Source organism: Octopus sinensis, linkage group LG12, assembly GCF_006345805.1.
Source record: "Octopus sinensis linkage group LG12, ASM634580v1, whole genome shotgun sequence".
In the NCBI taxonomy this organism is placed as follows: Eukaryota; Metazoa; Mollusca; class Cephalopoda; order Octopoda; family Octopodidae; genus Octopus; species Octopus sinensis.
The window spans coordinates 14553465-14622648 of NC_043008.1; the positions used below are offsets into that span (position 1 = coordinate 14553465).

Sequence of the window (69184 nt, forward strand, 5' to 3'; positions counted from 1 at the left end):
TTGATCCTTTGTCGAAGGGGTATATGTGATGCTATGTCTGCATGTCTTTACCCACAGGACCATTGAGACAATAGCAATAGCTAGTTTGAAAACGATATATTTAAATCTTATATAAAAGCTATTTGATGTGGTGGTGTTCATGGTTTTCTGTGACTTTAGTAATATTTGAGGGGAGAATGTGAAATGCTCCAGATCACAACATGCTACATGATTCAGGAATTGATCTCACAGCCTGAATGATTATAAGCTGAACACCCTAACCACAAGGCCATGTACTTTCATAGCAAAGTCAGTAGAGTGATGGGTTGATTTCCATTTATATCCTGAGTACAAGTCCAGCTTAGCATTTCATTCTTCTGGGGGGTCAGTAAAATAAAGTATGGGCCATGACTGCTGAGGACATGCATAAGCTCGCAAGGAATGAATCCAGTATGATCCGATGGATGTGTAATGTCAGCATGTATACTCGACAGAGTGTAAGTACCTTGAGAGAAATGTTGGACCTAAGAAGCATCAGATGTAGTGTGCAAGAGAGACGACTGTGCTGGTATGGTAATGTGGAGAGAATGGATGAGGATAGCTGTGTGAAAAAGTGCCGCACCCTAGCAGTTGGGGGAACCTGTGGAAGAGGTAGACCCAGGAAGACCTGGGATGGAGTGGTGAAGCATGACCTTTGAACATTAGGCCTCACCACAGCAATGACTAGTGACCAAGACTTTTGGAAATATGTTGTGCTTGAGAAGACCCGGCAAGCCAAATGAGACAATAATCTCATGGCCTATGCCAGGGGTGTAATCAGCCCACTTATGCGTACCTTTCCTTCATTGGACACTAAACTCTGCTTGTAAAGACCTGTTGAGACCAGTTTAATCGAAAGCAAAATCAAATTCGATGACTGGCATCCGTGCTAGTGGAGCGCACCATCTGAGCATGATTGTTACCAGAGCGGCAAACTGGCTTCCGTGCTGGTGGCACATAAAAGGCACCATTTGAGCGTGATCATTACCATCGTCGCCCTACTGGCACTTGTGCTGGTGACACGTGAAAAAAACATTCAAGTGAGGTTGTTGCCTTCGTGCCAGTGGTACATAAAAAGCACCCACTACACTCTTGGAGTGGCTGGTGTTAGGAAGGGCATCCAGCTGTAGAAACTCTGCCAGATCAAGATTGGAGCCTGGTGCAGCCATCTGGTTCACCAGTCCTCAGTCAAATCATCCAACCCATGCTAGCATGGAAAGCAGACGTTAAACGATGATGATAGATTTTGCTTAAGCTTAGAAATACTAATAACCAGATCTTAAAACTCAATAGACAAATGCTTTTAGAGTAAAGTGATAGACGAGTATAGAGCAAAATATAAATTATTGAATAACAAGAAAACCAGAGTTAAGTAATCCCCTTCATTAGCTTACAGCTGTTTTTGCTACAAATTCTGCATTCAGAGCTGAATGCTTTAGCAACATTCTACAGCTTTCTCGTTATGTGTGTAAGAAATGAACTCACAACCTCACATTCGTAAGCTCAACGCTCTAACCACTGAGGCATGCGCCTTCACCCAACTATATATATATATATAAAAGTACAAAGTGAGATAGGGGTTATGAGTGTAACCCACTATGGGATATCATTTATCCAATATACTGCCAGTAAAGTACCCATAAAGGCTGATACATAAATGCTAAGAATTGGAATGCAATTAATTCCTTTATTGTATTAGATGGGCGAAGGTAAAATGTTTTACCTCAAATTCATAATACAAAATAAGAAAATGGAAGAATAGATTTCTTTCAATCATCAACTACCAGATAATACCAATTCATATAATTTATTAACTAATTATTTAGACCGTCCAACCCATGCTAGCATGGAAAGCGGACGCTAAACGATGATGATGATGATGAATAGGAACATCCAAATCCAACAGAATAATACAGAATTAGTTAATAAATTATATGAATTGGTATTATCTGGTAGTTGATGATTGAAAGAAATCTATTCCTCATTTTCTTATTTTGTATATATATATATATATATATATATATTCGTGCACTTTCTTATAGAAAACTGAGGAGAAATAGTGTTGTGTTAGTGACAAATAGTCTTCAGAGACAACAGTCACGTTAATGAACCCATTAGTATGGCAATTATAACCATTTCATGGAATGAAATGGAAAAAAGGATAAAGAAAATACTTAGCCTTGTGGTCATTTATTAACTTTATTATTATTATTATTATTATTATCATTAACAGCAACACTACAACACTGCCAAAATATTTTCAAATTTCATCTTATTGACAGGGGAAAGAAACTTTTAGCTATAGAAAAAAATACTGGGTTTCTATGCTGTTAAGGGAAGCAAAATACGAAGTTGTGACTTCAAGGATTTTATGGGGGAAATTAAAATTGGCTTGTGTATTCAACTCACAAGGAGCTTATCTATCTTCTGTTGACGTTTGCTGTATTTAGTTGAAGGATACTTTGAAAGAAAAACTCCCAAACTTTTAGTTGAAACAAATGACCCAAATGGAAGACTGCACACATTGTGTATTGAGTGCATAGGGTTCTGTGAAATTGTTATCAGCAGTCTGCCTTGTTGGATGACAGCGTATTTGGAAGGCACAGGACATTAATGAGTGTTGAACATAATGGGACTGTAACAGTTGTGACAGATGATAATCGCTGGCTTGCTATGAGGATAGGAGTTTGTCAGAAGAACAGAGCTGCTGAAATAAAGGAAGTTATACAGGTTAATGACATTCACATCTAGCAAAACACTACAAATTTAGCGGATATGTAGGCAAAAATCAATGGAAATCGTGGTTGTGATCCCTGTGCTGGTGGCACGCAGGGGGCACCGTCCAAGCGTGGCCGATGCCAGCGCCGCCTTGACTGGCTTCTGTGCCGGTGGCACTTAAAGAGCACCAACCAATCATGGCCGTTGCCAGCCTCGCCTGGCACCTGTGCCGGTGGCACGTAAAAAGCACCCACTACACTCACGGAGTGGTTGGCGTTAGGAAGGGCATCCAGCTGTAGAAACACTGCCAGATCAGACTGGAGCCTAGTGCAGCCTTCTGGCTTCCCAGACCCCAGTCGAACCGTCCAACCCATGCTAGCATGGAAAACGGGCGTTAAACGATGATGATGATGATATAGTCAATTAACTGACTCCAGTACATAACTGGTATTCACTTTAATGACCACCCCCACCTTTCCTTCCAGCAGGAATATAAATAAGGAAAGTTATACCATGCTAATAACAAGGACATCTGAGTTCATTATTTTTGCATTAGTTATGACATCTGAGTTTATCATTCATTAATAGTGTATATATATACATACAATACATGGAATAAAGCTACTCTGAGTAGAATGACCAGCAATACTCTCTGAGTATGGAGTATACAAACAGAGGCTGTAGGGTGTGTTAGATAAAATAACAGGTGTCCCGTGGACAGAAATGGTTAGAATGGATGCACAGAGGACAGCACCTGCATTGTTGAAGTAGTGATTATGTTTGAGTTTCATAGTATTCAAAAGAAGGTTCTAGAGTGTAGACATACATGACAGAAATCAATTTTTTCCATATGAATTTAGCTGCAAAGCTGTTCAAATTATTGAGACATGTTGAACACAATACAAAATTTGCCGTTCACAGAGCCATCAATGTTTGTCAATAACAGTGGCCTTGTTGGTACAAAGTTGCAAATATTTCAGTATTTGTAGGTCCTATTGTAACTATTTACAACAGTGATAGTCACAACTAGTATTTTCATTTGAAGATTTATTGCTGTTCACCTTATCATTAAGATCTGCTTCGATTTCTTAATTTACTTTGCAGGGATTTAGCAAAATAGGTAATTTTTCATTACTGAGTTTGTTGTTAGGAATATAACTAAAAATTAAATTAAAATTCTTATACAAAATTATATTAATCTAAATTTGAACACAGTACTTTAAAGCAGTTGGTTTTGTATCACAGAAGCAGGTGAGGAAGTGTAATGAAAAAAAAAGCATTAACCTGTCGTTAAATCCTTGTAGAACTACAGATGAAACACCGGAATAAGGGTTCACGTTACAGATGGAGTTGAAACTCTGGTCACAAGCAATTGGTTTCTTGGGCAGAAGGCTTAACAAGCAATGAGCCAAGTCATTGTTATCAGACAGCAACAGCTGAATATATTTCACCACCTGCAACGAAAGACAGAAAATAGAACATCTAATATTCAACACAATATTTTGCATAGGACATTCTCTCTTTCAATTCTTAAACTACCAAAATTTTAAGAAGAAACAAACATTCCATGAATTCTCCCCACAAATAAAATGATTTTACCTTTAATCTTATAATAATTCTGCTTGTTCTCCTATTACTTAGTCCGTCCATAATGCTTCCATGTGATTAGTTGAAGCAGGAATTTATTTTCCTTAATGCCTGCGCTGGTATGGTCATGTACTACGGATGGATGAGGAGAGATGTGTGAAGAAGTGCCACTCCCAAACAGTTGAAGGAATCAGGAGAAGAGGTAGACCCAGGAAGACATGGGATGAGGTGGTCAAGCATGACCTTCAAACGTTGGGTCTCACAGAGGCAATGACGAAAGACCGAGACCTCTGGAGATATGCTGTGACTGCGAAGATTCGACAAATAATGTGAGCTCATGGCTGTCTCCTGCACCAGCTTCACATAGAAGCCCCAGCCCTTCCAAAGTGCCTTGGATTGCAGGACGACCTACTGTACTTACCTTGTATCGTAGGGCGACCTGCTGTGCTTGAGGAGACCTATTGAGTCAAGTACATCAACATCAAAATCAAATGGAAATTGTAGTTGTGATACATGTGCTAGTGGCACGTAAAATGCACCATCCGATTGTGGCCATTGCCAGCCTCCCCTGGCACGTAAAAAGCACCCACTACACTCACAGAGTGGTTGGCGTTAGGAGGGCATCCAGCTGTAGAAACACTGCCAGATCAGACTGGAGCCTGGTGCAGCCTCCTGGCTTCCCAGACCACGGTCGAACCGGCCAACCCATGCTAAATGATGATGATGATGTATATAGTTTAGTGAAGTAAAATAGATACAGAATGTAATATAGCCTTATAAGTAGGAACTATTGATGATATAATTCTGACTTGTATGAATAGATGCGATGAGCCTTCAGCTCAAAATTAGAAATTTGATGTCATATCATCATAATTTCACATCCAATGTTCATGCTGACATGGGTTGGATGGTTTAACCAGGGATGGTAAGCTAAGGGGCTGCACCAGACTCCACTCTGATTTGACATGGTTTCTACGGCTGGATGCCCTTCCTAATGCCAACCACCCCAAGTAAATTTAATTCCAGTCAATCTATCTAATAATGTTAGGAGATTCTACATGGTCATTGGTCCTGCTAGAAATAGTAACAAAATTCCCTCAAATCATATTCCCCTGTGAGACAGGCCAGATTGGATAATGTAGTCCCAGATATGCATAAAGACGGGATGTTTATGCATGAATGGTTTTTGTCACATGACTGCTCAGTAAAACAGACTTGGAACTAAACAACAAAAATAGATAACACCAAGCAGTAAATATTTGTAAGGCAGCGAGCTGGCAGAAACGGTAGCACGCTGGGCAAAATGCTTAGCGGTATTTCGTTTGCCATTACGTTCTGAGTTCAAATTCCACCAAGGTTGACTTTGTCTTTCATCCTTTCAGGGTCAATTAAATAAGTACCAGTTACGCACTGGTGTCAATGTAATCGACTTAATCCGTTTGTCTGTCCTTGTTTGTCCCCTCTCTGTGTGTTTAGCCCCTTCTGGGTAGTAAAGAAATAGGTTTTTCATCTGCCGCTACGTTCTGAGTTCAAATTCTGCCGAGGTCGACTTTGTCTTTCATCCTTTCGGGGTCAATTAAATAAGTACCAGTTACACACTGGAGTCGATATAATCAACTTAATCCGTTTGTCTGTCCTTGTTTGTCCCCTCTGTGTGTGTGTAGCCCCTTGTGGGTAGTAAAGAAATAGGTATTTCGTCTGCTGCTACATTCTGAGTTCAAATTCTGCCGAGGTCGACTTTGTCTTTCATCCTTTCGGGGTCAATTAAATAAGTACCAGTTACGCACTGGGGTCGATATTATCGACTTAATCCGTTTGTCTCTCCTTGTTTGTCCCCTCTGTGTGTGTGTGCAGCCCCTTGTGGGCAGTAAAGAAATAAGTAAATATTTGTAATTTAAAAGACTTGCTCCTTACCTTTTTAGCCGAATTTAGGCAATGGTTATAGTCATGCAAAACAGCAACGAGGGTCCGAAATACTTCAGGTTTCTCAAAGTAGTTGTTTTTGATCATATTAAGCAGTGCTACTAATGGAGATATTTCCAATCGAGTCACATGAATTCCAGCTCAACAAAATAAAAGAAAAAAAGAAAATTTATTTCCCTTAGAAATACTAATTTCTTACATAGGCATAAGACCACAAGGTTACAAACGAGAGAGAGAATAAGACCCTGTGATTGGACACATTTATTGGTTTTGATTATTTGGAAGCACTCCGTCGGTTACAACGATGAGGGTTCCGGTTGATCCGAATCAACGGAACAGCCTGCTCGTGAAATTAACGTGTAAGTGGCTGAGCACTCCACAGACACGTGTACCCTTAACGTAGTTCTCAGGGATATTCAGCGTGACACAGAGAGTGACAAGGCTGGCCCTTTGAAATACAGGTACAACAGAAACAGGAAGTAAGAGTGAGAGAAAGTTGTGGTGAAAGGGTACAGCAGGGATCACCACCATCCCCTGCCAGAGCCTCGTGGAGCTTTAGGTGTTTTCGCTCAATAAACACTCACAACGCCTGGTCTGGGAATCGAAACCGCGATCCTATGACCGCGAGTCCGCTGCCCTAACCACTGGGCCATTGCGCCTCCACTAAATTGGTTTTGATTAGGCTTTGGATCAATAAAGGATCTTGTCGACTTCCTTAAGCCCTTTGCTCCTTATGGAGCATAAGCCATCAATGACTTTTCTCCACTGCTACCACCTCGGGGCTGGTGAAGAGGAATTCATCTTCCAGGTCCTGTTGCTTTTGAATTGTCATCAAAGAAGATGTAACTTGGCTCAGCTTTCCAGATGGTAGCTTTGGTCCTTATGCAACCCCATTCTTACCTCTGCAAAAAGGTGGTCCAAATTAGTCTGGCCTCAATCCTTTGCTCTGTCCAGCATGAGAAGCCCTATCAAGAGCTTGCCCTCCAGTGGCATAGCTCTCGGTCACTGAGGCACACAGGCCACCACATCACATCAAGGACTGGACATTGTGACAGCAATAATGGATTAGGTATACGATATAACATACACGGTTTTCTTACAATCGTTAATAATGCTCAATAAAATTACTTCAACTGACAGTCGACCCTGGTTTTGTAGGTTTATTTCACTGGACATTTACTGCTACGGTATTCCTCTCTTGGTAGTCGAAAAATAAGATCCAGGAATTTCATATTTGGCAGCATATAACTGTTCCACCATCATTTAACATCTGTTTTCTATGCTGGCATGGGTTGGACGGTTTGCCCAGAGGTGGCCAGCTGGAGAGCTGCACCAGACTCCAGTTTGATTTGGCATAATAATAATAATAATAATAATTGTTATTTCTTTATTGCCCACAAGGGGCTAAACATACAGAGGACAAACAAGGACAGACAAAGGGATTAAGTCGATTACATCGACCCCAGTGCGTAACTGGTACTTAATTTATCGACCCCGAAAGGATGAAAGGCAAATTATTGTATACAGTGCTCAGGTGCACCACAACTTGTCAAAAAGTGCGTTTCTACAACTGGATGCCCTTCCTAACACCAACCACTTTACAGAGTGTGCTGGGTGCCTTTTTATGCGGTGGCACAGATGCTTTTTATGTGAGCCAGCATGGGTACTGCTCACGTGGACTGGCATGAGTGCTTCTTACATAGACCCACATGAAGCAGCACAGGTGCTTTTTACATGGACCAACATGAAACACAGTATTAAACTACAATTCTATATTAATGCTTTTAAATTAGGATAGCACAAAGAAACTTTTACACTATAAATCTGAAAGACTAGCTTAATTTAAATCATTAATTGAAAAAAACTGGCAAGAATCATCATCATCATCATTTGATAGTCTTTTTTTCATGCTGACATGAGATTAACAGTTTGTCAGGAACCAACAAACCAGAGGGTTGTGGCAAGCTCCAATGTCTGCTTTGGTTTGGTTTCTACAGATTTCTACAGATTCCTAATGCCAACCACATTAGAGTGAATTGGGTGCTTTTTTTCATAGAACTACCACTAGTGGAGTTACCATGTACTTACAAAAAAAAATCCCCTCAACTGCATGGGGTATAGTATTAAAGGGTGTGAAAATATAAAAGAGGGACAGGAACAGGTATCTTGCCTAAGAAGATGTGAATACATCATAGCTTCATCAGCTGAAAAGAGAGAGAAATGATAACGGTTGTACCCTCAAGATACAAGGTGAATATGAGAGAATAGGGGGTAGAGAAACACAAAGGACGGATGGGTAACCGTGCTAGAATGATTAGAGATGAGGGTTTGAGGTGAAAGCCTTGTAATATTCAAATCAATGTAATCAAAGAACTAGCGGATAAAACAATTATGAACCCTTAATTTAGAAATAAAGGTTCCCAGTTCTGAATTAGTCTGAAGCTAATGTATATATCTAAGAATATAACACCTGGTGGTAATCAAGGTCAAAGTCAATCAAAACACAGTAAATATAAATATTAAATATTTCATCTCTAATGATAATGCTAATTACCTGAGAATTATTATTATTATGCCTAATTTTAAAAATAAAGTCAAGTACTCACACATTTTTGTTCTGGGGGGTTTTTGTTGTTTTTATTTTTAGTTTTTTTCAAACTGAAGAAAATGAAGACAGCCTGTAGAAGTATGACGAAAACAATTTTTTAAAATTAAAAATTCTGGGGGTTTTTTTTTTTTTATTTTTAAAAATACAACTCATTATAGATTTTATGACATATTCTTAGCAGCCAGTTTGATGAATATATTAATCAAACCAACCACCGAGAATGTGTCATAATATTAAAATCAGTTGATCCTATTTTCCCCCCAGACCCCCACTATAACTTTCTAGAAAAATGTACACCCCCAACTCTATTTTTAATATTTCATAATAATACACTTTCCTTAAAGAAAAATCCACACTCGGGCATTAGAATAGTGCCATACTGTAGCAAAGTCTTCACACAGTGTGCTTGGCTGGAAGGATTGGTTTGGTTAGGCTGAGTACAGGTATAGTATGTTTGCTGTGAAAATAAGACACTGCTTATAAACCCCCAAGGAACAGTGGGCTTATAAGCAGTATCTCTGTGGATAATTAAATGTTTATTTTAACACCTGGTCACCAAAACAAAACAAAAAAAAAAACAGGTGTAATAGGTGTAAAAAAATGCGTAGAAAACGAATATGAAAGCAAAAATTTGCGCAAACGAACCAGGAGGTTGGCAGTGGACTTCCGGAAAATTCACATGATCCAATTTTTCCCTCATAACTTTCAGGAAAATGGATATATATTGATGAAATTTTATAGAAATATTTTTTAAATGGCATAGATTAAGTTTATAAAGAAATTTGTAGGAAAAATGTTTTCCAAAGAGGTGAGGTTGAGGACTTTCGGAAAATTCACACAATCCGATTTTTCCCTCATAGCTTTCAGGAAAATGGGTAGCTTTTGATGAAAGTTTATACAAATACTTTTCAAATGGCATAGAGTACGATTATAAAGAAATTTGGGAGGAAAATTTTTCCAAGGGGGTGAAGTAAGGAGTTTTGGATCAAGACCACATAAGTTCATTTTTTTTACTCCCTCAACTCCCTCCGAACCGATTTTGGCCAATTTTTTGCACTTTAAAACTATGGGAGGACTCCTTTCCGTAAAAAAAAATTGTAGATATTTTCAGAGGAAAAAAACGTAACTTAAGGGAGATTTGGCTGTTGTTTCTAGCACATCCTAAGACAACCCTCTTCGTTTCTTTCTCACACTCGCATGTATCGATGTTTTTCAATATTTTTCTCCCCATAAATACATTTATACCATGTAAAAAGAATTTGAAAATTTACGATTTTTTTCAACCCCATTCCCCGCCTGATTGGTTTTATAATTTTAAATATTGGAGAGCCTGAGATTTTTAAAAATAGCTATGTAAAAAATACCTATTTAAAAACATACTTTTCTATAAGAAAATGCATTTTTTCTTACACACACACACACGACCTCGCTTAATTAAGGTGGGGTAAAAATTTAGATTACCATTTTATTATTTTTTTCCTTATATACCACCAAAGGAGCACGTATCATCATCATGGAGGGAAGGAGAGTAAAAAAAAAAAATCATAAATCTTCCAAACCGTATTTTCATAAAAAGATGCTCCCCGTCATTTCGAAGGCTGTGGTGAAACACAATTCGAAAAATCCCCGTCAAAACGGAATAATTCCAACTTATGTGGTCTTCTTGATCCGAAACTCCTCTTCCAACCCCTTAGAAAAAATTTCCCCCCACAAATTTCTTTAGAATTGTAATCTATGCATTTAAAAAATACTTGTATAAACTTCATTAAAAGATACCAATTTTCCTGAAAGTTATGAGGGGGAAAAATCGGATCGTGGGAATTTTCCGAAAGTCCTCTCCTCACCCCCGGTTTGTTTGCGCAAATTTTTGATTTCATATTTGTTTTCTACACATTTTTTACACCTGTTACGCCCTTTTTTTTCTTTTGTTTTTGTTTTTGTTTTGGTGACCGGGTGCTAAATTATATATTAACCTTAAGATCCCTTTGACTGAGTGCAGTTAAAGTAGAGGAGAAAGCAGCCTTATACTAGGTAATGAGGGTGGGTTCAAGTGAAATAAAGGGACCAGAACAGGGTTTCTTGCTCTGGCGGAGCTACATACCTACTTATATAATAGAAGAATGTGTGGGATACATATACTCTTTTACTCGTTTGTCATTTGACTGCGGCCATGCTGGAGCACCGCCTTTTAGTCGAGCAAATCGACCCCAGGACTTATTCTTTGTAAGCCTAGTACTTATTCTATCGGTCTAATAATATATATATATATATATATATATATATATATATTATTCTTTAACAAGAATGTTGATGATGGTTCAGCTGGCCCTGACTTCGAAGTCACTATCAAGAATAAATTTGTACTCTACAAAAGTATCAAGTAACCCATCAGATTAATATAAAATTGTTTTTTTTAATTATAATTGAACATAAAAACATTAATGTGTGTGTGTGTGAGAGAGAGAGAGAGAGAGAGTGTGTGTGTGTGTGTGTGTGTGTGTGTGTGAAAGAGAGAGAGAGTGTGTGTGTGTGTGTGAGTGTGTGTGTACATAATTAGTCACATCGTTTAAATCTCAAAGCTACGATATATAATTAATGCATGCATGATTAATTCAAAACATTGTGGATATATAAGCATTAAAGGTTGACAGAGTAATCTGAGAGTTAAAGGTTCAAATCATGTTTAAATATAATCAATCAACATAATTAATAATTCCAGGCTATGCGGGATCAAAGAAGCGCCGAGTTCTGTAATAAAATTAATTAAGATGTTGATTTATCCCCCAAATGTATAATATTGAAGCTGCTCATTTTGGTTATTTTGGAATGGAACCGTTGAGATATTTCAGAAATATTGGTGAAATATTTACAATGTGTGGTTTGGAATTTAAATTAAAAATAATAATAATTAAATATCCAGCAGAATCAACGGAATTATAAAATGTCTTTTAGGTATCAATTACGTTGAATTATTTTTACAGTTAATAGTTCTTCAATTTGAATTACTATCATTATCAAGCCGATAATATTAAGCAGAGGATATAACAATATTGTGAAAGTGTTTGGGACATATCTGTGAACGGCTCCCACTGTGGAATAATATATATATATATATATATATATATATATATATATAATATAATATATATATAATATAATATAATATATATAATATATTAGGGAGTATATCCAAACTTACAGGGAAAAATTAGATTTAGGATTAAATCAAATTTCACAGGATAAATATAAATTAAATTAGAGATAAAACCACTATTAGGCAAATCAAAGTGATAGACATAAACCAAAACATAAAAAAAACAAAAAATATATATAATTAATTAAAAAATTAAGAATTTAAAAATATAAAAACTTAAAAATATAAAATTAAAAATTTTAATAATTTAAACTATTTTTATATATATATTATATATTTTATCAATTATATTTATTGTTGTTTTGGTTTATGTCTATCACTGTTTGAGTTGCCTAATAGCGGTTTTATCTCTAATTTAATTTAATTTAATTTATATATATATATTAATTATATATATATTAATTTATATATATATTAATTATATATATATTAATTATATATATATTAATTTATATATATATATAATTTATATATATATATTAATTTATATATATATTAATTTATATATATATTAATATATATATATATATTAATATATATATATATATAATTAATTTATATATATATATATAATCATTATGGATATAGGGTAAAAAATTATTAATTTATAATTAATCAATTTCACCAAGTAGTTTCAGTAAGGAAAAGAACCATATTCGATAAAAACTTATACAAGAAGTTTAGATGTATTAATGTTCGTTTACCTGAAGTATTTTATGAAGTTGGTGGTATTATTGGTATTTCTTTGGTCTGTGTGAGAGAGATGACAGCTCAAATGAGATTCGATTCAGAAGGAACTTTTGTCAATTACAATAAGTTCGAATCATCGACTAAATCAATCATAAGACGCGTTTTAGGTGAATTAAATTACGACCGGTCATACAAGTAATTAAAGAAGGGTTTCTCATAGAGATTCAAATAAATAACAGATAAAAATTAATTTAGATTTGTCATATAAGATGACAAAAGGACTCTTGCTACAAGGTTCCTAAGTCCGTATCGCGACGTTGTTACAACCGTTGTTAATGAAGCAATAAGACGCCGATCTCGATGGCTCTATGGCTAATTACGAAAAAAAAATTATAATTAATTATTTTAATTGCTATCATCGCAATAGTTTTTGTCTCTAAATGTTTTGTCTAAGGTCCAGTTTAAATTATTTTAGATTTTCTTTTTAATATGAAAATATTGTTCAGATCTACAAATGTCCTTCTCGTCAGTTTCCGTATTGCAGAATTAAGAGAGAAAGAAAATATCAAATTAACTTTGTATTATTGTTTTTTTGCTATTTTTAATTTCAGAAAACTAATTTAAAATTCATTTAAAATGTGTGGCCTTGTACTTATATTAAAAATAATTAATAACCAGAATCAATGAAGCGAAAAAACGTCTTTGGGTTTCAGTTTCGTTTCATTATTTTACTATTAATATTTCATTTTGAATTTTATTTTTTAGATGACAATTAGAATTAATTAAAACCAAGAAATTAGTACATATGTCCATTTTGTCTTCACTAGACTTCATTATTAAACGGTTTTCATTATTATTCTGCATTCTGAGTTCAATTCCTGCCGAGATCAACAGGGCCTTTAACCTGTCCCGGGGTCGATTATTGAAGTCCCAGTTGGGTACTGGAGTCGATGTAATTAGCTAAGCCGGATCTTTTCACTTTGACCGGCAGATTTAAAAGATAATTTCTTTGTAACTTAAACCTCTCCCACTAAAATTACTGACCTTATGCTAAATTTGAAACCATTATTCTTTTACATTTACACCAAATTATACGTTTGTCCATCAAACGTAAGCTATATTTAATGTTTGGCGTCATTATTATAGAAGTTTTATGGCTGTGAATTATAGATTTTGTATCGTTGACACACGAACTAATATCAAACATGCTCTGTCGTCAGTCATACGGAGATTTTAGTAGAACTACATCAAAGATTAGGAAAGTCTTTGACACAAATTGCAATTACAACGATCGCAACAGTATTAAAGCCAACAAGGAAGCATCTACATTGTCTCTTGACCTGCTAGAAATAACAACTACATCTACAATTCGTACAACCGTGTTAGAAAAGAAGGGACACGTTGGATAATGTAGTCTCACAGTCGCTCGGCCTTATAGAAATGCTGGATGTTCACACCTGGGCGAAAGTAAAGAATACGTATACCCGGTGTTTAGGGTTAGGGTTTAGGATTTAGGTTAGGATTAGGGTTAGGGGTTTTGTTACGTCGTAAACGGGTGGTGTATCTATTCTTTACCTCCGCCCACAACTGGAATGCTTTTGATTGTTAGTTTACTTAGGCGATCCTTCGGTATAGGTACCGGATACATTTCAAGAAAGTGGGTTTTTTTTATTATATATATATATGGAGGGTTAGGTTAGGGGTGGGAGAAAAGGGTTTCTGCTATCTTCAGAAATATAAACAAAGCCACTTACGGTACCTATACCGAAGGATCGCCCTTAATTATCTCTAATAATAAATGCGAATGCCAGTGTGTCACGTTCTTTCAACTTTACTCCTAGAGGCCGTAGTCCAACATATACCATTTTGAAATCAGGCCGACTCCGTGAGTAAATTAGAAACGTTCCGGGCCGAATCCGGACCCTCAATCCTGAAATTTAGAATTCCAAAGTTTTCATTATTGCGATGGTTTTCGGTGATTTTTTTTTTTACGTGATTTTTTTAAGACGAATTTTTTTGTACTCTTTTATTTGTTTCAGTCATTTGACTGTGGCCATGCTGGAGCACCGCCTTTTGTCGAGCAAATCGACCCCAGGACTTATTCTTTGTAAGCCTAGTACTTATTCTATCGGTCTGTTTTGCCGAACCGCTAAGTTACGAGGACGTAAACACACCAGCATCGGTTGTCAAGCGATGTTGGGGGACAAATACAGACACAGAAACATACACACACACGCACAAATATATATATACATACACATATATATACGACGGGCTTCTTTTCAGTTTCCGTCTACCAAATCCACTCACAAGGCTTTGGTCGGCCCGAGGCTATAGTAGAAGACACTTGCCCAAGGTGCCACACAGTGGGACTGAACCCGGAACCATGTGGTTGGTAAGCAAGCTACTTACCACACAGCCACTCCTAACTTTGAAATAAATTTTGGGAATGGTCATTGGGATATGACTCTGGGGGAAGCAATTGCAACAAATTCTCCAAAACAAGTCAGCGATCCGTTTGCAGTAATGATTGCCACTTGTGAACTTTCCAACCCAGTTACTCTTTGGGAAAAATATCGGGAGGCTCTCAAGTGAGGATATTCTTCAGGAAATGAGACTTGCTTATCCAGGATTGTAATTGAATCCTGAGATTACAAATTTAGCTCTCTGTGAAATTGAAGACAAAGTGATGAACTTAGCTCAAAGAGATCTCAGCAATTTTGGTCTCCCAAAGCCAAACAGGGAAACTGGACAAATCAACAGAGACATTTTAAGAGAAACAGGATACAACATGGAAGAACTGAAGCAATGTGATCAAGATAATGAGCCCCTGTTGAACCAAGACCAACAGTAAATATATCAGGTCCTTGATGACATCTACAACAAGAATGGATGGATTTTCTTCTTGGATGCATCTGGAAGTACCGGTAAAACTTTTATAACTAACCTGCTTTTACTTGCAGTGAGATTCCAGAGAAAAATAGCTCTAGCAGTAGCATCATCTGGAATTGCTGTTATCCTCTTGCCTTATAAAGAAAAGGTTGACAGGGACTTCACCAGCCTTTGATTTATATTGATTCCTTTGGGATTTGTATAGTTTTTGGTTAGAAGTTCCTTTGGTAGATGACAAAGTGAATGAGACTTAAGTGTGATGTAGGTAGACAGGGGAAATTGTTGCATAAGTATTGAGAAAAAGAAGGATAAGTGAAAAGTATGTGTTTGTTGTGTGTGGATTGAGAGAAAGAGATGTGAACCTGAAAATTTCACAAAAACAACCTTATATACAAAGAATCTTGATTAGTCACAAGAAACACTTTAACAGAAATTGTTAAGGCGGTGAGCTGGCAGAAACGTTAGCATGCCAGGCGAAATGCTTAGTCGTATTTCGTCTGTCTTTACGTTCTGAGTTCAAATTCTGCTGAGGTCGACTTTGCCTTTCGTCCTTTCGGGGTTATGCACCGAGGTCGAGGTAATCGACTTAATCCCTTTGTCTGTCCTTGTTTAGCACTTTGTGGACAATAAAGAAATAAGAAATTGTGACCTGCATTGATACATCTGTTTACTCCTTTACTTTTATGCTTGAGTGAACCTTAAATAAATAACAAAATCCACTATCAAACTAGGATACCCATCTCTACCATCCCTTTTCTTTTTTCTCAGCTCACACCTTACTGACACATACTTTTCTCATTCCCCCTTCCAACTCAACCACTACCCCTGTCTACCTAAACCACACTGAAATCTTATTCACACTACCAGAGAAACACCCTGCCAAAAGCTATATAAAGCCAGGTAAAACCAGAATAATTATACATTCTGACAACAGCAGGTAAGATGAGACTTCAAAGTTATTGCCAATGTTTTCCTTGTAAAAATTCACATATACATATCTTTATATTTTTTCTCTCAACCACTCTCCTTTACTTTTCTTCTGATCAAGAACAACGACAAGTATATGAAGTGTCAAGACTTTCCTTTCCTTTTAAGCAATAAACTAATGCAACATTTTAAAAATTCGTCCTGTTTTTTTCAATCCTGTTGTATGGCACCTTGGAGACATATTTTTATTGTAGCTGTAGGACAAACAAATTCTTATATAATATATATATATAGTACAAAGTAAGATAGGGGTTATGAGGATAACCCACTATGGGATATCAGTTATCCAATATACTGCTGGTGAAGTACCCAAATACTAAATACATAAATGTTTATAATTGCAATGCAATTAATTCATTTATTGTATTAGATGGGCAAAGGTAAAACATTTTACCTCAAATTCATAATACAAATAAGAAAATGGAGGAACAAATTCATTTCAATCGAATTTACGGTAAAATATTTTACCTTCACCCTATATATATATATATATATAGGTTATAAGAGGTAATGGTGTCATTGAGACCAAAATATGTCAGGCAATGCTGAATAAATGCTATAGACAGACCATAGTTAAGTTCCAGGTTCAGTAATTTTGCAAATAAGGGGTTCAACTTTGGTTCTATGTTAGCATGTGTATATAATAATTTTTTGCGTAATGAGATAAAAAACCAAAGCTGTATAGATATTAGAGCATTTATAGATAGAAGGTCTTACATCTGTTTCTAGGATATTTATTAATTATATCCCTTCATTGGAGACGATGTGAGAGGATGGTTAAGTCATAGTTAGTTTAGATGTGATACAAAATAGAGAGTGAGGTGGAGGAAAGAAAATAGATGCAAGATATGTATGGATATTGAAGTTATAGATCCATTCCTTAGGCAGAATGGTATGTATGTAAGATTCCAATACCCTATGAGTAAAGTTCAAAAGTCCAAAATGGTCACTTCCAAATATAGAGTTTGTACACAATGTAAGATTCCAATACCTATATTTGGAAGCACCCATTTTAAACTCTGTTGGACTTAGTTACAGGGACTTAAACATATCCAGCATTGGTTGTCAAGCGATGTTGGGGGGACAAACACATACACATATATCCGACAGGCTTCTTTCAGTTTCTGTCTACCAAATCCACTCACAAGGCTTTGGTCGGCCCGAGGCTATAGTAGAGGACACTTGCCAAAGGTGCCACACAGTGGGAACGAAACCGGAACCATGTGGTTGGTAAGCAAGCTACTTACCACACAACCACTCCTGCGCCTATACAAAAACAAGGAATATACTCCTGTCATCCGGGTTCCGTCAAAATGGCGACAATAATGTGAATGAGAGGGGCTCAGTTTTTCTCTACATATAAACATAAATAGGATAACTGTATTTATGATGGTATTGTGTTTATTAACAAATATTAACTGTATTAAAAGTGCATCATAGTGTATGTTTATATATGTAGATATATTTTAGATAAAGCCTTATATAATCATCAGTGGCAGAAGTTTATCTCTTAGTCGAGAATTTAGTTTCTTCTTTGCCGAATGCTTCCTTTATGGCGAAGGTGTTGATGATTCTGTAGACCAATTCTTGCATAGAAAAGTCGATGGTTTTGACGGTGGAGGATTAGGTTGATGTTGACAAGCCTTTTTTCTCCTATCATTTGATTTCTTCCTTTCGGCAGGACTTATGTGATTTCTCATTGCTTTGCAAATGCATGTTCTTTTAATGCAATTGCACTTCATGCAAGCAGAGACAAAACAGAAATAAAAAGAAGGCGGCGAGCTGGCAGAAACGTTTGCACGCCAGGCGAAATGCATAGCCATATTTCCTCTGCTGCTACGTTCTGAGTTCAAATTCCGCCAAGGTCAACTTTGCCTTTCATCCTTTTGGGGTCAATAAATTAAGCACTAGTTATGCACTAGGATCGATATAATCGACTTAATCCGTTTGTCTGTCCTTGTTTGTCCTCTCTGTGTTTAGCCCCTTGTGGGTAGTAATTAACAGAAATAAGATGATGAGGATGATGATGTGTATAGGATTAAATAAAAAGAAAAATGCAAAGACAGACATATACAACCAGTTGTGTAGCAGAATAAATTTTATTTCTTTTAATAAAAAAAAAATATTTCTTTACTTCCTTCTGTTTAATCTAAGAAGTTAACCAAAAGTTTAATCACAAATGGTCTGGTTTCTCAAGAAGAAATACTTCATTATTACATTTGTGTCTTTTCCACTGAAAGACAAAATCTAGACACATTGGTCAGTAATCAGCGATAAATTCTGACAAACCGGCACTGAACCTCAAGTCACAAAAGATAGATCAGACATCCTGCACTGAGATTAATAATCCATGGATTATTACTCTTGATAATCACTAAAGAGAAGATCAACACCTTTCAAAGAAAAGAAACTTATTTAACCCTTTCGTTACCATATTTATTTTTGTGGCATGTAAAAGTACCCACTACACTCTCGGAGTGGTTGGCGTTAGGAAGGGCATCCAGCTGTAGAAACTCTGCCAGATCAAGATTGGAGCCTGGTGCAGCCATCTGGTTTGCCAGCCCACAGTCAAACCGTCGAACCCATGCTAGCATGGAAAGCGGACGTTAAACGACGATGATGATACTCTGTGTTTCTTTCAATTAATTTTAAATTAACAAAGAATTTAGTAAAATAACTTAGTTATCATTAAGCTGGTGTAAGGAACATAAATTGTGACTAAGGTTTGGTGGAAGATTTTAATTCAAAACTTATGAAAACAAGACATTTATATTACAGAGCCAGAGGTGGTTTCAGCCGGGTTGGTATCAAAAAGGTTAATAACACAATCAGTGCAGGATTTTTGCTCTAACCACTGCAATCTTTTACCATCATTATCCAGTGTTATCCACTGACAAATGAAGCCAGAATGATAAGGATTCTTGCAATGAAGTATCACCAGCCATTTTGTTACCACAGTTCTGTCAAAATAAACTGTTATATTATGCGGGTTGCCATCTCCAGGGCAGAAACTTGGACAATCTACAGAGCAATGCAAAAGAAGGTAGATGTGTTTCAGATGTGGATGTTTCACAGATTGAGTAAAATAAGCCGGAAAGACAGGGTTGAAAATGCTGCAGTACAAGAAAAGCTGAATACTAAATACTAAATACTAAATACACTAAATACACTGACTAAATCAAGTCCACAAAGCTATCATGTTTTGGGCAAATGGTGCACCACAAGCCATTGCCCGAGACCATCCTGAGAGGAAGTGAGGAGAGGAGGAGAGCAAGAAGCTGTCAAGGACATTTGTGGACTGACAACAGTAAAGAATGGACTGGAAACAATTATATCCGAGAAGCACAGAGGAGAGTCTCAGCAAACTGAAACCCAGGACACGGAGAGGCTACCAGGTTGATGATTTCAATTAATTTTGAAATTAATAAAGAATTTACTAAAAATAGAGTGGTTGTATACTGTGAACTCAATGTCACAGTCCCGTAAAGGGAATTACCTCACCGCTGTTTAGCCCTAGGAAGCATCGACGCTTCCTGTCGGCTTTGACACATTTCTTGTGTCCTTATGTTTGCAAAGGGGAGGCAAGCACCCCTACCAGCTAGGATTAGGGGGTGCTTGTCTCCCCTTTGTAAACATAAGAACACAGGAAATGTGTCAAAGCCGACAGGAAGCGTTGATGCTTCCTAGGGCTATATAGCGGTGGTGTAATTCCCATACGGGACTGTCACGTTATGTTGACAGTATACAACCACTCTATCGCCCCACCAACGCTCATGTCTCTTTGAGACATTTAGAAATTCAATATTTCTAAGTACTAAAAAAAACTTTGTTATTATTAAGCTGGTGTTTAGAGCATAAATTAACATTATCCAGGGTGGCCCCCAAAGGTCATAAAGGTGTGATAATTCATTTAAGTTTTTGCTTTAAGCACCATTTGAGCGTGGCCGTTGCCAGTACCACCTGACTGGCCCTCATCCTGGTGGCACGTAAAGGCACCCACTACACTCTCAGAGTGGTTGGCATTAAGAAGGGCATCCAGCTGTAGAAACTCTGCCAGATCAGATTGGAGCCTGGTGCAGCCATCTGGTTCGCCAGATCGTCCAACCCATGCTAGCAGGGAAAGCGGACGTTAAATGATGATGATGATGATGATGATATGTACATTAGGTATGAAAAATCACATCTTGTAAATTATAAATAAAAAAAATGTAATTAAGACAAATTTATTAAAATTTCAGACCCCTTTGCATCTTGTGGGCCACCCTGGATTTTGATGGAAGATTTTAACCCTTTAGCATTCAGGTTATTCTGTCAAATCTAATACTTATTTATTCATATTGTTTTGAATTAATTCTGCATTATCTCATAGCTTCAAGATTTCAATGATGTGATTGCTTATTTTTAGAATGATATCATAGGGTAAGTGTGAGAGACCACACTGGGCACTTACATAAAATAGGTTAAATATTTGAGCCGGGTATAGCCAGTTTAGAAGCTTAAGGGTTAATTTAAAGCCCAGGAAGATTTTCAACCAGAAAAAAAAAAAACCAAAGGCAGTCTCAGACAGATTGATATCAAAACAGAAAGATCTATATAATCAATACACAATTACACGACTAACTCACAATCTTCCTCTTCAAAGGAAATAACCACTGAATATGTAGCCATTTGGTTCCCACAAAGTGCAAACACCAGATAGAAATGATTAGTTTGTGGTTTGTAGATTAGGCTGGTGGTTAAGGTTCACATTAAAAATAACGAGACACCTTTGCTTATCTATCAATCATACTTCAGCTTCTCAACACCTGGCATAACCTCTGCCTCCTTGCAAATACAGCCCCACCTACTTTAGTTAAAGGAGCCTTTTCCTTTCCTTTCTTTTCCCCTTTTTTCTTGTTTGTTTCTTATCTTGTGTGTTACCTGGCAACATCGCTAGTGCTGACAGCATGTGAAAAAAAAGCACCCAGTGCTCAGTCTGAAGTGAGTGGCAATTAGAAGGACGTCGAGCCATAGAAAAGAGGCCAAAGCTGATACTGCATCTTGATTTGGCCCCGAGGCTCACCAAATCCTATCAAAACATCTGACCCACACCGGCAAGGAAAACTGACACTGAATGATGATGACGACGATGGTGGTAGTGGTGAGGATGATGGTGGTGGACGATGTAATTCTCAAAGACTGTTTTGAGAAGGATGTGTTGGGGTCAAATGGTTAGGATGAGGTGACAAAACAGAGGTAACAAGAGAAAAATAGGAAGATCTTTTCTGATGGTTACTTAAATTACATCCATAACTTCCAGTCCATTCGCAGGCCTTTATCTGCACTTAGTTTCCTTAATTCCACATTTTTCCAATCTCCACCATCTTACTAATCCTCATGTAGCAAGTATCACTCTGGAGTTAACGATGACACTTGAAATTGTGTTTGGAATACTGCTTGGTTAAGGACTTCTTTAGGTGATGTAGCCCTGAACAGAGACACCAATAAATAAGAAGCATCTTCCTCTTTACAAATAATATTCAGATCTTTATGCATTTGGTTGATTCGTTGATCAGTAAAGACCAGCACGCCAGGAAGGTATAGCTCTGGAAAATAACAAAACAGATTTCTTTACATGTTTGTGTGTGTGTATGTGTTTATGTTATAATATAATAATAATATATAATGAAATGATTGTATACAGTGCTCAGGTGCACCACAACTTGTCAAAAGTGCATATAAAGCATATGCAGTGATGTACAAATGTCTGGAAAGTGAACAATGTATGAGTCAGATACATGCTTGTGTGTGTATGGAGGGGAGAAAATCAGGTGTAGTGTTGGCGAATCTCAGGAAGCATGGAAGTTTTGAAGGATGCAGTGCTCCGACAACTAACAACTGATGCCGGGAGTTTGTTCCATGCTTCAGCAACTCTTAGTGTGAAAAAATGTTTCCGAAAGTCATGGGAGCTGTGCTGTTTTCTGACTTTGTAAACATCTCCACGGGTGTTAGAGGGGTGGAGTTTGAAAAGGTGATCAGAGTTATTGTTTGTAAGATGGTTAATAATTTTATGGGTGTCTGCCAAGTCAGCTGCCAGACGTTGGAGTTTCAATGTATCCATGCCCAGGTAAGTAAGACATTCAGAATATGGCAAATGCCTGATGGAGGGTATTCTCTTGGTTGCATGTCGCTGAACGGCTTCCTGATGATTAATATCTGGGGCAAGATAAGGGTTCCAGACCAGTGATGCAAATTCCAGGTGAGGTCGATAAAAACAATTTTACACTAAACTGAAGGATTACTTAATACATCTGGTAAAGTACATATTTATTATTCTTTTACAAGAATATAATTAACAGTGACATGTGTGTGTGTGTGTGTGTGTATGTGTGTGTGTGTATGCACACATGTATGTATGGATATATGTGATTGACCGTTAAATCCACAAGTTTTTATTTTTATTCTCTCTCTGTTTATTTCCTCGTGTTCCTTTCTGTTGAAGAGTGTAGGCTTGAAACATAAAAGACTTTCTCACCTTCCTGAGCGTCAAACTAATACACCTGCTTGTTGTTTGTACACCTGTCTTTGTCATTTGTTTTTCTGTAAATTTCAACTATGTATGTATGAATTATGTATGTGTGTGTGTTGTATATGTATGTATGTGTCTGTGTTTGTTGTGTATGTATGTTTGTATGTATGTACAACTTTTAAATTAAACGAATGTAAACAGATTTTTACCTGTGAGGTATTTGCTGTAAAGGAACTGTAACATTGCTAGAGGTGTTATCTTTTAATCTTTCTTTCCATCCTGCTGTTGGCTGAAGGAGTCGACTTGGATCACGCTGGACTTCTACCTCCACCTGTAATAACACAGTGGTCACCAAAGCTCTGTCAGAACATTTCATCAGAACCAACCAAATACTTTACATCAAGGGTTCCCAACCCTTTTTGACCTATTTACCCTTTAGATCCCTATTTTACAACAGTTGGACCCTCATAGCTGTTCAGTGTTTAAAAGCATCCTATTATATTGTATCTCTTTTACATCAGCACACTTGCTTCTGGCCTCTTTCTTGTACCTCTCTTTCACTCTTTCTCTCTCTCTCTCTCTCATCTTCACCATCTTCTCTCCCCTCTCTCTCTCTCTTCACTCTCTTCCCTTCTCTCTCTGCCTCCAAAATTTCGGCCCTTGTGCCTAGAGTAGAGAAGAATATTTATTTGAAAGGAGTATAAAAAAAAAAAAATGGACCCAAGTGTCAAGTCTGTAAAAGAGACAAAATAAGTATGTGGAGCAAAATATTTGAGTTCTCACCAGAACCATTCTGGAAATTCCAAAAAGACTCACCTGTTTTCTCAGAGATTCTAAACGTTTCTCTTTCCTTTCAGCCATTTCTTCTTTTTGCTTGGCTTTCTCAATTTTCTTAGCAGTTTTCAGCCGATCCTTTTGAAAATGCAAAATTACATATATATACATTATATGAATGTATGTATGTATGTATATATATATATTTATATATATATATACACACACATACATATGTGCATACACACACACATGTCACGTGAAAGTGCCCATATAGTACCATGTAAAGGTGCCAAACACTTTGTAAAGTGGTCAGCATCAAGAAGGGCATCCAGCCCTAGAAACCACACCAAATCAGAATGGAGTCTGGCTTGCCAGCTCTGATCACACCAGCTAACCAATGACAGCATGGATAATGAACATTAAATGATGAGATGATGATGATGATGATGATGCTGATGATATATATATATATATACTCTTTTACTTGTTTCAGTCATTTGACTGTGGCCATGCTGGAGCACCACCTTTAGTCAAGCAAATCGACATCAGTACTTATTCTTTCTAAGCCTAGTACTTGTTCTATCAGTCTCTTTTGCCAAACTGCTAAGTTACGAGGACATAAACACACCAGCATCAGTTGTCAAGCAATGTTGGGGGGACAAACACAGACACACACACATACATATATATGACGGGCTTCTTTCAGTTTCCGTCAACCAAATCCACTCACAAGGCTTTGGTCGGCCCGAGGCTATAGTAGAATACACTTGCTCCAAGGTGCCATGCAGTGGGACTGAACCCGGAACCATGTTGTTGGTAAGCAAGCTACTTACCACAGAGCCACTTCTACACCTATATATATACATGCACATAAGTACATACATACACACACATCATCATCATCATACACATCTTCATTTCACATTTTTTCTCATGCTGGTATGCAATGATCAATTGGACAAGATCTGATGTGTCCAAACATTGAGCTCTGGTATTGGCATGGTTTCTACGACTAAATGCCCTTCCTAACACCTATCACTTCACAGTGTGTACTGATGCTCTATTTTCATGATACTGGCTCTCGTGAGTTCGCCAAGTTACTCGAAGACATGCAAACACACACACCACACACACACACATAAGATCAGCCAGAGGGACAAACTACCATTTCTCTGAATCGAATCACTTCCAAAGAAGCAAATCTGCGCCGGGCCTCAGCTTCGATCATTTCTTGCCGTTCTTCCTGTCTTTTCACTTCCATTAGTTCCTTGCTTTTAGCTTCTCTGTATTCTTGAACATATTTCCGCAGTTCTAACTGAAAAACAGAACAATGAAAGAAATAACTTAAGATCCCCTTCGGTCGAGACTGACCATGGGATTGCACCTAGAACGTTCCCCTCCGAGGCACAAGTCTGGACAAGGTTGTTTTATGAAAAGCCAACAGTCGCCCATGCATACTAGCCTCCCTTCTCCCTGCAACCAGTGTTATCCAAGGGAAAGACAAGGACCGAGACAGCTTGGCACCAGTGATGTCGCAACTCATTTCTACAGTTGAGTGAACTGGGAGCAACATGAAATAAAGTGTCTTGCTCAAGAACACAACACGTAGCCCGGTCCGGGAATTGAACTCATTACCTCATGATTGTGAGCCTGATGCTCTAACCACTGAGCCACGTGCCTTATGTTTATATATTAGGTGCAGGTTTGTTCCTATGGCTAAGAAGTTTGCTTCTCAACCACATGGTATGTACTTATGTGCATGGAGTGGCTGTGTGGTAAGTAGCTTGCTTACCAACAACATGGCTCCGGGTTCAGTCCCACTGCATGGCAGCTTGGACAAATTGTCTTCTACTTTGGCCCCAAGCTGACCAAAGTATTGACAGAGGATTTTATTGGAACCGAGACATGCAGTCTTGACCTGTAGAAAAATGCAATCCTGTATTATGCAACAATTCTACGAAAGATTCTCGCGTTTTGGGGACACTTGTAATAATAATGATTACAATAATAATCCTTTCTATTAAAGGCACAAAGCCTGGAATTTGTGGGGAGGGGACTAGTTGATTACATTCACCCCAATGAGGTCCTTGTTGTGACTTGAAAAACAGTACAAACCCCCGGTAGATACAATATCTTCAATCAACAACCTAACGATATTGTATACTGTGTGACATCTATAATGGTAATAATAATAATAATAATAATAATAATAATCCTTTCTACTAAGAGCACAAGGCCTGAGATTTTGGGGGAGCGGGGACTAGTCAATTACATCAACCCCAATATTTCACTGGTACTTAATTTATTGACCCCTACCAAAAGGATGAAAGGCAAAGTTGATCTCAATGGAATTTGAACTCAGAACGTATGAATGAAATGCTGCTAATCGTTTTAAAAACAATTTTATTTACGTGCGATGAATGTATTCCGATGAAAAATAAACCTACTTTTTTCTTTCTCTCTTTCTCTTTTTTCCTTTCTTCAGCAAGTTTCTCCTTCATTTTTGAGTTTTCTTCTTTTGCTTTCTCAGCGGCTTGCTGTGACTGTAATTTAGATTTAAACATTTCAAGGAAATTAAATTGAATATTTCATGGTAGAAAGACACAACAAGAACCACCAGGAGGCAACATCCCATCAATTAGAGCAGCAACTGTCAAGTTAATGCCAGTTTTACATGCTGTCATGGGTTGGACACTGACAGAACCTCACATGCTGCAGGGCTCTGTTGAGCTCCAATGCCTGCTGGGGCATGGATTCTATGGCCAGATTCCCTTCCTGATATCAACCATTTCACAGAGTGTGTAAACCATTTTACCTGCTGTACTTACCTTGGATCGTAGGGTGACCTGCTGTGCTTGAGGAGACCTATTGAATCAAGTACATCAACATCAAATAAAAATCAAATGGAAATTGTAGTTGGATACCTGTGCTGGTGGCACGTAAAAAGCACCATCCGAACGTGGCCGATGCCAGTGCCATCTTGACTGGCTTCCAACCGATCATGGCTGTTGCCAGCCTCCCCTGGCACCTGTGCTGGTGGCACGTAAAAACCAACCACTACACTCACAGAGTGGTTGGCGTTGGGAAGGGCATCCAGCTGTAGAAACACTGCCAGATTAGACTGGAGCCTGGTGCAGCCTCCTGGCTTCCCAGACCCCGGTCGAACTGTCCAACCTATGCCAGCATGGAAAACGGACGTTAAACGATATTGATGATGATGATGATGATGATGACAACAAGAATGCTTTTGCTGTGAAGTACCTTTTGATTAGCAATTATTGGATTTCTCTTGTCGTTTGGATCATTAAGATTTGATAAGAAGTGAAAATAAAATAGTAATAGCAGCAGCAGTAGTAGTAGTAGAAGCAGCAGCAGCAATAGCAATAGTATGGGAGCATGTACTGTAACAGAGCTTGCTTACAAACCACATGGTTCTGGGTTCAGTCCCACTGCATGGCACTTTGGGCAAGTATAGCCTTGGGCCAACTAAAGCCTTGTGAGTGGATTTGGTAGATGAAAACTGAAAGAAGCCCATCTTATATATATATATATATATATGTGTGTGTGTGTATATATGTATGTATATATGTATATGTTTGTGTGTCTGTGTTTGTCTCCCCAACATCGCTTGACAACCGATGCTGGTGTGTTTACGTCCCCATAACTGAGTGGTTCGGCAAAGGAGACCGATAGAATAAGTACTAGGCTTACAAAGAATAAGTCCCGGGGTCGATTTGCTCGACAAGAGGCGGTGCTCCAGCATGGCCACAGTCACATGACTGAAACAAGTAAAAGAATAAAAAAGAGTAAAAAGTAAGAAAGAAAAATTCCCAAACAAGAAGACATATATTTACCTTCCATTGTTGAAGTTGAATCAATTTTTGCTGACGTTCTTCTTCTAATTTTTTTTGCAAAGCCAACTTCTTTGATTTATCTTCTTCATCCGGAAATATTTCCTTTGAAGATTGTCTCTCTTTCTACCAACGAAATAAACAATAATAAATCATGCAATTCTTTTGTCTTTTTAATTATCTGCATAGAGATAAAGGGAAAGGCCTATTAAACTGTCTGGCAAGGGTCACTGACTCTATAAACAACTAAGAAAGTGTGGAAACAGAACAACAGGGTGACGTTGTCATGTCCCCAGACCAAAACATAACCACAAGTGTTTCAGTTATAACTCTATTCTTATCTACACTAGGCACAAAGACCGATTAGATCGACCCTAGTATGCAACTGGTACTTATTTCATTGACCCTGAAAGGATGAAAGGGACAGTCAACCATGGCGGAATTTGAACTCAGAACGTAAACACAGATGAAATACCGCTAGGCATTCCGCCCTCTGTGCTAACGATTCTACCAGCACCCCGCCTTAAATAATTATTTCTTTATTGCCCGCAGGGGCTAAACATAGAAACAACAAACAAGGACAGACAAAGGGATTAAGTTGAGTACATTGACACCAGTGCGTAACTGGTACTTATTTAATCGACCCTGAAAGGATGAAAGGCAAAGTCGACCTCGGCAGAATTTGAACTCAGAAAGTAACGGTTGACGAAATACCTATTTCTTTACTACCCACAAGGGACTAAACACAGATAGGACAAACAGATTAAGTTGATTATATCAACCTCAATGCGTAACTGGTACTTAATTTATTGAACCCGAAAGGATGAAAGGCAAAACCAACCTCAACTAAATTTGAACTCAGAACTTAACAGCATTTCGCCCGGTGTGCTAACGTCTCTGCCAGCTTGCCGCCTTTCAGTTATAACTATATCGTCAGTAGAATTTACAAACAAAATGGGAGAGAGGCTGTCTCCTTGAAAGATTCCTTTTCTAATCCGTATATTTTATTAATTGTACTTTTCCTCCACTCTTCAACACATATCATTATTGCTGTTGTCGTTGTCGACGTCGTCATTGTTGTTGCATGTATTGAAACCTGAGATTTATAGAAAAAAAACCCAACTATGATCTGATCTTTGACATCTTGCCAGATAATACAAGGGAAATAATCACCAGGTGTTTATTCGGAGTCTTTTCCCTTCGATCATTATCTCTTTCATTTCTTCTAAAATAACCATCGATAGTTGTTGTTGACAAACAACAGCAGTAATTTTATTCACCTGAATACACGTCATTGATTGGTTGAAATTACCGAAATACGAGAACTTTAAGACGAAATAACTTCCAAATTACAGAATTTTCTCAACAACGCCAAGAGTAAAAGATGTTTTATGTGACACATTCTACAAGTATACGAAGTTTAAAAGTGTTTAGTTACAAAAAAATTTTTTTTTTTTAATCTGTCCGTCAAAAGGTAAAGATCCGTTTTTTTTTACATTTCCCTCTCTTTTCCATATCAACGTGGAAGAAAACAGACATAAAAACAATGATGATGATCATCATCATCATGATGGTAATGATGACGACGACGATAAGAGAAGGATGATGACGACAATGACGATGATGATGATGATAGGGTGACGAAGAATGTCTACTCGGTAGAAGCCGTTTATTGCGATCACTTTAGGACAGAACCTCATCAATCCACAATAACAAACAAACTGATAATTCATCTCTATATATAAAGCTGAAGTTGTGTGTGTATGGCAGGTTTGGTAGCCTTCAACTAACACTATCTCCTCCGAGACCCTGCGGCACAAGTTGACCAAAATTGAGAGTATGATAGAAGAAGACTTACTCTTCATTCCGTAGAAGAAAAAATTCAAATCGGACCATGTTAAGACCAAAAATTATTTACATCAAAAAGGTGCTTTTTTTCTATGAAAATCCCAGTTTTTTACAATTTTTTCACTGCTGTGTTACCATTTTTCGGTGTATTTCAACCAGAAAAAATGTTCACTTAAAGAGAATAACAAGCTACATAATGCAAAATTTTTTTACTTTTCAAAAATTCCAATTCTAAAGGATCGAAACAAACCCGAGCAACGCCGGGCGATACAGCTAGTTTTAAACAAAGTGTCTGAGACCACCACCAGCGACGGAGGCCACGGTTCCCGCAATCCTGTTTAATAGGCGATAGGGGAGATAACTCACCAGCTTCAGCTCTTTCCACCGACTTATAGCATCTTTCTTCTCTTGATTCAGCTGCAAATATTGTTCGTACCAAACCGTGTGCTGTTCCACATCTTCTGTACATCTGCCGGGGAGAGCTGGTAACACTTGCTCAAGGAAAGTCTTCTTCTTCTGTATTCAAACCATTAAAGATGTAATACAATATGTAACAAAGCAAAATACTTTAGACTTGCGTCAGTAAATGTAATGAAATAAATGGCAACGTAACTCAGTGAGAGCCAGAACAATTTAGGGTGCTAGGATAGAATGCGGTCCACCACGTTGTCAAACAGAATACTCTTTTTACTCTTTTACTTATTTCAGTCATTTGAATGCGGCCATGCTGGAGCACCGCCTTTAGCCGGGCAATTCTACATTATTTACATTTGACAGACATTTGTCCTCATCTTGTTTGTTGTTAACACAATGTTTTGGCTGATATACCCTCCAGCCTTCATCAGGTGTCTTGGGGAAATTTTGAACCTGGGTTCTCATTCCTAAGGTATTTGTCGATGGCCTATGTTGCACAGGGAGAAAAAAGCTTAAGATCAGAGCAGCCACTGATAAAGTAGAGATATTAGTTTCAAATCCTGGCACCAGTCCAGCAATTTCACAGGCGTGGGTAAGTCAATTACATTGACTCCAGTGCTCAACTGGTACTCATTTTATTGACCCCAAGAAGAGGAAAAGTAAAGGTGACCTCAGCGGAATTTGAACTCAGAACATAAAGATGGACAAAATGCTGCTATATATTTTGCCAGCTCGCTGCTTTATTATTATTATTAGTATTATTATTATTATTATCAATTATAATAATAATAATAGCACTTTCTGTTATTGGCACATACATCGACCCCACTCTTTCACTGGTATTTAATTTATTGACCCCAAAAGGATGAAAGGCAAAGCTGACCTCGGTAGAATTTGAACTCAGAATGTAGCAACGGGCAAAATACTGTTAAGCATTTCATCCAACATTCTAACAATTCTGCCAGCTCGCCACTTCGTTAATAATAGTAATAATAATAATAATAATAATAATAATAATAATAATAATAATAATAATAATAATAATGATAATAATAATAATAATAATAATAATAATAATAATAATAATGATGATAATAGTAATAATAATAATATGTTTTGTCTTGGTATAAAAGATGGGCTACAGCAAATATTCTGCTGAATACCACAGATTTGCTTGTCAGTTGTTTGACCTTAACCATTTGAGCATGTCCCTTGGTGGCTGACAATATGTGCATCTCTGATCACGAGCAGAAGTAGTGGGGGAGCATCATAGCCATGTGCTGAGAAGGATTCTTTGGGGTTTGAATAATTCACCTCTGGAAACATGGGTGTTTCGTTCAACGTCCTTAAACAACCCTTATTCAGGGACCTTTTGAGCGGGATGGGTTACTCGATCTGAAGAAAATTCTAACTGGGCTCCACCTGCAAGGTCAAGTGCTGTTTATCTTGATATAAGATCACCATGTCGCGCACATATGGTTGTGATGCATGTGCCTGGTGTACCCTTATCAGACGGGTAGTCATGATGGGTATACTGGGCTTCGTATATTTTACCCCAGTGTCACTTTGATGGCATGCTCTGCTCGCTCACTCAATAATAATAATAATAATAATAGTAATAATAGTAATAATGATAATAATAATAATAATAATAATAATAATAATAATAATAATAATAATAATCCTTTCTGTTACAGACACAAGGCCTGGAATTTAGGTGGGGTGGGGGTCTTGTCAGTTACATCAATCTCATTACTTGACTGGTACTTAATTATCAATCCCAAAAGGATGAAAGGCAAAGTCGCCCTCAGTGGTATTTGAACTCAGAACGTTCGAATGAAATGCTGCTAATTATTTTGCCAAGTGCTTTAATGATTCGGACAGCTTGCTGCTTTCTAATTAAGTAGACATATTAACATCACAGAGGTAAAGGACAAGGTCCCTAGAAATATGAATATACATTCAATTAAGCCCTTTACTTAACCTTGTATTTGAGCCGGTAACGAAGGAAAGTCTCATGATCATAGTCGTCCCATCCACCTTGGTGGCCACCGTTTTGGAGAACATATTTCTGAAAAACAAAAACAAAAACAAAAAATTGGTAAAATAGAAAAGGAAAAGGAATCGAAAGAAGACAATTGGAATTATGGATAACGAGGAACGAAATAATGGGAATATGTTTCAGATTTGACATTCATAATTAGGTTTCTGAATGGACGCATAGGATTCAAAGGGATTATAGGGTCAAAATGGAAAAGGTGTGGCTGTGAGGTAAGAACCCTTCTTCCCGACCATATGGTTCCGGGTTCAGTCCCACTTTGGGCAAGTGCCTTCTTCTATAGCCTCGGGCTGACCAAAAGCCTTGTGAGTGGATTTGGTAGACAGAAACTTAAAGAAGCCTGTTGTATATATGTATACATACATACATACATACATGCATACATATATTTATTTATTTCCCACAGGGGGCTAAACATAGAAGGAGACAAACAAGGACAGACAAAGGGTTTTGGTTGATTACATTGACCCCAGTACGTAACTGGTACTTATTTAATCAATCCTGAAAGGCAAAGTTGACCTCAGTGGAATTTGAACTCAGAACGTAACGGCAGAAAAAAAACCGCTAGGCATTTCACCTGGCATGCTAACAATTCTGCCAGCTCACCGCCCTATATATATATATATTTGTATATAAATAAAAGAGGCAGGCAACAGGTTGCTTAGCCACATACCGAAAAATTAGAAATAGCAGTCAAAGACTGTTTATTTCCATTTTTTACAAATATTTGTTTGCCTGCCTCTTTTATTTATATACAAAAATATATATTGAACTTTTATAAAAGTTCCTACCGTTAATGGTTATATTTACATGCCGAAATCTACCTGTAAATAACTGTTGGTTTTTTTAAAAACCATTAAAGATATTATTTACTCTTATTATATTACTATATATATATATATGTATATATATATATATATATATATATATATATATATATATATATATATATGTATATATATATATATATATATATATATAGAGAGAGAGAGAGAGAGAGAGAGAGAGAGAGAGAAAGAATGTTATATTAAATCTCTGAGCAAGATATAAACAGTAGCAGTACGGAACCGTAACATATATTTGCTAACTAAGTGTGGCATCCTATACAGGACAGTGCTACTGATGTTTATAGCCCCAGGAAAACATCTCCTCCAGCTGGCTAATGACACACATTCTGCATCCGATTAGTATTTGTGAGGGGAGGTGTGCGTGTGTGTGTGTGTCTGTGTGTGTGTGTGTATGTGTGTGTTTGTGTGTGTTTGTGTGTGTGTGTGTCTGTTTGTCTCCCCACTATCGATATTGATGTGTTTATATCTCTGTCTATGTCTGCAGTCCAACAAAAGAGGCTGATTGAATAAGTCTTGGGGTTGATTTCTTCAACTAAAACCCTTCAAGAAAGAGCTCCAGCATGACCACAGTCAAATAACTGAAGTAAAAGAAGATAGAAAAATCTAATTTTTGTTAGAATCAAATTGAAACCTTACATCAAAGCTGGCAACTTCTGGTGGTAGATCAACCATAATGTCTCTTGCTGGTCCAGAAGTTTTACTGTGATTCTTTGAGCCAAATTCCCCATTAATCTGTACTTCACCAGACTTGGACCAACTTTCAAATTTTTTCTCAAGAGCTTGAATTTCAAGTGAAGTCAATTTTTCTTCTTTCATTAATTCCTCGCAACTGAAGAACAAATAAGACAAGAGAAGCATGAAAGAAAAAAATGTCCTAATCCCTTAATCTCAAGAAAGGGCAATGCTCATGGCACTCTTTAGGGGTCTTTGGAACTATTGAGAGGGAGGGAGGAAGGTACCCTTAAACTGGAATCCTGGCCCAAATACTAGCAACAGATTGGACTCTGTTAAAGACAGCCAAGGGTCGCATAAAGATGTTAAACATTGGCAGAGTAAGTTTTCCACCCAAGTAGACAATTGTAGGATTGAAATGAAGAATGCACTGAAAAGCTATTGAGTTGTCTGGAAAGTTCGTGCCGATTTTTAAAGGAAAGAAAAAGGTCAATAAATACTTGCCATTACATTTTTAATCAACCAAATATGAACCATTTTGTTGCACAATGTGTCTCCATCTTACCTTTAACTTGAAAATACCCTCTTCCCAGAATTGAGGTGGTTTCATGGCAAAGAAGTCGAAATTTTTATCATTAAGACTATTCTGCAGAGACCTGAATAAGTGGAAATCCGAAGGAGCAATATCTGCTGAATATGGAGGGTGGGATAATTTTATTTCCATTGTGTTGACTATCAGAGTCTGGCACATGGTGCAGTGGTTAGAGTGTCAGGCTCACAATCATGAGGTAGTGAGTTCAATTCTCAGACTGGGCTGTGTGTTGTGTTCTTGAGCAAGACACTTTATTTCACATTGTTCCAGTTCACTCAGCTGTAGAAATGAGTTGCGACATCACTGGTGCCAAGCTGTATCGGCCTTTGCCTTTACCTTGGATAACATCAGTGATGTGATGAGGGAAGACCGGTATGCATGGACGACTACTGGTCTTCCATTAGACAACCTTGCTCAGACTTGTGCCTCGGAGGGAAACTTTCTAGGTGCAATCCCACGGTCAGTCATGACCGAAGGGGGTCTTTACCCATTTGGTGCTTCTGTAATTTTGCTTTTATTTCTAGGTAGGGATGTTGGCCCTACACAAACCCATTTTTACTTCTGTGAAACAATGACCATATTAATATGGCCCCTATCATTTGACTTGTCCATCATGTGGAGCCTACCAGAAGCTTGCAATTGTCTGGCATAGCTCTCAGGATCAGTGAGGGATGCAAGCTATCACACCACAACAAAGAATGGCCCTTGTGGTGACAGAATAAACACCATCATCATCATCATCATCGTTTAACGTACATTTTCCATGCTAGCATCGGTTGGACAGTTTTATCAGGGTCTGGGAAGCCAGGAGGCTGCACCAGGCTCCAGTTTGATCTGGCAGTGTTTCTACGGCTGGATGCCCTTCCTAATGCCAACCACTCCGTGAGTGTAGTGGGCGCTTTTTACATGCCATTGGCACAGGGGCCAGAGGAGGCTGGCAACAGCCACGATCAGCTGGTGCTTTTTACATGCCACAGGCACGGAAGCCAGTCAAAGCAGCGCTGGCATCAGCCACATTCGGATGGTGCTTTTTACATGCTACTGGCATAGGTATCACAGCTACAATTTCCATTTGATTTTTATTTTGATGTTACAACAAGGTATTTCATCCAATGCTCTGACTTTACTCATTTATAGATTAAGGGAAAGAGAAAAAGAAAACCAGAACTAAATTATTCTGTGATTAATGATTAAATAATTCTATAAATAAGCATGGCTGAGTGGTTAAGAAGCTCACTTTGCAACCGTAAGGTTTCAGGTTCAATCCCACTGCAATATGCCTCAGTTGAGTGTCTTTTACTAAATCCTTGAGTCAAACAATGCCTTGTGGTGGAAACTGTGTGGAAGCCTGTGTAGGTGTCCCCATAACTTAGCGGCTCGGCAAAAGAGACCGATAGAATAAGTACTAGGCTTACAAAGTCCTGGGATTGATTTGCTCGACTAAAGGCGGTGCTCCAGCATGGCCGCTGTCAAATGACTGAAACAAGCAAAAGAGTAAAGAGTAAAGAGTATACGTGCACATTTGTATTTGTATATTCTTGTGTGTGTGTGTGTTTGTGTTTGTCTCCCAACACCTCTTGACAACTGACATTGGTTGGTTTATGTCCTTGTAACTTAGCAGTTCAACAAAACAGACTTATAGACCAAATATCAGACATAAAAAAAAATAAGTACTGGGTGGGATGGTGCTCCAGCATGGCCACAGTCCAGTGACAGAAACAATTAAAAGACAAGAAAATGAATAATTAAGTAATTTGTACCTTTTCCGTTGATTTTCTTTAAACTCACTAAGAGACTGCTCCGTTTCTTCCATAACATTCTTCAATTTCTCAACATCTATTGAAAAAAAATGAAAGAACCAAGAGGATAATAAATTACAGTATCAAATTTTGGCACAGTATTCAACTGGTACTTATTTTATCAATCCTGAAAGGATGAAAGGGTAAGTCAGCCTCTGAGGAATTTGAAGTAAGAACACAAAGACAGATAAAATGCCACTAAAGATTTTGCCAGCTGGTTGCTATACTCTCTTTTACTCTTTTACTTGTTTCAGTCATTTGAATGTGGCTATGCTGGAGCACTGCATCTAGTCAAGCAAATCAACCCCAGGACTTATTCTTTGTAAGCCTAGTACTTATTCTATCGGTCTCTTTTGCCGAACCACTAAGATACGGGGACGTAAACACACCAGCATCGGTTGTCAAGCAATGTTGGCAGGACAAACACAGACACACATACATACATATATACACACACACATATATATATATATGTGACGGGCTTCTTTCAGTTTCCGACTACCAAATCCACTCACAAGGCTTTGGTCGGCCTGAAGCTATAGTAGAAGATACTTGCCGAAGGTGCCACGCAGTGGAACTGAACCCGGTATCTTGGGGAAATTTCGAACCTGGGTTCTCATTCCTAAGGTATTTTTCGGTGGTGGTGGTGGTGGTGGTGGTGGTGTTGTTGTTATTGTTGTTGTTAAGACACCTGATGAAGGCTGGAGGGTATATCAGCCAAACTGTTGTGTTAACAACAAACAAGATGAGGACAAATATCCGTCAAATGTAAATAATGTAAATAATGTACATAATTCCTCATCTCTTAAATATAGAACTGTATTACAGAAGCAGTTTCAAGTTACCTTCTTCCAGGTATTTTTTTTTAAAGTCACCATCATGTCTCAACAAATTCTTCCAACCCATGCAAGCATGGAAAAGTGGATGTTAAGATGATGGTGGTGGTGATCACGATGATGTGTCTGTTGGCAGTGCAACTTAATTCCACAAAGATACTGGTAAAGACGACTTACATTCAGGGCTGGGGCTTATCATTTTCAGCTCTTTCCTGAACTGAGACACCATGGACTGCATTTTGGCATGGTTCTGCTTCAGCACATGTTCTGGAAAATATGAAGGAAGAAATAGCATTTAGAGATAGCCTGTTTACATTGATCTATTAAATATATACACACACACACACATATATATATATATATATATATATATTATATACATATACACACACACACACATATATATATATATGTATACATACATACATACATACATATATATATACACATATTTATATACATATATATATATACACACACACACACACACACACACACATATATATATATATATATATATACACACACACATATATATATATATATATATATATATATATTATATATATATATATATATACACATATACATATACATATATATATATATATATAGATATATATATAGATATATATACATATGGTTGTAAATGAGCATCACTGTTATACAAACAGTGTAGTTCATTTCCAGTCATCACAATATATATTACCTTGCTTGGGAACAGGTGAGGGTAGGTGACAGTGAGGGCATCCAGCCACACAGAAATCTGCTACAACAAATTCCATCTGAACCATGCAAGTATGGAAAAGTTGACATTTAATGATGATAATGATGATGATGATGATGAACAGGAAGAGAAAATAGAAGAGGAGAGAGTGAGATTGGTTGGACGTACTTTCTGTTTTTATCTCCTCGTTAGACTTCTTGTCAACCTCTTGCAGTGGCAGGAAATCTTTCCTGTTGCTAACGCGTTTCCCATAGAGGATTACATCACGTTCACGTTGTATTGTCAGGAATCTGGGAAATGAAATACAAAGTCAGCACAAATCCAATATCGATTCCAACACAGACACTTCATAATCTCCAATTCTATAATTAATGATCTGAGACTGAAAAAAAAAAAAAGCGTCTTCTATAGCCTTGGGCCGACCAAAGCCTTGTGAGTGGATTTGGTAGATGGAAACTGAAAGAAGCCCGTCGCATATATGTATATATATATATATATATGCATGTGTGTGTATATATTTGTGTGTTGGTGTTTGTCCCCCCAACATTGCTCGACAACAGATGCTGGTGTGTTTACGTCCCCGTAACTTAGCGGTTTGGCAAAAGATTGATAGAATAAGTGCTAGACTTACAAAGAATAAGTCCTGGGGTCGATTTGCTCAACTAAAGGCGGTGCTCCAGCATGGCCACAGTCAAATGACTGAAACAAGTAAAAGAGTAAAAAGAGTAAAACCATGGCTGTGTGGTAAGAAGCTTGCTTCCCATACATATGGTTTGAGGTTCAGTCCCACTGCGTGGTACCCTGAACAAGTGTCTTCACTACAGATCTGGGTTGACCAAAGCCTTGTGAGTGGATTTGGTAGATGGAAAATGAAAGAAGACCATCATGTGTGTGTGTGTGTGTATGTTTGTTCCCAAACATTACTTGGCAATTGGTGTTGGTGTGTTTACATCCCTGTGTCTTTGTAGTTCAGCCAAAGAGATCGACAGAATAAGTATCAGGTTTATAATAAAAAAAAAATTTTTTTAAATACCTTCAGCTAAGTCTGAAAGCAATGAAGTCATAAAATAACCATCCATAACTTGCAGTAAGCAACATTTATTAAAACAAAAGTATTCAGAACACAGAATGACATGTAACAAAAACAATTTGCAAACATATTTACATTCCCATATAACAGTTAAGAACATCACTATTATTGTATTACGCATGCACGGAAATGTTTGTTCGACTAGGTGCTGCTGGCTTAATTACACACGAATTGTGCTTAATAGATTAGCGCTAAATAGTTCATCCTGCTGTTTGTATTGGCAAACAATAGATACTTAATTAAATACCAGTATTAAATGTTTGAACTATTGTGGGTCTTTACTAGGGTTTTTTATAAGCGGGATTTGAACCTGTACATTAATCTCCAATAAAACATTTTATACATTACATGCCCATAGAATGCCTCGTAGATCTTATTCAACAATGTTTAAACTTGAAGTTATATCATATGCTGAAGAGCATGATAATAGGGCCACCGGAAAAAAATTTGATGTTGACGAAAGCAATGTCAGGTTATGGAGAAGAAATAAAGATGAAATTAAACAGATACCAAGGATAAAGAAGGCAATAATAAAGGACATTACCGCATACGTTTTTACAAACTAACGACATTATATAGACCTCCTTGACTCAAATTAGAGAAGGGGTGCATATTATATACAAGGTTAAGGTTTTTCAGAGGTACATTCCCCTAAAAATCCCCTGCGTATTATACTCAAGGGCGGACTATACTTGAGGATTTACAGTACATACATATATAGCTTGTTTACCAACCACATGGTTCTGGGTTCAGTCCCACTGCTTGGCACCTTGGGCACGTGTCTTCTACTATAGCCTCAAGCCGACCAAAGCCTTGTGTGGTTGCAGTTGTTCTTCACAACTGTCAATATGTTCACTGAGATATATCTGGCGATATTGTGAGGAAGATATCTGTTGTCTGTGGTCTGTACATCTTTGTCTGACAGACATTCCTGTAGACACTATGTAGTTTTTACGGCAGCCTGAGCATCTGATTATATAAATGAGGTTTTTAGAGGCACAAGTGAAGTTTGATTTAATTTTGAATATTTGCCCTTGTCTAAAAAGGAATTCTGATCCTTCCAAAAGATTGGGACATGTTCTGCAGTTAGGACAACCACATCTTTTTAATCTTGTGTCTGTTATTCTTGAGAATAATTTAGCATTTGTGAAGATCTTCTTTAATCCCCACTAACAAACAAAATCTTTAACTCCAAACTGTATCCAACCCTCAATCTTTGAAAAGCATCAGCGAAACCACTTATTACGGTGGAAGAAAAAAAATCTTATTTTGTATAATATTGTATAATACTTTTGCTATGATGATTCTAATATATTCTTTAGTCATGTAAAACAAATCTTCCGTGTTTTTTCATCTTTTCTCCTTCCTTGTATATTCAACCACTTGGAATTAACAACCATACCTTCTATCTTATATATAAATATATATATTATATATATATATATAATATATATATATATATATATATATATACACATATATATATACATATATATATACATATATATATATATATATGTATATATATATATATAATATATATATATACATATATAATACACATACATATATATATATACACATATATATATATATACATACACACTCATGGTTATACAGAAAGCTATGGTTCCTTTTCTTGCTGAATAAATACATAATAAGGAATGGTAAAAAAATCTCAACTGATAAATACAATTATTCCAGCCAAAGTTTACAAATGATTTGCTGCTATGGTTGTGTGCTCACACACACACACACACACAAACACACACATTGAATAAAACTGAGCTCACACACAGCGATAAGAGGCTCTTTTACATAATACATATGTCCACAAGCCTGCAGATAACATATTTTATGTCATTAATATGTATGAAAGCAAAGCTACATGCAAACATTGCACAAATTCCCATTGAGTCGAAAACATAAAAGGAGATCCAGCTTCAGAGAAAGCAAGAGTTGGTTCCTTGATATTAGAAAACCTGTTATTTCCAAAAATGATTAGGCGAAGGCAGGTTGTATGGTTAAAAGAGTTTGTTTTCCAATCATGTGATCTCCGGTTCAGTCCCACTGAATGGCACCTTAGGAAAATGTTTTTTTACTTCCAGACTGACCAAAGATTTGGGAGAGGATTTGGTAGACAGAAACTGAAAAGAAGCCTGTAATATTATCATTATCATTATCCTTTTCATGCTCGAATAGATGGACAGACGGATAGACAGATAGACAGACAGATAGGTAGGTAGGTAGGTAGGTAGGTAAGTAGATAGATAGATAGATAGAAAGATAGATAGATAGACAGACAGACAGAGAGACAGGTAGGTAGGTAGATAGATAGACGGATGGTTGGATGGATGAACGGTCAGATAGAAAAAGACAAATAGATAGATAGATAGATAGATAGATAGATAGATAGATAGATAGATAGATAGATAGAAAGATAGATAGATAAATGGACAGGTAGATGGATGGATGGATCGCTAGAAAGTAAAAAAATTGAAGAAACATAGAAAGAAAAAGATAGATAGATAAACAGACAGAGACAGATATATAATTGTATTGAATTTAAACTCTGTCTTAAGCCAACAGGTTCCCTAGGCCATCGTTTACTCTGGTTTCTGAAATGTTAAGTAACTGAAAGAACAAGACCTCTCTCAGGAACGAATGCCAGTTTATTATTGTAAGGGCTAACTAGACTGGAATAACATGAAAAGAACCGTTTACCATCTAAGACACAATGTGGCGTGTAATTTGGGGACAGAACTTGTGTCTTTGTTGTTATGATTCCGACACCCTAACCACTAGACCACTTGAATTCATTGAGACACAAATAGACATAGTGTTGGATATAGACAGAAAGACAAACAGTTAGGCAGCCATGCAGAGAGAAAGATAAAGAAGGAAACAAGGCGGCAAGCTAGCAGAAATGTTAGTACACCGGGCGAAATGCCTAGCGGAATTTCATCTGCCGTTATGTTCTGAGTTCAAATTCCGACGAGGTCGACTTTGCCTTTCATCCTTTCGGGGTCGATAAATTAAGTACCAGTTATGCACTGGGGTCGATGTAATCGACTTGATCCATTTGTCTGTCCTTGTTTGTCCTTTCTGTGTTTAGCCCCTTGTGGGTAGTAAAGAAATAGGTATTTCATCTGTCTTTACGTTCTGAGTTTAAATTCCACTGCAGTCGACAAATTAAGTACCAGTTGTGTACTGGGGTCGATCTAATCGACTGCCCCCACTCCCCCAAAATTTCGGGCCTTGTACAAGAGTAGAAAAGAATATTTACATACCATAAGGTGGCGAGCTGGCAGAAATGTTAGCACACCGGGTGAAATGCTTAGCGGTATTTCATCTGTCTTTACGTTCTGAGTTCAAATTCCACCGCAGTCGACAAATTAAGTACCAGCTGCATACTGAGGTTGATCTAATCGACTGCCCCACCATCCCCAAAAATTTTGGGCCTTGTGCTAGAGTAGAAAAGAATATTTACATACCATAAGATGGCAAGTTGGCAGAAACATTAGCACACCGAGCAAAATGCTTAGCAGTATTTCGTCTGTCTTTATGTTCTGAGTTCAAATTCCGCTGAGGTCGACTTTGCCTTTCATCCTTTCGGGGTCGATAAGTTAAGTACCAGTTACACACTGGGGTCAATATAATCGATTTAATCCCTTTGTTTGTCCCTATTTGTCCACTCTATGTTTAGCCCCTTGTGGGTATTAAAGAAATAGGTATTTCACCTGTCTTTACGTTCTGAGTTCAAATTCTGCTACAGTTGACAAATTAAGTACCAGTTGCATACTGGGGTCGATCTAATTGACTGCCCCCACTCCCCCAAAATTTCAGGCCTTGTGCTAGAGTAGAAAAGAATATTTATATACCATAAGATGGCGAGCTGGCAGAAACGTTAGCACACCAAGCGAAATAGCTTAGCAGTATTTCATCTGTCTTTATGTTCTGAGTTCAAATTCCGCCAAGGTCAAATCTGCCTTTCATCCTTTTGGGGGCGATAAATTAAACACCAGTTGTGTACTGGGGTCGATCTAAGTTTCAGGCCTTGTGCCTTGAGTAGAAAAGATAAAGAGAGAAACACAAAAAAGAAGTAAAGACAAAAGGGGCAAACTTACTGTGCCCGAAGCTTTTGAAGTTCTTTCTTCAGATCCATTTTCTTGCTTGCCAATGCAGGGTCAACAGTAAGGGTCTGAAAATACACAAACACATAAACACACATATCATCATCATCCTTTAATATCCGTTTTCCATGCTGATATGGGTTGGACAGTTTGACCAGGGCTGGTAAGCCAGAGAGTTGCACCAAGCTCCAGTCTGATTTGGCGTAGTTTCTACAGCAGGATGCACCTCCTAACACCAGCCACTTTGCAGTGTGTGTTGCATGCATATATATATATATATACATATATATAACATATGGTATAATTATAAACATGGCAAATTTTAGCCATTTCTCTGCAGACTGGAAAAAATGATGAACAACCTTAATCGATTTTTGAACCCTATTAGGTTCTCATCAGAGGCGTCAAACTGTTTATATACTCAACAAATGCAGCAGTTACTCTTTGAAGGAGTCCCTAATTTGCATACCGAAAGTGTTTAACACTCTATAAATACCAGTGGCCTGTCAATGGGGATCTTAATCTACACAGTATCAAGGTATGATATAATATATATGTAACATATAGTATATATATATAATTATTATAAATGAGGGTGAAAAATCGATATTAATTTAATAATACCATTAATTTAACACCAAGCTTCGGAGCTATTTTTAGCACTAGAGTTATCCACATAGTGGATAACTCTCTAATAATTTATGTATATATATATATATATATATATATATATATATATATATATGTAGATGTATGAACATTTTAACAGCTGATTACTGATATAATTTTCATTTCTTTTTAAACTGAACTCTAAAAATAATGAAGGGAACCAGACTATCTTTTGACGAAGGAAATTTAACCTAAATTGCTACTGATAGTTTATAAAGAAACTCAAAGTGCAAAGATAATATCAAATTATATTCTGCTTTTTATTTTTGCTGCCAATAAGCCGCCTGCTTTCTTCAATTTGTATTTATTTTTTTCTCTTCTTCTCATTATATGCACTTTTAGTCAAGACATCATTGTAGAAATTTGTGTAATCACTGAATATCTTTAACAAGAAGTTCTGACAATCAAAAATCACATGTTTTTAACAATGTTGTTGATTTTATTTCTGGAATGCTTTGATAAACAGTGAATGTAATTAAATGATTGGTTTGGTTTATGAGAAGGACAGAACAGAGAGTTAATTACGATAAAGGTTATGCCGAGGAAATTAACAACAGTAGCGGTGTTATGCCTGGTGGCTATTTTGAGTCCATATTGCTTGAAGAAAGAATATATTTTTTTGTAAATTGCTTAATTCGTTGTAAATTGAAGTTCTTCAAGATGAATAGGCCATCATCTCAGTAAATGCCCCCTTCTATTTTTAGTAATTCCTCTTTCAGATTAGTAAACAGATATAAACCAACAATATTGCTGATCTGATCCGAATTATGAGCTCTAACACAAACATAAAAAAAGAATAATGGAAGTTTTTTTTAAATAAAAAATGCATTTTTGTATTCTAAAATTGTTTAATTGGCAGCCATTATTATCATAATTTCCATTTCGCCAATTGCTCTAACAAAAATAAGGCTAATGACAAAACCAACTTGAGATATAAATCCTGTAAATCTAATAAGCTAACTTTAAATTTGAATTGTATAAATCTCTACATACAAATGCATAGTTTTAACTATTTCGGGGGGAAATTTTCTGCTGATTAAAAATACAAATTTTTTTTTTTTTAAATATCAATAATGTATAGGCCTAAGAGTGGCTGTGTGGTAAGAAGCTTGCTTACCAACCACATGGTTCCGGGTTCAGGAATTTTTATGCTAAAGCTTTAACTGTCAATTTTTTTGGATCTATGCTGTTTTGCTTATTCTAGACATAGGTGCAGGAGTGGCTGTGTGGTAAGTAGCTTGCTTGCTAACCACATGGTTCCGGGTTCAGTCCCACTGCGTGGCATCTTGGGCAAGTGTCTTCTGCTATAGCCCCGGGCCGACCAATGCCTTGTGAGTGGATTTGGTAGATGGAAACTGAAAGAAGCCCATCGTATATATGTATATATATATATATATATATAAGTGTGTGTGTGTTTGTGTGTCTGTGTTTGTCCCCCTAGCATTGCTTGACAACCGATGCTGGTGTGTTTACGTCCCCGTCACTTTGCGGTTCGGCAAAAGAGACCGATAGAATAAGTACTGGGCTTACAAAAGAATAAGTCCCGGGGGTCGAGTTGCTCGATTAAAGGCGGTGCTCCAGCATGGCCGCAGTCAAATGACTGAAACAAGTAAAAGAGTAAAGAGTAAAGAGAGTATATCTTCTATTTAGGTACAAAAATTTGTAAATATACACAAACTGTACATATATTGTTAAATCCTCGGGTTAAAGAATTTTTTGAAAGTGTTTCATTATAACAATGTCTCTTTTACTCTTTTACTTGTTTCAGTCATGTGACTGTGGCCATGCTGGAGCACCGCCTTTAGTCAAGCAAATCGCCCCCAGGACTCATTCTTTGTAAGCCTGGTACTTATTCCATTGGAAAAGAAGCAGACCAGCCACCGGATGCCGAAACCCGGGATTGAAACAGGGACCTTTAGGTCTTCAGTCTAATGCTCTCCCAACTGAGCTATTTCATGACACTTTTTAAAGTTTACAGATTTTTAAAATAAAACTTGGCAGCAGTACATTTCCAAATGTTGTAACCTAGTGGTGTCTATAGTGGGAAGGACTGCTCCCTTGGGAACAGTGGAAAGTTCCAAGGGGGGCGTTGAAGAAAAGTGGGGTGATAATGGGGTAGCGATTCTTGTAAAAACAATACAATAATGGGCTCATTAGTGGATTTTGGTAGACAGAAACCGATAGAAGCCCACTTTATATGTGTGTGTATATACGTCCTTGTCTTAGTATCATACGATAGTTTATCATCATCATCATCATCATCATCATTTAACGTCCGCTCTCCATGGGTTGGATGGTTCGTCCGAGGATCTGGGAAGCCAGAAGGCTGCACCAGGCTCCAGTTTGATCTGGCAGTGTTTCTACAGCTGGATGCCCTTCCTAACGCCAACCACTCCGAGAGTGTAGTGGGTGCATTTTACGTGCCACAGGCACAGGTGCCGGGCGAGGCTGGCGACAGCCACGATCGGATTGGTGCTTTTTATGTGCCACCGACACGGAAGCCAGTCAAGGCGGCGCTGGCATCAGGCAAGTGATACAAGCAGTGTTGTTTATTTCCAGTCTTAATGTCCATTTTGCCATACGTAGAAGTCTTTTCCATCACCTTCAAGTGACCCCTATCGTGCACCTTTGTCATATTTTTACCTGCTGTTGAGTTTCTTAAGATCAGTCTTCACCACTTTGTTTCATGTCTTCATTGCTTCTTTCTCTTCAAACCGGTTCCATTCACTTAGCATGCTCATCACTTCTTTATACAAATGAGATCTTCCCTAGCCAGCTTCTGCCTCTATCAGTTTTCTCTTCCTCTCTACCACACTACATCTAATTCCTATCTCATTAGGTTTTCTCACAGCTCATTTGTGTCCTATCATTCATGAACACTAATGTCACATGTCTGGCTGAGTAAGTTGGTTTCATTTCTTGCTAACCTCTACAAAATCTCTTCATACAAGAACCCATGTCTTGCTATCACACTGCATCACATTATAGATAAGCACCATATATATTGTCCTTCACTCTGAGAGCAAAATGGCCATGGTTGATATAAAAAAGAAGAAACCACGCCAGAACAAAGAATAGAACTTAGTACAACCCTCTGGCTTGCCAGCTCTTGTTAAACCATCGGATCTTTTCGGTTTGAACAGCAGTTTTTTCTAGCGGTGTCATATGAAATTGGCACCCATTATTATGACCCTAATATCGATCAATTGCTTTTCAATCTGTTTTAGGGTTAGTGGGGAAGGGTATCTTTTTTTCTTCAGAAATGTAAATAAACCCAATCTGTTTCTTAAACGAGGGACATTTTCATACGGCACAGAATATTTTCACCCCAATAGACGTCATTGATTGGTTGAAATTGCAGAAATTGAAGAAAAAAACAACAACAAATATCTTACAAACTACAGAATTTTCTCAATAAAGCCAAGAGAAAAAGATGTTTTATAAACACATTCTACCAGTATACGAAGTTTAAAAGTGTTTAGTTACGTGGAAATTATTTTAAAAAAAAACTGCCGTTCAAACCGAAAAGATCCAAACCATCTAACCCATGCCAACATGGATAACTGATATTAAATGATGATGGTGAGGAAAGATCTGAAGAATCTGCTGTCAACAGTAAAATGGCTATATTTGATACAAAGTATTAAGTAGAAATTTCACGTGGTGTATCCAGTTCAAACTATGAATGCACAACAGGTAGAAAGGGATCAGAGCCAGACAAACAATGAAGACAAGCATTGTATGCGACGGATGCACAGGAGCAATCAGCAGTCAGAGAATGAATGAGACAGATTCTTTCAAATGCCTGGAAGTCTTCTTAGGAGTAGCCATTGTTACCTAGGTGACTTAATTAGCGACGGAAGAGAGTGTGTCAAAAGCAAAGTAGCCAGACCAAGAATGGAATGGTATAAGTTGAGGGGAAACATTATCTCCACTGGCAACCAAGTTTTATTTCGCAAATTGGCGTTCTATTGTTTATAGAATATAAAACCATTCTATTAATACTGCTATGAAGAATCTTGAAACGACTAAAATACAATATTGTGGAATTGCTGCAGGTAGAAGTAATCACAATTCCAGATAGCTTAGTGCCTGTAATTATTCACTTCTTTGACTGGAAGAATGGACGATGAATGAATGATAGTTTGCAGCCAAATTTGATAGACTTAAAGAACACATCTAACAAGACTACAGAGGCAATCGCTAATTATAAAGGAAACTGGAGAGAAAATGGTCATTCTGGGAAATGGTTTGTAGTCATCAGAGACAACTGCAATGCGGTGTTTGAAATATTCAGGTATAATCAGCATCATCACTGTGTTCGTTTCTGAAGAAGTTAGCTTCCCAATATTATGGTCATGGGTTCAGTTCTACTGTGTGGCATCTTGGGTGTCTTCTACAAAAGCCCTAGGCGAACGAAAGCCTTGTGAGTGGTCACTGACTTAATAAAGCAAGACTGAAAGAAACCTATCATATACATACATATACATACACACACACATATATATATATATATATATATATATTATATGTGGGCACATAACAAACACCATCCGATCGTGGCCGTTCGCCAGCCTCATCTAGCACCTGTGTCGGTGACACATAAAAAAACACCATCCGAAGACCCGGCAAGACTAGTCAGGCCATATCCCATGGCCCCTACCTGGGACGTAGTCAGTCCACCTGTGCATACCTTCCTCCTTGTGATACTTGTGAAGGCCTGTTGAGGCAAGTGAAAATCAAAATGAAATCAAAACAAATCAAATCAAATCAAATCAAAACAAATCAAAATAGATGAACATTAATGGAATTGTATCTTTGTGGTACCAGTGCCGGTGGCACACAAGAAAGCCATCCGAACGTGGCCGTAGCCAGTACCGCACCGACTGGCCTCCGTGCTGTGGGCACGTAACAAACACCATCCGATCATGGCCGTTCGCCAGCCTCATCTGGCACCTGTGTCGGTGGCACATAAAAACACCATCCGAAGATCCGGCAAGACTAGTCAGGCCATAACCTGTGGCCCCTACCTGGGACGTAGTCAGTCCACCTGTGCATACCTTCCTTCTTGTGACACTTGTGAAGACCTGTTGAGGCAAGTGAAAATCAAATCAAAACAAATCAAAATAGATGAACATCAATGGAATTTGTATCTTTGTGGTACCAGTGCCGGTGGCACGTGGCACACAAGAAAACCATCCGAACGTGGCCGTAGCCAGTACCGCATCGACTGGCCTCCGTGCTGTGGGCACGTAACAAACACCATCCGATCGTGGCCGTTTGCCAGCCTCATCTGGCACCTGTGTCGGTGGCACATAAAAACACCATCCGAGCGTGGCCGTCTGCCAGCCTCGTCTGGCACCTGTGTCGGTGGCACATAAAAAAACACCATCCGAGCGTGGGCAAAAACACCATCCGAGCGTGGCCGTTTGCCAGCCTCGTCTGGCACCTGTGTCGGTGGCACATAAAATCACCCACTATACTCTCGGAGTGGTTGGCATTAGGAAGGGCATCCAGCTGTAGAAACACTGCCAGATCTGACTGGACTGGTGCAGCTTTCGGGCTCCCAGACCCCAGTTGAACCATCCAACCCATGCTAGCATGGAAAGCGGACGTTAAATGATGATGATGATGAGGATGATATATATATATATATATATATATATAATATATATATATATATATATATAGGCACAGGAGTGGCTGTGTGGTAAGTGGATTGCTCATGAACTACATGGTTTTGGGTTCAGTCCCACTGCATGGCACCTTGGGCAAGTGTCTTCTACTATAGCCTCGGGCCGACCAAAGCCTTCTGAGTGGATTTAGTTAACGGAAACTGAAAGAAGCCTGTCGTATATATGTATATATATATATATATATATATATATATGTATATGTATGTATGCTGGCATGGGTATATGTATGTATGTGTACATGTGCATGTGTGTGTGAGTGTGTGTTTGAGGGACTTTGCCTTGACATTGTGTAACAACTGTAAATGAGCGTCACTCTCATACAAGCGCTGTCATTTCCAATGTTCTGCAGAAACATGTCTGGTAACCAGGAAATATTACCTTGCTTGGAAAGAGGCAAAGGTTGGCAACAGGAAGGGCATCCAACCATAGAAAATCTGTCTCAACAGCCTTCATCCCACTCATGCAAACATGGGAAAGACGACAAAAAAATAATGATGATGATGATGATGGTGGTGGTGGTGACAGTGGTGATGAAAGAGCACATTATATACAGACACAATGTTACAGCACAGTTTATTTGATGCTGTGTTTTCTTTTAATAACATATAATGATATTTATGAGACGATATTTTGATTTATGTCTCCTGAGGTACTTTCGAAAATTGTATAGTATGTAGAGAATTTATAACCAGTCACGCTGTCTTGCCACTGGTTTTCATTGATAGATTATTGCTACAAGACTTAACTGAGGAAGGCTGAACTGGTCATCACTAAAAGTGAAACTAGCAATACTAGTTACCATGTGTCACTAACTACTTATAAATACATCTCTTGTAATAGATATCATCATCATCATTATCATCATCCTCATCATTTAACTTCCACGTTTCCATGCTTGCATGGGTCAGATAGGATTAGTTAAGATGGTGGCGAGCTGGCAGAAACGTTAGCACGCTGGGCGAAATTCGTAGCCATATTTCGTCTGCTGTTACATTCTGAGTTCAAATTCCGCCGAGGTCAACTTTGCCTTTCATCCTTTCGGGGTTGATTAAACAAGTACCGGTTACGCACTGGGTCGATGTAATCGACTTGATCCGTTTGTCTGTCCCCTCTGTGTTTAGCTCCTTGTGGGTAGTAAAGAAATAGGATTAGAAATGGCAGGTTCTTTACACCCGGATGTCCCCTTTTCTGTCACCAACCCTCACCTGTTCCCAGGCAAGGAAACATTTCTCCAAGACCGGACATGTTTTACACAGAATAATGGAAACAAGCAACCCTGCTTGTATGATGGCGCTGTCTGGTGTGGTGGAGGACAATCACAAGACACACACAGACATACATATGTACATCTACACATAGATATACGTGGAGGCGCAATGGCCCAGTGGTTAGGGCAGCGGACTCGCGGTCGGAGGATCGCGGTTTCGATCCCCAGACCAGGTGTTGTGTGTGTTTATTGAGCAAAAACACTTAAAAGCTCCACGAGGCTCCGGCAGGGGGTGGTGATCCCTGCTGTACTCTTTCACCACTCTTTCTTCTGTTGGCCTGCTCGCTTAGATGGTGGCGTCATTCAAAAGGCTAAAACAATGCGAACGCATTGTGACCAGCGATTGTGTAACAACATCTGATGGTCTGGTCGGTCACATGATCACGTGATCACATAGATATACGACAGACCAAATCCAATCATAAGTCGCAGGGCTATAGTAGAAGACACTTGCCAAAGGTATCATGTTGTGGAAATGAATTTGAAGCCACATGGTTGGGAAGCAGACTTCTTAACCAGGCAACCACGTCTGTGCCTGTTATAGGAATAGATGTCCTTGTGTGTTTGTCTCTGTGTCTCCATGTGTCTTTGCATTGACACCACTTAGGCAACAGTGATGTTTGTTTACGTCTCATTTAAACAACTGTTGTTATGGCATACTAAGGCAAGCATGGAAGTCACAGGCACAAGTCCAGGAGAAACGAACTACTGGTGTAGATTTCAGTGGTAGTAGCATCAAAAGGGGTACCCAGTGGTAGTAGCTTCAAAAGGGGTACCCAGTCATAGTAGCATGAAAAGGGGTACCCAGTAATCGTAGCATGAAAAGGGGTACCCAGTCATAGTAGCATGAAAAGGGGTACCCAGTAATCGTAGCATGAAAAGGGGTACCCAGTCATAGTAGCATGAAAAGGGGTACCCACTCATAGTAGCATGAAAAGGGGTACCCAATCATAGTAGCATGAAAAGGGGTACCTAGTCATAGTAGCATCAAAAGGGGTACCCAGTCGTAGTAGTATGAAAAGGGGTACCCAGTCGTAGTAGCATGAAAAGGGGTACCCAGTCATAGTAGCATGAAAAGGGGTACCCAGTCATAGTAGCATCAAAAAGGGGTACCCAGTCATAGTAGCAGCAAAAGGGGTATCCAATGTGATAGAGAGGTGCTGTGACTAGCCACCCTTACCACCTCCTTATTGTGAAGTGGACTGAGAGAGAGAGATAGAGATAGATATATATATATATATATAGAGAGAGAGAGAGATTCTGATGGACAGAGGAATTGGTTCTTTAATTTTTCACTGATACTTAATTTTATTGAACCTTGAAGAATGAAAAACAGAGTTAGCATCGCCGGGATTTGAACGAACTCTGAATTCCAAGAGTCGGAACAAATACCATATGATATAAATTTTCACAATGCAAAACGGGGATAATTTGTAATTTCTGATATAAACACATTGATAAAATTCATGAGCTATGGGTGGAGGAAACCGCAATGAAAACAGCCAAACGACGCCACGACACTATTATCATATTCGGTACTACTTAAGATAGTCGTGACTAGTCGATCCTTATTTTGTGTTTTTGGGTTTTATTTACTTTGTTTTAAAAAAATTATTTACTTTGTGTAAAAAAAAAAAATAGCGATCCTTCGGTATAGGTACCGTAAGTGGCGTTGTTTACATTTCTGAAGATAACAGAAAACCTTTTCTCCCACCCCTAACCCTGACCTTAACACAAACCCTAACCCTAACCACCCATATATATAAACAAAAACACTTTCTTAAAATGTATCCGGTACTTCAGGTACCTATATAGAAGTTACGCCAAAAAAATTATTTATTTTGCGTTTTATTTACTTTGCTAGGTAGTCGTTGTAGGATCGACTAGTCACGCCTAGCTAGCGCGAGTACGCGAGTGCGCGCACCAGGACAACTCTTCTTGAATAGTACCATCATATTCTAATAACTGTTTCATGCCTTAGTAAGGAATTTTTGTTGTGGAAAAAATTACATGTTACGCCGAGTTAGTCAAATAACATAAAATTGGTAAAATGTGAGGTGGTGGCTTTCATGCTATTTTAAACGAAATTAGAAATATAAAGGCAGCGAAATAGTTGCTGAAATATTATTCTTTGATAAAAATTCAACGAGTAGAGTCGTTAGGGTTCATTAAAACACTCATCAAGGCTCATTACATAACTGAGTTCTATTCTTAGCGAGGTCAACTTCGTTAATTATCTTTCTGGGGGTCAATAAAATAACGAGTCGATGTAATACTCCTATAAAGCATTCTGGATGTGATCAGATCAGAATTATAACAGAAGATAAATAAACGTGTTACGTACCGCCATGATGGTTGTCATGTAGACGAGAGTAAATAAACAACTCTCCCAAACAAAGGTAGAAACACCACAGCCTACTCCTACGATAGGTTAACATCATTTAGCGCACGGCAGTATTACCAGGGATCGGTAATATTTCTTAGTAATATTAATTTGGCGATCTTTCGTCTCTAGTAGACCTTTCCGTCGATTTCCGTAAAAAATTTTTTTTTTTACAGATGGGCTTGCGGGAACTTTTGAAGTAATGAGAGCGAAAGAGACTAAGAGAAAGCGATTGTATGACGAGGGAAGTTCTTTTGAAGTTACCGTGCTCGACGAAAGATTGCCAAGATTGCCATTAATTTATATCGGAAATAATATATATATAATGAATATAATAAACGGTGACAATGTTTTTAATCTTGCGGCGAGCTGGCAGAAACGTTAGCACGCCGGGCGAAATGCGTAGCCGTATTTCGTCTGTCGTTACGTTCTGAGTTCAAATTCCGCCGAGGTCGACTTTGCCTTTCATCCTTTTGGGGTCGATAAATAAAGTACCAGTTACGCACTGGGGTCGATGTAATCGACTTAATCCCTTCGTCTGTCCTTGTTTGTCCTCTCTGTGTTTAGCCCCTTGTGGGCAGTAAAGAAATAAATTTATTTTGTAAAGTGGAGTGGTTGTGTGTAAGTAGCTAGGCGTAGGAGTGACTGTGTGGCAAGTAGCTTGCTTAGGAACTACATGGTTCCGGGTTCAGTCCCACTGCGTGGCACCTTGGGCAAGTGTCTTCGGCGTAACTTCGGTATAAGTACCGGATACATTTCAAGAAAGTGTTTTATTTTTATATATGGGGGTTTGTGTTAGGGTTAGGGGTTGGAGAAAAGGATTTCTCTTAACCAGAAATGTAAACAAAGTCACGTGTGTACCTATACCGAAGGATCACCGTCTTCTACTATAGCCTCACGCCAACCAAAACCTTGTGAGTGGATTTGGTAGACGGAAACTGAAAGAAGACCGACGTATATATGTATGTGTATACAACAGAGATTCAGACTCGAAAAAGAAAAGAAAAAAAAAAAGGCAGACGTCGGACTTAGGAAGCACCAAGTTGGAATTTCTCTGTTTTGACGGGGATTTTTCAGATTTTCTTTTCACAGAGCCCTTGTAAATGCTCTGGACTATCTGTTTAGCAAAAAAAAAAAAAAACATTTGCGAAAAAGGATATTTCCCCACCACCACCATCTTCCTCTCTCTGTACCAATTACGGTCGATTTTGTGGGCACTACGCACCATTGTTTTTTGCGGGTCACTACGAACGATGGTATTTTTGGGGTCACTACGCACGATGACTTGGGGGAGGGGACACTTCGCACGATGATTTTTGGGGGGTCACTATAGAAGTTTTTGTATTTAGTTTGCAAGATTCTTTATGTGAATTCGTGTGTTGAAGCATATTTCATTGTGTCTGAGAAGAGTCATTCTGTTTTAATGCCTTATTAAATAACACACTCACCTGCACGATTAGATAAGTAAATGAGTGGAAATCGAACCGGTGAGTGTGTTAATAAGACCTAAAAACAGAATGACTCTCCTCAGACACAATAAAATATAGGTGAAGTCTTTTTGGCAAAAAAAAAAGGTAAATGTAAATGTTTTCAGGCGGAAAGGTGTAAGTTAAGGGAGATTTTGGCTGTTGTTTCTAGCATATTCCATGACCGGTAAGGTTTAGGGTTCGTTTATTCTTTTACTTGTTTCAGTCATTTTTGACTGCGGCCATGCTGGAGCACCGCCTTTAGTCGAGCAAATCGACCTCAGGACTTATTCTTTGTAAGCCTAGTACTTATTCTATCGTTCTCTTTTGCCGAACCGCTAAGTTACGGGGACGTAAACACACCACTATCGGTTGTCAACCGACGTTGGGGACAAACACAGACACACAAACACACACACACATACATATACATATACATACACACACACACACACATATATATATATATATATATACACAACGGGCTTCTTTCAGTTTCCGTCTACCAAGTCCACTCACAAGGCCCTGGTCGGCCCGAGGCTATAGTAGAAGACACTTGCCCAAGGTGCCACACAGTGGGACTGAACCCGGAACCATGTGTTCGGTAAGCAAGCCACCCACCACACAGCCACTCCTGCGCCTATATTAATAATAAATTTTTTAAAAAAACATTTTTTTAATAACATAAACGAGCTTATGCCCATTAATAGGGAGAAAATACTGAAAGAGTAATTTTAACTTGTTGGTGCTTCCTAAGTCCGACGTCCGCCAAAAAATATTATCAGTTCCTCTAAGTTTCTTAGAAGTTAGGTGAATGTAGCGAGAATGGCACGAGTGGATGGACTTGTTGTAAGTATACAAGTGCAGGACGAAAATTACGGAGGAGAGAGGAGCACTTAATACGATGCTCCTGGTGAGTAGAGTGACCCAGGATCTGTAGGGTTCCTCGGTTGCCCTGGAGTGGGATCTTTTCCTTTTGAACGGCAGTTTTCAACACAATTTCTAGTTAACTAAACACTTTTAAACTTCGTATACTGGTAGAATGTGTCAAAATAAAACGTTTTTTTCTCTTGGCTTTCTTGAGAAAATTGTAATTTGTAAGTTTAACGTAGTTTAATTTTTCGAATTTTAATCAATCCTATGCCCTCTATTTAGCTAAAATCATTTGCTGCGTCTAAAATAGACAACATTTTAAAGTGTTTAGTTAACTAGAAAATGTGTTGAAAACTGCCGTTGAAAAGGAAAAGATCCTTGGAGTGTTCTCCTACATCAGAAGGATTGCATCATCATTATCTTCCCGTTAAACTGTATACCCCGTTTGATTTTGTTTCTTTTAATTATTCGATTCTATGTAAATCTCGATACTGTGTCTATCTTTATGTGGTCCACTGCAGACGTCGCTTGGTGACTGTTTTTCATCCTATCGAAATTCGTAAAATAAAGAACGTGTGCGTAGGGGTGGATGTGTGGTAAGTAGCTTACTTACGAACCACATGGTTCCGGGTTCAGTCCCACTGCGTGGCACCTTGGGCAAGTGCCATATGTAACGATTTTAATAGAAAAAAAAAACAAAATTAAAATCGTTACATATGACCTTGGGCAAGTGCCTTCTACTATAGCCTCGGGCCGACCAGTGCCTTGTGAGTGGATTTGGTACATGGAAACTGAAAGAAGCCCGTCGTATATACATATACATACATACATACATACATACATATATATATATATACGATTTTAATAGAAAAAAAAAAAAATTTTAATCGTTACATATGACCTTGGGCAAGTGCCTTCTACTATAGCCTCGGGCCGACCAGTGCCTTGTGAGTGGATTTGGTAGACGGAAACTTAAAGAAGCCCGTCGTATATATGTATATACATATATATATGTGTGTGTGTCTGTGTGTGTGTTTGTGTCTCTGTGTTTGTCCCCCAACATCGCTTGACAACCGATGCTGGTGTGTTTACGTCCCCGTAACTTAGCGGTTCGACAAACAGAGCCCGATAGAATAAGTACTAGGCTTACAAAGAATAAGTCCTGGAGTCGATTTGCTCAACTAAAGGCGGTGCTCCAGCATGGCCACAGTCAAATGACTGAAACAAGTAAAAAGAGTAACTACTTAAGGTTGGAGGATTTACATCTGAAGTACTTATTTTTGTGTTTTAAGAGATTCCGTTTCCATTTGAAGTATGTAAATATAATTTATTTGCGTTTTCCAAATTACATTTCAAATAAATCGAAATTCTAACAATAACAGTTTGCATTCAGGCATGCATGCATACAGACAGAAAGATAGTTATCACGCGAGATTGAAAGATGAAGTAAATCAGCTGTAAATCCTTTAACTCTAATTAATTTGAGATTTAAAAAAAAAAATACAGATTGAATCTCTGATGTTCGAAATATACAAATCCGAAGACCATTTTTCTGTTTTAAGAAAAGGCAGAAGAAAAAGAAACGGGTGATTTAAGGGAAATTTGGCTGCTATTTCTAACGTGTTTTGCTCTTTCGTTGGTTCATAAACTGTCGGTAGAACAGAGACATCTAATATTTGTTTAAACTCAATTTAGAAGTCCTAATCGTGTTCACCTTCTATAATCATGAGATTTCCAAGGGACTCCATTAGCCAATGTATGCTCTTTATTTGAAGGCGAAAGTGAAGTGATTTGAAGTTAAATTTTGGCTACTGTTTCTAGGGTTTAAAGGCTCACAGCTCTTCAATGCCCAGCCACAAAAATTAAGAAATTTGCATAAGGTGGAAGTAAATGTCTTCAAAAAGGAATTAGACATCCTCCGCTCCACAATATTGGATGAACCAACAGCCCGACATGAGGTGCAGATGAGGGCGGCGGAATGAAACTCCCTTATACACAAAATGACCCAACAGCTGGGACAGAGGCACATACATACATACATACATTATATATATATATAATGGGGACCCTTCTGTCTGGCCTCCTTGTTTCTCTCCTTGTTTTTTCTGTGTCCCTTTCTGTAGAAGAGCGTAAGCTCGAAACGTAAAAGACTTTTTCTATTCCTGAGCGTCATACTAATACATCTGTTTGTTTTGTACACCACCTGTCTTCGTCTTTTGTTTTTTTTCGTAAACTCTCCCTATATATATATATATATATATAAAGAGAAATAAGTTGGCTAGCAGCAAGCTGTTTCGCCTCATACCGAAGGAATTAGAAATGGCAGTCAAAGACCGTTTTTTCCATTTCTATAAGTGGAGATTCCAAAAACGAAGGCCCTTGCGGCTCACATACACAAAACCGGAGTGGCAAATACACGAATTCAGTCACTTACCGTTAATAGCGAACACGGTGTTTCTTGATCACAAACAGGGGAGTTTGAATTCCGTCATCAGCGCTATATTCGTTAGCTTTATCAAATGCCACCAGCCCTTACTTCTGACCCAGCGACATCAGATAGTGGGGGGAAGTGCGCAGATGTTAAAACCAAGTAACGACTGGGAACGTAAATTTTCCCTCCAAAATTCTGCCATGCGCGCCTTCTGGGTAATCGTAATGGAATGAGGAATCCACATGGTAATACAATAAAAATGGTAAATAATTTTCCTGTGGTTTTTCATGTAACCAACAATTATTTACCGGTAATTTCGGTATGTAAATACGACAAAATAATTGTCAAGACCTTTGTAAGGTTCAGTATATAGTAAAGAGAAATAAGTTGGCTAGCAGCAAGCTGTTTCGCCTCATACCGAAGGAATTAGAAATGGCAGTCGAAAATCTTTATACATAAACATCATGGATATTATCAACCCCGTCTTTACCTCTGAAAAACCTAAACCTTGTGTATAATACGCAATCCTTCTCTAACTTGAGTCAAGGAGGTCTATATAACGTCCTTGGTTTGTAAAACTGTATTCGGTAACATCCTTTATTATTATTGTACATATAACATAATGCAAACGTGTAGCTTTTCTATAATAAAATTCCCTGCGTATTATACTCAAGGGCGGACTATACTCGAGGGTTTACGGTACGTTAAAATCAACCACAGAGCTATTATCATTGCGGGGTAGCACTCGAAAATCTTTACACATAAACATCATGGATATTATCAACCCCGTCTGTACCTCTGAAAAACCTAAACCTTGTGTATAATACGCACCCCTTCTCTAACTTGAGTCAAGGAGGTCTATATAACGTCCTTGGTTTGTAAAACTGTATTCGGTAACGTCCTTTCTTATTATTGTACATGGAAGCACTCCGTCGGTTACGACGACGAGGGTTCCGGTTGATCCGGAACAGCCTGCTCGTGAAATTAACGTGTAAGTGGCTGAGCGCTCCACAGACACGTGTACCCTTAACGCAGTTCTCGGGGATATTCAGCGTGACACAGAGAGTGACAAGGCCGGCCCTTTGAAATACAGGTACAACAGAAACAGGAAGTAAGAGTGAGAGAAAGTTGTGGTGAAAGAGTACAGCAGGGATCACCACCATCCCCTGCCGGAGCCTCGTGGAGCTTTTAGGTGTTTTCGCTCAAAAAACACTCACAACGCCCGGTCTGGGAATCGAAACCGCGATCCTATGACCGCGAGTCTGCTGCCCTAACCACTGGGCCATTGCGCCTCCATTATTGTACATATAACAATGCAAACGTCTAGCTTTTCTATAATAAAATCCCCTGCGTATTATACTCAAGGGCGGACTATACTCGAGGATTTCCGGTAATCATTTCTTAAATGTTTTTGATCATACGTCCGCTTAGTCAAAGCTGAGTTCAATGTAAACTACAACAAGCGGTCCCGTGAAGTCCATTCTATCAAACTGACAATTGTTTTTCCTTTATTTTTTTTCCACCTTATTTTGTTTTTGATTTGAGTGGGTGGTTGATTCTTAGGCTTACGCATCCCGGAGCATTCACGATCAATAGAGAGGAGAGGGAGAGAGAGAGAGAGAGAGAGAGAGAGAGAGAGAGAGAGAGGAGAGAGAGAGAGAGAGAGAGAAGAGAGAGAGAGAGAGAGAGAGAGAGAGAGAGAGAGAGAGTATCGATCCGCATCAGAGCGTTTAATTCTTCTTTCGTCTGAAGATGCCAATCTTTTCTGTAATAAGCCTACTTGGAGCGACTTAGAATAAATACGAGAGAGCGTTTTAGTATTACAGACAGACGCTTGTCTGATAATTCTTTGACTCCTCCACAAATCTCTCGCAGCCATTTCATAATTCTCACTGATTTAACACATCCTACATGCTTAATGTAAAACTGTTGCTCGTCAATTTCAAATACATACACACATACATACATACATACATAGATACATACATACATGCATGCATACATACATGCATGCATGCATACATGCATACATACATATATGCATGCATACATACATGCATACATACATACATACATACATACATACATACATACATGCATACATACATACATACATACATACATACATACATACATACATACATACATACATTATGGCCGTCCACTCGTGACCGAGGAAGACCATTGCTGACCTTCAGGAACATTGTGCGCTCTACGACTAACTTATATTTTTGCAATGCGGTTCCGTTGGTGGCTAAAGAGCTCTGCTATATAGCATCTGTTTAGGGATCCTGCTATCCTCCATTCAAATGCGATGCCCAGTCCAACGTAACCGGTGCACCATCCCTTCAGCACTCAAGATATCAGCTTTCCTCAAGACACATACATACATGATGGCTGTCTACCCGTGATCGTAGAAAACCATTGCTAACCTTCAGGAACATTGTGCGCTCTAGGACTAACTTATATTTTGCATTTGCAGCTCCGTTGGTGGCTAAAGAGCCCTGCTCTTGACAAGCATACACGACTGCAAACATTGCAGACCAAGCTCTCCCCATTCACTACATACATACATACATACATACATACATACAAACATAGATACATTCATACATACATACATACACACACACACACATACATATATCTATTATACAAAATTCGTTCTGTCTGTCTGTGTGTGTGTGTCTTCTAGGATCTCGGGCATCCTCCATCCGATTGCACTCAAATTTGATATGTAGATACCGACGGTATCAGGGCGTGTATAAGTCTTGAAAAAATTATAAAAATCGATTCCAGGTTGAGAATGCGATCGATAAAGCCGTGGGAACGCGCATTTGTACGTGCAAGTACATCAGCTGTTGCGATGTACTTACTGGTACTTTAAACTCTTCGGTTGCATATTTGTGTGAATAAAATCGTTTTTCTTTAGGATGTTTTCTTTTTCAACAGTCTAATCTGTTGTGTGTCTATGGAAATGGTAATAATTTCTTAATGTGTCACCAGGGCGAAGGACAAGGGAACAAAACAAAAACGGACATAAAGTTTGGGGATTTACACACGCTAACACACACAGACACAGACACGAGTTAGCAAGGCCACCAATGGTTTCATGTAAAAAGGGATTTTCATATTTGAGAGTATCTGTTTTTAGCCTTTAACCACCTCTTGACAACTGGTGAGGGTTTGTTTACGCGCTTCATAACTCAGAAGTTCGACATAATAGGGCGATAGCATAAGTACCAGACGTTAAAAAATAATACATACTGGATTGAGGAATTATGTACACTGTTTACATTTGACGGATATTTCTCCTCATCTTGTTTGTTATTAACACGTTTCGGCTGATATACTCTCCAGCCTTCATCAGCTGTCTTGGGGGAAATTTTGAACCTAGGTTCTCATTCCTTAGGTATTTCTCGATGTTATTATTATTGTTATTATTATTCCGGCCACTGACTGGAATGGAACTCCGAATCTTGGGTTAGTAGCCCGCACTCTTAACCAACCCGTGGGCAAAAGTAGAGTGAATTTTAGGGCTTATAAATCTAATGTTCTCCTATCCTTCCTTAATATCGGTTCCCATATGCTATTCATATCTGCACTCGGTCTGCTTAGGAAGTTGTTGTGTCCTAGCATATGTGCTGCTTCTTTCAGTTTTCGTATTTTCTAGTGGTGTTCTCTGTCTATTATTTTAACTTCATCCCACAGGGGGAGGCGGTCTCCATTTTTCCATACATAATCAGCTATACCCGATTTATCAATATTTCCTCGTGTCACAGCTTTGCGATGTTTGTCTACCCTTATTTTGAGAGGGCGTCGTGTTTCGCCTTTGTATAACCTACAACAGCTGCATGGGATGGAGTACCAACAACAACAACAACAACAATAACAACAACATCGAAAAGTACCTTAAGAATGAAAACCCAGGTTCGAAATTTCCCCCAAGATACCTGAAGAAGGCTGGAGAGTATATCAGCCGAAACGTTGTGTTAATAACACACAAGATGAGGACTAAAGCTCATCAAGGTGTTACCCCAACCCTTGCTGGGGCTGCCTGCTGGAGCCTATGCGGCAGGTATTTAAAGGGGAAAATTTGACAAGACAGTCAGTCACCGGCTGACATTCGCTGACGATACGTCGAAGAGGTCAGGGAACAGAAGATAGAAGAAGAAAGAAGACATGCACCCAACACCAGAGCTGAAGACACCTCCGAAAGGCGGTGGGTCCCGCCACGTCAAAACGGTAGAGGAGTAGGGGCCGAAACCGGACGTGGTTCCTCCCGATGATGTCTTGAGCTAACTGGATGCTATAAAGGAGCTGTTGTGGTAGCAGACCACGAAACACGGTTGTAATTCCTCAGATTTCTGTCAAATGTAAATGATGTGGATAAGGTTTGTTGGAATAAGGTTCTTCAAGGTGTTACCTCAGCATGCTCGCACGCTATCCAGTAACTGAAACAAGATAAGTACATTTTATTTTATAAACGGGAGAAAGAGAACACAATATGCAAAGTATATATATATATAGACGCAGGAGTGGCTGTGTGGTAAGTAGCTTGCTTACCAACCACATGGCATCTCGGGCAAGTGTCTTCTGCTATAACCTCGGGCCGACCAATGCCTTGCAAGTGGATTTGGGAGACGGAAACTGAAAGAAGCCTGTCGTATATATGTATATATATATATACATGTATGTGTGTGTATATGTTTGTGTGTGCGTGTTTGTCCCCCCACCATCGCTTGACAACCGATGCTGGTGTGTTTACGTCCCCGTCACATTAACGGTTCGGCAAAAAATAGACCGATAGAATAAGTACTGGGCTTACAAAGAAGTCCGTCGTATATATGTATATATATATTTGTGTGTCTGTGTTTGTCCCCCAACATCGCTTGACAACCGATGCTGGTGTGTTTATGTCCCCGTCACTTAGCGGTTCGGCAAAGAGACCGATAGAATAAGTTACTGGGCTTACAAAGAATAAGTCCCGGGGTCGATTTGTTCGACTAAAAGGTGGTGTTCCAGCATGGCCGCGGTCAAATGACTGAAACAAGTAAAAGAGTAAAAGAGTAAGAGTATATATATATATATATATATATATATATATATATATGTATGTATATATTTCTTTTATTGGCCGAGAATAAGACAGAAATTACTCAGACTTGCCTAGAGCTTCGTGTCAAATTATTTTTTTCAGACTGACATTAAAAATATTCTGATATATGTATTTATAAACTTTTATCATGGAAATCGATAGCGTACTGAAAAATTGCAGTTATTTGGCACGTGTTTATAATGTATAAACTTTAAAAACTCAAAAGAGACAATCCGCGCTCTGGTGTGTAGAATGGTGGCATGAAATATGTACGTGTAATTACTCCTGACTGTCTATCTACCTATTTACCTATAAATATGTATGTATATGTATGTATATATATATATATATATATATAATATATATATATATATATATATATATATATATATATATATACATACATACATACATATATATATATATATAGATATATATATATATATATATATATATATATATATATATAATATATATATATATATATATATATACTGATACACACGTGAATATACATACATATCTACAAGGGACATGTGTGTGCGTGTTTATTGCGAACGTATATGCAATTGTCAATTCACTCATACATACACGTACGCATTATATATATATATAAATGTGTGTGTGTGTGTGTGTACTTAGGATATATATATACATATATATATATATATATATTATATATATATATATATATATGTATATATATATCCTATTTCAACTAGAGTTTTCCTGCTGGATCTTTTCCAGAGAGTATAGCGATCATGTTGTTGGCAGCCACCTCTGACATGGCATTACGAGCTTCCCAGGTGCTACTTGCTATGTGAGGCGTGATGATTAAGTTCTTGGTGCTGTGGAGTGGGTGATCCGACGGAAGCGGATCCGGCTCCGTAACGTCAAGAGCAGCACACTTGATCACGTCGTCGTTGAGTGCCTTACTCAAGTCGTCTTGGTTGACGACGCCACCTCGACCCACGTTGATCAGACATGCTGTCCGTTTCATCTTGGCGAAGGCTGCCTTATTAAACATGTCTTTCGTTTCGTTGGTCAGGTTGCACGAAATGCAGATCACGTCGCAGTCGGCCAACAATCTATCGAACGTTACAAACTCCGCGTTGACATCTTTGTCGTAAGAGCAGCGTCTCACATCAAAGTATAATAGCTTGCTGATCTTGAACGCGTTTACTCGTTCGGCGATGCCGAAACCAATTCGGCCCAGTCCAACAATACCAATCGTTTTACCAATCAGTTCGAATCCCAGGAGCCACATCGGTTTCCACGGTCCCCATTCCTTCTTCTTCACGGCTTCGTAACCTGCAAGTATAGCAACAATAACATAGAAATAATACTGGATCTTTTCGGTTTGAACGGCAGTTTTTTTAAAATAATTTTCACGTAACTAAACATTTTAAAACTTCGTATACTGGTAGAACGTGTTTATAAAACATCTTTTTCTCTTGGCTTTATTGAGAAAATTCTACAGTTTGTAAGATATTTGTTGTTGTTTTTTCTTAAATTTCTGCAATTTCAACCAATCAATGACCGTCTATTGGGGTAAAAAACATTCTGTGCCGTATGAATATGTCCCTCATTTAAGAAACAGATTGGGTTTATTTACATTTCTGAAGAAAAAAAAAGATACCCTTCCCTCACCCCTAACCCTAACCATAACCCTAACTAACCCTAACTCTAACCCTAACCCTAAAATAGATTGAAATGCAATTGATCGATACTAGGGTCATAATTATGGGTGACAATTTCGTATGACACCGCTAGAAAAAAACTGCCGTTCAAACTGAAAAATCCGAAGATATCGTATTTGAATGGCATCAAAGACATACTTTTTGTAAAACAAAAACATTGCTTCGAAACAATTACCCCATGAACTAATACGAAGAGTACAGAAGCCGGTCGAAAAAGTCAGCTTCTATATATGGCTGAAGCGGGAAGACCAAAAATGGCTCGAAAGTCATAACATGCCGGCGGGAAAATAACATCACTAGGTGAGACAAGCTGACACTGAATCACCTTCGCTGACTGACAGGTGACAAGAGAATGCGCGGGCTAAGACTACGCGCCTTCACTAGTCGGTTAAGGTGAGACAGTGTCACGTGACAACTTGCTGGGGCTACCTACTGGAGTCTAGCAGCAGGCATTTAAAGGGAAAAATTTGACAAGTCAGTCAGTCACCGGCTGACACTCGCTGACGATACATCGAAGAGGCCAGGGAACACAAGAAAGAAGACATGCACCCAACACCAGAGCTGAAGACACCTCCGAAATGGGGGGCCCCGCCACGTCAAAATGGTAGAGGAGTAGGGGTCGAAACTGGACGTGGTTCCTCCTGATGATGTCTTGAGCTAAACTGGATCATATAAAGGAGCTGTTGTGGTAGCAGACCACGAAACACGGTTGTAATTCCTCCATATGTGAAAGCGCGGGGACTTATGGTTAGGGTATTGCACTCACGATTACCAAACCTTGAGTTCGATTCTTGGGCCGGGTGACGTGTTCTGTTCTTGAGCAAAACACTTCATCTCACGTCGCTCTACTGCTGTGTGTGGTTACTGGCATGTCAAACAATAGATCCAACGGTTTCCTCTGCGTGTTGCAATAGTCGACTCAAAGAGGTTGCGGTAGGATTTGCACACCGACTTTGTAAAATCATCACCAGCAGCCACTACCCAAACACTACTACTACTACTACCAATACCACCACCACCACCACCACCACCACCACCACTACTACTACTACTACTACTACTACTACTACTACTACTACTACCAATACCACCACCACCACCACCACCACCACCACCACCACTACTACTACTACCAATACCACCCCCTACACCCCCACCACCACCACCACTACTACGTGCAGGAGGGCTGTCGCATGAGTGGGGTCATCCAGCAAGAGTAGGGAATCACCAACAAATGGTGGATGCAGGGACACGCTGTTACAATACATGACCCCATACTACTACTATAACAACAACTACTACTACTACTATCACCAATACTACCACCACCACCACCACTACTACAACTACTATTACTACTACTACTACCAATACCACCACCACCACCACCACCACTACTACTACTACTATTACTACTACTACTACCAATACCACCACCACCACCACCATCACAACCACTACTACTACCAATACCACCACCACTACCACCACTACTACTACTACCAATACCACCACCACCACCACTACCACCACTACTACTACTACCAATACCACCACCACTACCACCACTACTACTACTACCAATACCACCACCACTACCACCACTACTACTACCACCAATACCACCACCACTACCACCACTACTACTACTACCAATACCACCACCACTACCACCACTACTACTACTACCAATACCACCACCACCACCACTACCACCACTACTACTACTACCAATACCACCACCACTACCACCACCACCACCACTACTACTACTACTACTACTACTACAATACCACCACCACCACCACCACCACCACTACTACTACTACTACTACTACTACTATTACCAATTACCAATACCACCCCACCACCACCATCACAACCACTACTACTACTACTACCAATACCACCACCACCACCACTACTACTACTACTACTACTACTACTACTACCAATACCACCACCACCACCACCACCACCACTACTACTACTACTACTACTATTACCAATACCACCCCACCACCACCATCACAACCACTACTACTACTACTACCAATACCACCACCACCACCACTACTACTACTACTACTACTACCAATACCACCACCACCACCACCACCACTACTACTACTACTACTACTACTACTACTACCAATACCACCACCACCACCACCACCACCACTACTACTACTACTACTACTATTACCAATACCACCCCACCACCACCATCACAACCACTACTACTACTACTACCAATACCACCACCACCACCACTACTACTACTACTACTACTACTACTACCAATACCACCACCACCACCACCACTACTACTACTACTACTACTACTATTACCAATACCACCCCACCACCACCATCACAACCACTACTACTACTACTACTACTATTACTACTACTACTACTACTACTACCAATACCACTACCACCACCACCACCACCACCACCACCACTACTACTACTATGTACAAAACCAAATATATGGCACCCTGCATGAACTTCCAACTTGTCGCTTGAGGTCTCTGGGTGAGACTTGGAGCCAACTTGTACAAATGCAAAGCGAAAGTCAAACATAAAATAATAATGATAATAATAACAATAATAATAATAATAAATAATAATAATAATAATAATAATAATAATGATATATCGAAATTACCTTCAATCAGCCGTCTGGCCATAATTAAGATCAGCCCCAGAGCGAACTCTGAGACACAATCACTGGAAACTGTGCTGCAGTTCGCAGCAACGATGTTGCGCTTTTTGATTTCTTCCAAATTGAGATGTTCATAGCCGACTGACATGGTACACACGGCTTTCAGTTGCGATCCTGTACAAAAAAAAAGGAAGAAAAAGAAATGACATCAGAAAAGATAAAAATTATAAAAATCAATTAATGTGTGTGTGTGGAAGCACTCCGTCGGTTACGACGACGAGGGTTCCGGTTGATCCGAATCAACGGAACAGCCTGCTCGTGAAATTAACGTGCAAGTGGCTGAGCACTCCACAGACACGTGTAACCCTTAACATAGTTCTCGGGGATATTCAGCGTGACACAGAGAGTGACAAGGCCGGCCCCTTTGAAATACAGGTACAACAGAAACTGGAAGTAAGAGTGAGAGAAAGTTGTGGAGAAAGAGTGCAGCAAGGATCACCACCACCACCATCCCCTGCCGGAGCCTCGTGGAGCTTTTTAGGTGTTTTCGCTCAATAAACACTCACATCGCCCGGTCTGGGAATCGAAACCGCGATCCTATGACCGCGAGTCCGCTGCCCTAACCACTGGGCCATTGCGCCTCCGTGTCTGTGTATTTGTGTGTATAAGGCATGACTGTGTAGCCAAGAAGCTGGTCTTGCAACTGCGTTGTTTCGAGTTCAACTATAGCCTCGGCCTCGGCAATGTCTTGTGAGTGAAGGTGACATATGTGGAGGAACAACCGAATCTTAGTCAGTCAGTTGATGGGCTCCACTACCTCAAATGTTCTTAAAATTCAAATCCACATCTTTGTCTATATACCTACCTTCTCTATAATGTTGCAACTTGATATGAAAATTTTTGTATTAATGGAAAACCTCTATAACTGGCTGATGAGTGCTCAGCATTTTAAAACTGTTGTAATACTTACAACATTTAATAAAATGATGTAGTATGAAACGATCGTACCAAATTACCGGAGTCATTCTTGTTGCTTATTTTGATTATATATATGTGTGTGTGTGTGTGTGTGTGTGTGTACTTGTGTGCGTGTGTGTGTGTGTGAATGTGTGTTCTTGTCTTTGGTTTGTGTCTCCAACACCGCTTGACAACCGGTGTTGGTTTTTTTACGTTTCCTTAAGCTATGGTGCAGCAAAAGAGAGCGATAGAATAATACGAGAGTTTTTTTTTTAAGAAAAAAAAAAGGGGTCGATTTGTGGTGATTGAAACCCTTCAGAGTTGTTGTTCCATCATATACACAGTCTATTGACCGAAAGTTCTAAAAGAGAAAAAAAACATAAAAGATAAAAGAACAAAAAAGGCGCAGGAGTGGCTGTGTGGTAAGTAGCTTGTTTACGAACCACATGGTTCCGGGTTCAGTCCCACTGCGTGGCATCTTGGGCAAGTGTCTTCTATAGCCTCGGACCGACCAAAGCCTGTGAGTGGATTTGGTAGACGGGGAAACTGAAAGAAGCCCGTCATATAATATGTAATATATATATATATATATATATATATATATAGATATATAAATATATATATATATATGCGTGTGTGTGTCTGTGTTTGTCCCCCTAGCATTGCTTGACAACCGATGCTGGTGTGTTTATGTCCCCGTCACTTAGCGGTTCGGCAAAAGAGACCGATAGAATAAGTACTGGGCTTACAAAAGAATAAGTCCCGGGGGTCGAGTTGCTCGATTAAAGGCGGTGCTCCAGCATGGCCACAGTCAAATGACTGAAACAAGTAAAAGAGTAAAGAGTAAAGAGAGTATATCTTCTATTTAGGTACAAAAATTTGTAAATATACACAAACTGTACATATATTGTTAAATCCTCGGGTTAAAGAGCCCGATAGAACAAATAACAAAGAATAAGTCCTGGGGGTCGATTTGCTCGACTAAAGGCGATGCTCCAGCATGGCCGCAGTCAAATGACTGAAACAAGTAAAAGAGTAAAAAAAAAACGGTGACACAAAACAGAAATTTTTGGTGAACTCAATTTAGTATTATTGCATTCCCGCTTTAGGAAAATATATCGTCAGTTTAATCAGATTTGCAGAAAAAGTGCTACATAATATAAACAACAACAAAACAACAAACAATGCCGATCTTGAGAATCTAATAATTACTCTTTGAGACACAAGAGATCTATGTTGAAC

General features: G+C 38.6%; 3 protein-coding genes across 6 annotated transcripts in view; all 3 read right to left on the reverse strand.

The window, feature by feature from the left end:
• Nucleotides 1–2200: 2200 nt before the first annotated feature.
• On the reverse strand, nt 2201–13055 carry LOC115217825. 2 transcript variants are annotated; one of them, XM_029787507.2, is made up of 5 exons: nt 12713–13055; nt 8853–8924; nt 6238–6386; nt 4021–4190; nt 2201–2722 (listed from the first exon to the last, which is right to left on the reverse strand). In XM_029787507.2, the coding sequence occupies exons 2-5, from the start codon at nt 8854–8856 to the stop codon at nt 2629–2631; spliced, it is 417 nt and encodes a 138-aa protein (XP_029643367.2). In that variant the 5' UTR covers nt 8857–8924; nt 12713–13055; the 3' UTR covers nt 2201–2628. The 2 variants fall into 2 exon arrangements, with proteins under 2 accessions (XP_029643367.2, XP_029643366.2); XM_029787506.2 differs by having other exon boundaries at nt 2203–2725; nt 12713–13053.
• A 7638-nt stretch (nt 13056–20693) lies between these two features.
• LOC115217817 (coiled-coil domain-containing protein 112-like) lies at nt 20694–52740 on the reverse strand. 2 transcript variants are annotated; one of them, XM_029787500.2, is made up of 14 exons: nt 52708–52740; nt 42726–42799; nt 37677–37798; nt 36959–37048; nt 35907–35982; nt 33519–33711; nt 31960–32046; nt 29928–30077; nt 27717–27839; nt 26310–26405; nt 25028–25177; nt 23902–23997; nt 23295–23416; nt 20694–22162 (listed from the first exon to the last, which is right to left on the reverse strand). In XM_029787500.2, the coding sequence occupies exons 1-14, from the start codon at nt 52723–52725 to the stop codon at nt 22129–22131; spliced, it is 1431 nt and encodes a 476-aa protein (XP_029643360.2). In that variant the 5' UTR covers nt 52726–52740; the 3' UTR covers nt 20694–22128. The 2 variants fall into 2 exon arrangements, with proteins under 2 accessions (XP_029643360.2, XP_036363696.1); XM_036507803.1 differs by lacking the exon at nt 26310–26405.
• Nucleotides 52741–63291: 10551 nt separating this feature from the next.
• LOC115217818 (glyoxylate reductase/hydroxypyruvate reductase-like) overlaps nt 63292–69184 on the reverse strand; it is a 23672-nt gene continuing 17779 nt past the window's right edge. Inside the window, exons 2-3 of one of the 2 annotated variants that reach the window (XM_036507804.1) lie at nt 66989–67159; nt 63292–63925 (exon numbers count right to left, since the gene is read on the reverse strand). In XM_036507804.1, the coding sequence (XP_036363697.1) occupies nt 63333–63925; nt 66989–67159 (764 nt within the window). In that variant the 3' untranslated portion in view covers nt 63292–63332. The remainder of the gene's footprint in view (nt 63926–66988; nt 67160–69184) is intronic. The other variant, XM_036507805.1, reaches the window with a different exon arrangement.

What these genes read in the sequence shown, in the direction of transcription:
- LOC115217817 (XM_029787500.2), bottom strand. An exon ending in GTTACCGGCTCAAATACAAG is followed by an intron (nt 30,078 to 31,959) that starts GTTAAGTAAAGG and finishes GTTTGAATACAG; the next exon opens with AAGAAGAAGACTTTCCTTGA. An exon ending in GGTGGAAAGAGCTGAAGCTG is followed by an intron (nt 27,840 to 29,927) that starts GTGAGTTATCTC and finishes TTTCGTTGGTAG; the next exon opens with AAAGAGAGACAATCTTCAAA.
- LOC115217825 (XM_029787506.2), bottom strand. An exon ending in GCCTAAATTCGGCTAAAAAG is followed by an intron (nt 4,191 to 6,237) that starts GTAAGGAGCAAG and finishes CTTTCGTTGCAG; the next exon opens with GTGGTGAAATATATTCAGCT. An exon ending in CTACAAGGATTTAACGACAG is followed by an intron (nt 2,726 to 4,020) that starts GTTAATGCTTTT and finishes CCTTTATTTCAG; the next exon opens with CAGCTCTGTTCTTCTGACAA.